The sequence below is a fragment of the Struthio camelus genome, chromosome 1, assembly GCF_040807025.1.
Source record: "Struthio camelus isolate bStrCam1 chromosome 1, bStrCam1.hap1, whole genome shotgun sequence".
Classification (NCBI taxonomy): Eukaryota; Metazoa; Chordata; class Aves; order Struthioniformes; family Struthionidae; genus Struthio; species Struthio camelus.
Window position 1 is genome coordinate 139,396,056 of NC_090942.1, and position 72,089 is coordinate 139,468,144.

Here is a 72,089-nt window from a genome sequence, read left to right on the forward strand (position 1 = left end):
GAAGCAATCAAATAATGTAATTAGACATGCCAGCCATCTTCATATATGTTGTTAAGATTAATATTTCCCTTGAGACAAAGCTTTCCTTTCAAAGTGATTAATTCTAAAAGCTGTGTTGTAAATAAAATATGATTCAGAATTGTCAGCATGCAAAGCCACAAAAAAAGATAACAAGGTGTGAGAAGAACAGAAATAAAAAGACATTTATATTTAAAAAATCAGCCTTATGTGTTAGCCCCAGCAGTACCTCACGCTCTCAGCATCCAGGGATTCGCATCCCACTCATATTCTGCCCTTAATCTAGCTCAGTGCCCCTTCCACTGGCTCCATGCAGAGGCAACATCATACTGTGCCCTGCCTCTTGGGGCCCCTCAACCCTCTGTAGATCCCTGTAGTCACTCACACAGCCTCAAATGACATTTTCCCTCAAAGACACACACATAGAGCTCCCCTTTACAAAGACAACCATGCTTAGCAAAGGGGCCCCTACCTGAGCTGGGCCCACTCCGTGAGGGGAGGAGCGAGCAGAAATCACTTGGACTCTAACAGGGGTCACACATTGAATTAGCTCAAATATAAGAAGAGAAGGGGAGATTTTTTCAGATCTTACTTTATTTAAAAAACCAAAAAACCTCATATATATTAGATCAGCATTTCATAAACATGGGTGTCTAAGTTTGGACTCCTTTTTTTGTCCTTATACTTTCCAAAACTGGAAGTAGCTGTGCAGCTTCAGGTGTATTTGGCATCTCTAGATTAATTTGTCAGTATTAATTAGGATACTGCTGTGCACGCATGAAAGTCAGGTGCTTTTACTTAAGAACTCAGTGTTAACATCAGGAGCCAAATTTCAGCTCCTCAGAAGTGAAATATTTGGTTAAACATGATATTAATAGTATTTTCAGTTCTCTTCAAATTTTTGCCTGTCAGGTTTTATGGAGATGAGCATAATTTACCATTGATGATTGTAATGACCACAGAATTCTGGATAGAACATATTTTTTTCATCTTTAAGTCTAGCAGCAAGCAATAGCACACTATAGTAAACTCCATCCATGTAGCTAAGTTGCAAATATCGTAGACACATAGTTTAGAATGAATTCCATATCAAAAAGATACCCTGAAGGCCCAAACTGAAGTCAGTAGTACTAGTAAGCAAATGGATATAATAATTTACCGATAATAATTTCCAAGTAATTGAAGGCAAAACTAAAACTATTCATTTTGCTGTCACTTGCAGCAGTTCTGAATTTGTCTTTAAATCAGCCTCAGGTGATTACAAAGGAAAAACACACTCAGATGAGTTATGATAATCAGAAAACCTACCAGGCATATATTTCCCTGTTTACATTTCCAGTTAAGGCCAAATAATGGTGGCTTGAAAGCACTGAAAAAGTTTACACAATTACCGTACACCCGAGGGTTTGAGAAGTCCTTTCAGACAATGCTAACAAAATGAATTATATTCTTTTACAGTATCCCTCCAGATGCTATTACCTGCAGAATATCACAAAAGCTTTCTTCATGCTCTTCTTGGCCAACTCCCTAATTAAATTAGAAGAAAACTAGCACAGAATAATAGAGGTGACTAATGTCAGGTAGATTTCGGATATAACTCCCTTATAGAAGACAGGTGATGTAGAACCAATATACAGAGTCATTTCTTTATGAGCGTTCTTCTTCAAGCTCTGTCATCTTCTTTCAATGCCTCAAAAAAAGATAGGAGCTGATAAAAGCTGGGGCGCTTCTCTGGTAGCTAAAAGAAGCAAAAACAATGGATATAGTTATTTAATGCTGCAAATGTTCAGGAACTGTAATTTGTGTTAATTTTTCTTGGTTTTAGCATGCAGAAATTCAGAGAGAGTGATACTTATGGGGTAAAGAAAATTAGAGCTGCTTTTTATATTTCCATAATGCTCTGAGAGTTTGATTTCCTTTCTTTGTGCTAGCATGTCCTCAAATAGAGGTTAATTTTCTCATTTTTCTGATAATTGTATTAAAAAATCTGCTGTTACTGTAATTTCATGGTATCAACAATAAAGTGACAAACAGTTCTTGGCTGCTGCTGAGAAATAGGTCACAGTCTACAGACAGCTGACTGAAGTTTAGGTGAAGAATAACAACGAATCAGGAAAATTTTTTGCAGAGCCGATATAGATCTTTAAAAAGAATATGATCATAATCAGTATCTGACTTACAACTGCTCCAAGACTTGGAGATAGGATTAAAAAAAAAAAACCTTCCCATTCTAAGGGAGGAGTTATTTCACTCCACTTTAGCTATCTATAAAAAGATAGAGGTCTCATTTAAATTAGTTGTTTAAGATCTCCGTACAAGGAGAAGAGATATCTTTTATTCTGTGGTTGCTGTCTAAGATAGAGGGGGCAAATGACCACGGGGAAGTCCTGGTTTCTGTTCTGTAACAGCGGAAGGAATCTTGAAAATTAGCTTAGCTTGGTACCCAAATTTTAAACAGTTAAAATTAGATGAGCAGAATCTCACCCTACATATTGGAACTACATTGAAGAGTATTTTACATTGAAGAGTAATGTTATTTACTGAAATACTTGGTTCTGAAGAGAAGTGAGCTAATCTTCCTTTATGTCCTATTTCCTGTGCTTTCTCCTCTTATCATTAATGAGGTACTGAACTAGACTGCTATATAGAACGTACTGCATACAAGTAATGGCATTTATCAGAGATACTTTCCACTATTAACATTTATTCAGCTGAACATGGTGACTCCTATCTGTTTTTATTTCTCCAGTTTGTATATACAGATATACACACCTCATGCCAGCAGTTGTACATTATCTGATAGATGATGTCTGAAACCAGTTGTGGTCTATAAAGCCGGAATCCTTGAGAAACTTTCTCAATCACCTGCATGTTATCATATAGCTCATAGGGTTGCTTCCCCAAAGTGAACACCTCCCACATTAAGATACCTGCAGAAATATTCACGGTAATGGAAGACATGAGAACCCTTTTTTTCCAAGGACAGGACACACAGGCAACATAAACCGATCAGATTCTGTACAAAGAATATTGTGCTGAGAAGTGTATGGAGATAGCTGATAAGCATGATCCTGTACTCAAACGTGAAGCAACTTTTAGTGTAGTAGATGGTGAAGTTAGATGGCGCTCACATAAAATATATTTAATGAGGACAATAATAGGCAAAACTTAAGACATGGTTATCCACGAATGGTATTTTTCGCAAAATACATACAAACTTATGTATGTATGTGTGCATACAGATAGAGAGAATGAGAGAGAGAGAGTGAGAAGGAAGGAAAGAAGAAATGGAAGCTATAAGTATCTATGTTTTTATAGAATAAATTATAAGAAACTTTTTACTGCTCTTCTGAAGTGAATGGGACATGTATTCCTTTGGTATAAAACAGATTGCTAAATGCTTTCAGTGTCTACTATGCATACATATAAAAACTCAATTATATGGAAACAACTGAAACACTAGACGATATATTTATCATTAACGCATAATGACAGGTTTTCAAGAAACAATTATTTATTCTAACTGAAAAGGTGATGATTCTGTCAACAGTAAATATTAAAAAATGAATATTTTATTATTTCACAATGATTATATGATACTATCAGTAAAGATTTTTTCCTAAGGGAAATTTATTGAACCTCGCACTTTCCTCCAACCTGAAGACTGGAGCACTCTAATGTGACAATGAGATCAGAATAAAATGGTACCTGGATCCCAGCTTTCCGTGATAGAACATTAAAAAGCCACAACCATTTGTTCTCAGACATAATTTCTTGACTCAGGTGGTGGAGATGCCAACGAGGAGAGGTGCAATGCTAGACCTTGTACTAGCAAACAAAGAAGGTCTGGTTGGAGATGTGAAGGTTGGGGGCAGCCTTGGCTGCAGTGACCATGAGATGGTGGAGTTCAGGATCCTACGAGGAGGGAGCAGGGCAATGAGTAGGATTGCAACGCTGGACTTCAGGAGAGCTGACTTTGGCCTCTTCAGGGACCTACTTAGGGGAATCTCCTGGGGTAGGGCCCTAGAAGGAAGAGGGGTCCAAGAAAGCTGGTTAATATTCAGGCATCACCTCCTCCAGGCTCAAGATCAGTGCATCCCTCTGAGGAAGAAGTCGAGCAAAGCGGGCAGGAGACCTGCATGGAGGAGCAAGGAACTCCTGGCAAAACTCCAACAGAAGAAGGAAGTGTACAGAATGTGGGAAAGGGGACAGGCCACTTGGGAGGAATATAGGGACGTTGTCAGAGCGTGCAGGGATGCGACAAGGAAGGCTAAGGCCCCTTTGGAATTAAATCTGGCAAGGGATGTCAAGGACAACAAGAAGGGGTTCTTCCGATACATCAGTAGCAAAAGGAAGACTAGGGAAAATGTGGGCCCGCTGCTGAATGGGGCGGGTGCCCTGGTGACGAAGGATACAGAGAAGGCAGAGTTGCTGAATGCCTTCTTTGCTTCAGTCTTTTCTGCTAAGGCCAGCCCTCAGGAATTCCAGACCCTGGGGACAAGAGAGGAAGGCTGGAGAAAGGAAGACTCTCCCTTGGTGGAGGAGGATCAGGTTGGAGATCTTTTGTCCAAACCTGACATCCATAAATCCATGGGCCCCTATGGAATGCATCCACGAGTGCTGAGGGAGCTGGCGGATGTTATGGCTAGGCCACTCTCCATCCTCTTGGAAAGGTCCTGGAGATCAGGCGAGGTGCCTGAGGACTGGAAGAAAGCCAGTGTCACGCCAGTCTTCATAAAGGGCAAGAAGGAGGAGCCAGGAAACTACAGGCCTGCCAGCTTCACCTCCATCCCTGCAACGGTGATGGAACAGCTCCCCTGGAGGTCCTCACTAAGCATCTGGAGGACAAGAAGGTGATCAGGAGTAGTCAGCATGGATTCACCAAAGGGAAATGATGCTTGACCAACCTGATAGCCTTCTCTGATGGGATGACTGGCTGGGTAGAGGAGGGCAGAGCAGTGGATGTTGTCTCCCTGGACTTCAGCAAGGCTTTTGACACTGTCTCCCCTCACATCCTCCTAGGTAAGCTCAGGAAGTGTGGGTTGGATGAGTGGACAGTGAGGTGGATTGAGAACTGGCTGGATGGCCGAGCTCAGAGGGTTGTGGTGAATGGCGCAGAGTCAAGTTGGAGGCCTGTAGCTAGCGGTGTCCCCCGGGGTCAGTCCTGGGCCCAGTCTTGTTCGATGAATTCATCAGTGACCTGGAGGAAGGGACAGACTGCCTCCCCAGCAAGTTTGCTGATAATACCAAACTGGGGGCAGTGGCTAACACACCAGAAGGCTGTGCTGCCTTTCAGAGGGACCTGGACAGGCTGGAGAGATGGGCGGAGAGGAACCTCAGGAAGTTCCACAAAAGGCAAGTGCAGGGTCCTGCACCTCAAGAGGAATAACCCCATGCACCAGGACAGGCTGGGGGTTGACCTGCTGGAAAGCAGCTCTGCCGAGAAGGACCTGGGAGTGCTGGTGGACAACAAGTTAAGCATGAGGCAGCAGTGTGCCCTTGTGGCCAAGAAGGCCAAGGGGATCCTGGGCTGCATTAGGCAGAGTGTTGCCAGCAGGTGGAGGGAGGTGATCCTGCCCCTCTCCTCAGCCCTGGGGAGGCCTCACCTGCAGTACTGTGTCCAGTTCTGGGCTCCCCAGTACAGGAGAGACATGGCACTACTGGAGAGAGTGCAGCAGAGGGCTACAAAGATGATGAGGGGACTGGAGCATGTCTCCTCTGAAGAAAGGCTGAGAGAGCTGGGCCTGTTGAGCTTGGAGAAGAGAAGACTGAGAGGGGATCTGATCAATGTGTACAAGTATCTGAAGGGAGGGTGTCAAGAGGATGAGGCCAGCCTCTTCTGCGTGGTGCCCAGCGACAGGACAAGAGGCAACGGGCAGAAACTGAACCACAGGCAGTTCCATCTGAACCTGAGGAAAAACTTCTTTCCTGTGAGGGTGACAGAGCATTGGAACAGGTTGCCCAGGGAGGTAGTGGAGTCTCCTTCGCTGGAGATATTCAAAACCCGTCTGGATGTGATCCTGGGCAATGTGCTCTAGAGGACGCTGCTTGAGCAGGGAGGTTGGACTAGATGACCTCCAGAGGTCCCTTCCAACCTAAACGATTCTGTGATTCTGTGATCTCCTTTTGGGATATGAATACAACAGCTCAGCTCCTTAGCCCTCCAAAGCCTCATTTGTTAAAAATAACCAAACCAATCAAGCTGATAGATTAAGCTCTCCCCTTCCTTCTACTGCATCAATGGCTGGTGCAAAAGTGAGAAAAGACTTTCCAAGTTTTCTAAGTTTTTCTAAGTTTTGTTTTCGCATTGAAGTTAATGCCAATATTGAAGTTAATAATGCCTGGGGTCAGGATTTCATCCATACAAGTAAAAAAGAAAAATTATCACCAGAAAAATCCAACTTCTGACGTAATCTGTGTACTTTATAAACAGCTTGCAAAGGGCACGGGTGAGCTGATTCTTTGCCAGACTTCCATTAACAATACTGAGAGACTAGCTGAAGTGAAAGGTAAGAAGCAACAGCAGCACTGGTAAACATTTCCATCTGCTGTTCATCATTCCTCAATGCCAGATTTTGACAAGAATAACGCATTGCCAAACCTTCTTCAATTTGACGCCTGCTAGAATTTTTTTACCTGGGGAGCAGACCCACATACATACAATTTAAGCTCATTGACAAAAAGCCCCCTTTTTCTTTGTTACCTTGCAGGCTCTTAGATGCAGTAAACAGACTCCAGAAATCTGTAACACAACCTGAAAACCACTGAAGTAGATGTTCAAATGTTTGAATTTCCTAGGGAGAAAGAGATCTTCAAATGTATCTTATTTTTTCTGAGATACAAAATCCCAGCTAACAGATCCTCTCCCATGGTGGCTCATGCACAGAATCCATTCAGACCTCCAGCTAACAGAAAAGTTGTTTTGGAAAGTTGTTGGGCAGCATGGATTTATGCCTACACTTAAATATCCTATGCAACAGCTTACTCTGGTGCACCATATTAAACACAAAAAAGGAAATGGTGAGTGGGCCACGTTTCTATGTACCTTAAAGCAAAGTAGAAGAGCTAAAAAGATCGAAAGAGAACAGGACTTGGATGCACTGAAATATTAAACAAGAATATAAGCTGTAACTGCTTTTTTTTTTTTTTCCAGTGTGTAAACATCTAACATTTCTGCTTAGCAAGCTAAGGAAATCCAAGCTGGATTGCATATGCATACATATTTACATGAATATGAATACATATTTACATGTCAGATTCCATACGTACCAAAGGCCCATACATCTGACTTGCTGCTAAATTTGGTGTAATGAAAAACTTCTGGTGCTGACCACTTCACTGGAAACTTAGTTCCTAGTGAACTTATATACAGGTCATCCAGAACATACCTACAAAGCAAGAACCAAAGTTGTGACTGGTTACAGTGATACACTGCTTATTGCTTCTTCCTTGTATACTACTCCTAAGAAAAACCTAGACAGAATCCCAGATTTCCAAAGGATACCTGATAGAGCATTTGCTATAACTTATAGAACAGATCATTGCTTTGAACTTGGTAGAGAAATATCACAGAATCATAGAAATGCAGGTTGTAAGGCCATCTAGCCAAGCCTCCTATTCAAAGTGAGATTTTTCCCAACACCGCTCTTGGCTCTGTATAGCTAAATCTGAAAAGCCTCCAAGAAGGGTGATCCCAAACCTCCTTCAGCAACTTGCTTCGGTGTTGCACTACCGTCCTGGTGAAATAGCTTTTTTCACTGTCCAGCTTGAACCTCCACAGCTGCAATGTGTGATCAATGTTATATGATCTGGCACTGCTGAGAGTAACTTGACTGTGCCATCTGGCAGCTTTTAGGTAACCTATTAGCCTTCTCTTTACAAGACTAAGCAAGCCCTGCTCCCTCAGACTCTTCTTAGAGGATATATGCTCTAGGCCTCTCATCCTCTCCAGCTTCTCCCCACTGAGGTTGCTGATCGAGATGTTTGGTCTCTGAATTAGGTGAATATCTACAAGGGGTGGGGGGCATTATAGAAATAATTTTGTATACAAAGAAAACTCTGGGATTTCTTTAACAAAAGTTGAGTAGTGAAATTTCTCAGCCGCGTTTGGCCTTTAAGCATTAACTTTTTGAGACAGTAGAATGATTTTATTCTAGTCTAGTGGCTATTTAGAAAAGCCCATAATGGTTTATGGCTATTAACACAAAGGAAATACAAAGAGCTGTATTACACCCTGTGGCTTAACTTTACTAATAGCCAGTCACTAGCTGATCAGTGCCAACAAACTACATGTACACTGACTGTAGCTTCACGAGGTTGATAATTCTTTTACTTACCTAGTCATCCCAAAGTCAGATACTTTCACAGTAAGATTGCTGTCAACCAAACAGTTCCTAGCAGCCTTTAATAGCGAAACAAGAAAACGGGTCAGCAGAAAAAATCCAAAGATGAACAAATAATGTTATGGCATGGTCTTGGTAATTTGTGAATAATTATTTCTGCCCAGAAGCATTGGAAGGAATAATGAAATTCTCTGACTGAGGCATTTAAGTTTGGAAAAGTAAGAGCAACTATGACTTTTATTTCCCTTGGTGACCATTGACTGAAAAAATTCTTTACCAGGATCTCAGCTTTACAAAAGGATGACACCGAGGGACCAGAGATGAGCGTTGATTTAATGCATTATAAAGAGAGTGGAACAATGAGAGATGATTTAAATAGTCTGATTTAGGGACTGTTCAGTATGAGCCTAGTTCTAGAAATGATCACTTGTGAACATTTATCTAAGACTGTCTTTTCTGCCTTGAGGCTTATTAATCTTTGTGATATATCTGTATCTGCAGTCTCCAACTTGAAGTCAAGCTCAGGTTTTATTTCTCTTTTCCCATGGTGTAAAAGCCAGTTTTTGGAAACTGATTTTATATTTACAACGTGAATTCTGTTACCTAAATTGTCTGAGATTTCTGATTTTTGAATCTGGGTGTGAAAATTGGTAAGTTACAGATTTAACAATTTAGTTTACACATACAAAAAGATGTTTGAGAGCGTCAACAAGACAGCATTTAAAATGCTACCTGAGGAATTTGCACCCTCATGGGTAAATTAACCAAGCCTGTAACATAAATTGTCACAAATCTTTCAATACACTGTTGTGTAGAGTTAGAAGGCAAAATACTGCTACCAGCTCTAAAACACAATGCTCTGGGAGTTTGGGTGGGTTCACTTTTAAAAGGCCCATAAAATAACTCCTTATTTTCCCAACGTGTTCTGCCACTTCTTGTGAAAACTAAGTTTTGCATAAACTTTGGTTCCAAGTCCTCCACAGGATGTGACCCCTCCCCATCTGAAATAATTTGAATTACTTGCTTGAAATCAGGGACAGATAAATGACTAAAAAAAGAGCTAGGTAGCTGCAGACGTTGAGTTATGGTCCTGTCTACAATGCACCAAAGTTAAACTCAAATTTACCCTGGTGGTTTTCATGCTTGTTTTATAAGAGAAATAGTTCGCAACTAGATAAGTCCCTAACTCATTGCAAACAGCCTAAGTTACCCAAATTGTTGGTGTTGCATCTCTTTGCCCTGGACAGAACATTGTATTTTAGTGAACTAATTTTACAATTGGTTATGTCTGTGCTGCCAAGTGGTGCATAAATCTTTGAGATTCATGCCTCCCAGAAATGCAGACAGCACAGTGTGCAGTGCTGTAGACCTGTCAGGTCAGCTCTGAAGCAGAGCCTATTGGCTTGTGGGCAGGGCTGCGCTGAATGTGTCTTTAGTGAGACTAGTCCAGAGCTACCTTGTACTGAGCCAGTCAGATGCCTCTGTTTTGCATGTAGCAACTTTTTTGGGTGAGTGCCAACACAACCTGTCCGGCTGAATCAGAGGGGTTCAACTACCTGGTGTTAAGTCCTTCTTCTTATCCTGTTCTACTTCTCCTGTGGGACAGCTTACCAAATCTCTGTGTATGAACTGACAGCTCTCCAGGAAGGCCATAGCATCACAAATATCATAACATATTTCCAGAAGCTGAAGGGGTTGCAGTTCCTTCCCATGACTCCTTAAGTAGCTAAGCAAACAGCCATTAGCCATGTATTCTGTCACTAGATAGATGGGATATGATTTTGAGCATACACCATACAGTCTAACAAGTTTGGGATGATTAAGTTTCCTGAAATAAACAAAAACAAAATAAACAAGGAATAAATAGATATTGTTGTGCATTTCTCTTAAGTTTTGTTCTTCAAATACTAATAGAGCAACCTGAAAGAAATGCTTGAGACTGTACACAGTCTCATCTTAGACTTTAAAACATTCAGGAAGAGCTGAATCTTCCTTAGCTCATTACTCTGAAACTCAGTATTGATGACAATCAAAAGAAGATTCAGTATCGATGACAACAACAATTTTGTAGTCAACATCTGAATAGGATTTATACACCAGTGCAAATTTGCAACCCTATTGCTGTGAGACAGTAGATTTGAGCCGGTTTTCTGCTGAAACTATGTAGCAAAATAGGTTGAGAATTCTTCAGATATCAGCTAGTTAACTGACAGGGAAGTAGTGCATTCCTTCAGGATATGAGATATCCAAAGTATTCTTGAATTCAGGTTCTTCAATTTTATCTCATAGAATTTCACTAGAAGTGCTAATGTAATTATCTCCCTGGAGTCAGAGACTAAAAACTGAAGTCAAATATTCATATTTCTGGTATTTCCCAGATACTCATCTGTATTTCATTCCCACCTGCAGGATGATAGGAATGGCTTTCTATCCATTTCTGTAAAATTGCACTTTTCAATAATGAAGCATAGTTTTAAATGACATATGCAGAAACTCTAAAGTTGCGGAAGAGATGTTAATTGAAAACCTTTTGTGTGTGACTCCATCAATCTTTGTAAAATTTTTTGATAGCTCTTTAAATATCCTATGCGGATATCTAATTAGCCTGTGCCTAAGGTATTCAATGCTAATTAATGATATTTTTAAGGGGAAACTCATTTTTTTCTGCGTCTGCTATATATTACTGATTAATCTTTGCAGAGATCACTGTTTCCAGATAATTAAAAAATGCCGTAGCTTACATCATGGTCTGAGCTTCTTCTATGAATTCATCTTCTGACATCGCTCCCTCTTTGATCATCTTTATGGCCACATCATATTGTCCCTTCCACTTTCCCAGATGCACCACTCCAAACTGTCCACTCCCTAGTTCTCTCAGCAATACAATTTCTTCTCGTTTCAGCTCCCAGATTCCTAATGGGACAAAGGAAATTCCTTTCAGCAACAACATGGGCAAATGCAGGCACAGGATCCCCTATATGCAATGTTGTTTTCTCTATAGGGTGACAGGAAGCAAGCAAAACACCTGTTGCTCAGCTTTGTGTTTGAGTTACACGCGAAGACTATATTCCTACAAGTGCTATTTGCTACTGCTTAGTTTTAGCCTTATAAATAGTTTTGAGAAAGATTTATGCATTAAATGATGATATATTTTCAAGTAAGAGACTGAAAAACAATTATTGTTGTGCCATGTAACGTGGTAGAGGGAAAGAATGGCCATGACGCAGATGTGCTGGGGAAGGGAGCATACAAGGACTTCCACACTTGACACAAAAAAAGACCTGGATGGAAGGGAAACTCAGTCTGCCAGTGCCTTCCTATTCACCTTGCCCTGGATGTAGACTAGCTGCACTGGTAGGAAGAGATATCCTGTTTCTTAGAACCTTCAAGTCTCAGTACTCTTCTAGCACAAGAGAAAACTAGGGAAGAAGCTACTGACTGAAAGACCATCCTTCCCAAATGTCTCACAGGGTAGGAGGCTCTGCATGGCCTCTTGCATGGAGAAACTGAAACGGCCATCACAAAAGAAGCTCAAAGTTTCTGCAACCTCTTATTAGCTTGGAAGCAGTAAGAGTCATGATTTCCTGGTCATTCTTTTCTTGGTGGCCAAGATTGTCACCAGTTTTAAAAGGAAAGCCATCTTCATACCATTTCCTAATGAAGCTGTGGCTGGGACCTTATTTACTTGTGTAGACACTGCATGCCGGAGCCTTGTCACCATACCTACAAAGAAAACGTATTACAGATCATGATGTATAGATGACTCTTGTGAAATAAAGAAAATGCAGGGAAATTAATATCTCCTCTCCCATTAGAGCCATCCAGGTAGTGACAAAAGTTTCTGTCTGCACAGCTTCCTGAGACTGAAAATTTCCAGCATTTAAGTGCTGTTTCAGCAGAGGTATTGCAAGAAGAGGTATGACAATATCAAAGGTAAAATAAAGTAAAGCAACTATATTTATTGCAAATATGGCAGATCAAGCTCTCTCCAAATTATCCCAAAAGATAAGTTTTAATACTTAGAGTATTCAGTATTAGAAGGGATTCACCATCACTCTAAGAAGCTTAGTAGTTTAAGTAAAAAGCAAATGAAGTAGAAAGAGTGCACAGGATTACCTGCTGAGTTGTGCTGGTGGTAGCGAATAAGCTTGGGAATTGATTCAAAACAGTAATTTTCAGCGAGATAATACTTGTTTTCAGTGGTTCTGTGCACATGGTAATGTCTGACTGCTCCTTTTTTACTTCTGAAAAATACCACAAATCATAGTACATGCCAGAGCCTTGCAGAGTGCCTTCCAGCCTGTGCATTAATAGATTAGTTAAGTTGTTGAATGAACTGCAGCACTCCAGCTGGCCAAGTAACACTCCATGTTTAGTAGATGTGACCAAGAGACTGTTAAATTTGCCTCAGTCCTGCTTTTCCACCCCTTACAGCTATGGGCTAAGGAATATAGACTCCTGGCACACTAGAGAGTTCAGTCCTGCTTTTCCACCCCTTACAGCTATGGGCTAAGGAATATAGACTCCCGGCACATTAGGGAGTTCTGCTACATGCTCTAATGTAGTCTGATGGTTAGTACTTGTCTCCCAGCAGGCTCACATCCAGAGCAAGTGCCCTTCATATACTGCCCTTGCAATGGTTTTACATTAATTCTGAACATCTCGGAGCAAGAAGCTCACAGTTAGAAGTAGCTGTAGTCTGCTCCAGAAAGTAACATTTCCAATTTTTCTTCCTTTCTCCAATCAATACCAAACTTCTTCCCTTCCCTTCCCTTCCTTTCCCTTCCTTTCCCTTCCTTTCCCTTCCCTTCCCTTCCCCTCCCTTCCCTTCCCTTCTCTTCCCTTCCCTTCCCCTTCTCTTCCCTTCTCTTCCCTTCCCTTCCCCTCCCTTCCCTTCCCTTCCCTTCCCTTCCCTTCCCTTCCCTTCCCTTCCCTTCCCTTCCCTTCCCTTCCCCTCCCTTCCCTTCCCTTCCCTTCCTTTCCCTTCCCTTCCCTTCCCCTCCCTTCCCTTCCCTTCTCTTCCCTTCCCTTCCCCTTCTCTTCCCTTCTCTTCCCTTCCCTTCCCCTCCCTTCCCCTCCCTTCCCTTCCCTTCCCTTCCCTTCCCTTCCCTTCCCTTCCCTTCCCTTCCCTTCCTCTTCCCTTCCCTTCCCTTCCCTTCCCTTCCCTTCCCTTCCCTTCCCTTCCCTTCCCTTCCCTTCCCTTCCCTTCCCTTCCCTTCCCTTCCCTCCCCTCCCCTCCCCTCCCCTCCCCTCCCCTTCCCTTCCCTTCCCTTCCCTTCCCTTCCCTTCCCTTCCCTTCCCTTCCCTCCCCTCCCCTCCCCTCCCCTCCCCTCCCCTTCCCTTCCCTTCCCTTCCCTTCCCTTCCCTTCCCTTCCCTTCCCTTCCCTTCCCTTCCCTTCCCTTCCCTTCCCTTCCCTTCCCTTCCCTTCCCTCCCCTTCCCTCCCCTCCCCTCCCCTTCCCTTCCTTTCCCTTCCCTTCCCTTCCCTTCCCTTCCCTTCCCTTCCCTTCCCTTCCCTTCCCTTCCCTTCCCTTCCCTTCCCTCCCCTTCCCTCCCCTCCCCTCCCCTTCCCTTCCTTTCCCTTCCCTTCCCTTCCCTTCCCTTCCCTTCCCTTCCCTTCCCTTCCCTTCCCTTCCCTTCCCTTCCCTTCCCTTCCCTTCCCTTCCCTTCCCTTCCCTTCCCTTCCCTTCCCTTCCCTTCCCTTCCCTTCCCTTCCTCTTCCCTTCCCTTCCCTTCCCTTCATTTCCTTTCCTTTCCCTTCCTTCCCTTCCCCTTCCTTCTCCTCCCCTCCCCTCCCAATCCCTCCCACTGCTATTCTTCTAGATTATGTGCCTCAGTTAAATGCCTATGTATGTTTAGAGGGGACAATTCTGGGCCCCCACTCCCCCATTCAAGGAGACAGTAGTTTATAGCATGTAGGGGTTCAGATAGCTGATATGATCTGAATGTGCTTGAGGTTCATCTTGAACATAAGGAAAGATTTTGTTGTTGACTAATCACAGAAGTAGCATACTCATAGCATGCTCATAAAAATGATACATATCCTTTGCATACTCACTCAGGAGCCTTGCTGAATACAGACACAGTATACATTCCTACTTGGCTAGATTTACGAACCATAAAAGCACCTTCCTTACCCTAATTAAAAAAGAAAAAATGTTATAAGAAACAATGAGGTTGGGATTTAGCTCTGTCAGCTTTAGACTTCTACACTGTAATGTCCACATCTGAGCTGCTGATCTGACCTCTTTTCAAAGACTACATAAGGATAAGGTGAATTATGCCTTAGAAATACTTATTTCTCTTCACTAAAAAGAGAGTCTAGGTAACTGGTTGAGGTATCCCACTATAGAAGCTTAAAATTAGGCAAATTGTACCCCAGCCCAGACATGAAAGGCGAGCAGTTTGCAATTTGGTGCACAGATACAGATTTATTGCAGAGGTGATGGAAAGGAGTTGTTAACCTCTAATCCTTCCTCCTGTTCCCCACAAAGGTGGTATGTGTTCTATTACCCGGGCACTGCTGCACACACCCCATCTGGGTAAGAGCTCTATTCACCACAGTGAGTTCCTTTACATAATGTGTTAGGCTGATGTCGTTTCCTGTTGCCAAAGTATTTCTGAGTGACTGAATAATTACAGAGATTTTCTCTGCTCTCTATTATATTTGGACTATTTCTAACCTTTATGTAGTATTCCAGTCCTAACTTTCACTATCTACTTTTACTTGTGTTAATGGTTTACCATACTGGGATGGAAATATTGGCTCTCAGAGTTAGTTTAACAACCACACCTTTCATGTGCTAGAAATGGCTAATTTGAGGAGGAAAGCAGACATTTAAAACCTCACACGCAGGCCAGGTTCAAAGGAAACTTAATGTCCCCTTAAAATTAACCGGACTTGGAAGTATCCAGCACCTCTTGGGAATGGGACATAGATGGGTTACTCCTCCTATTAACTGCTTACTTCCAGTGATTCTTCACACTTAACGTTTCATTCCTGACCCTATGGTTCAGGTGTAAGGGAAAGGATGCTGAGCCAAGGCTCCCAAGGAGACGGGGAAGCTGTTAGTGGTTGGGTGCCAGTTAGACAGGCTGTGAGAAAGCAGCAAGCCACAAGGGGACAAAATAATAACTTCTCTACACTGTGCACCCAAGTTGAAAGCATGGCTCAGTCTGGTTGTCTCCTGGAAAGGTGCACGGACCTGTCCTTGTGCGGTCATCTCCTGTAAGGACCCATGCCCCTGACTAGCCCTGCAGTGTGATCTGCCCTAGCCCCTAGTCAGCTGCATGCGATCAACACTCACTGCACTGTGTTTGCTCAGGGTTATCTGCTTGTCTCAGTGAACTCCTTTTACTCAACTTAATAAATCATAAAACCAACAACGAGAACTAGACTGATCTCCAGAAAGAGCCACATTGGAACTAGCAACACAGGATTAGAGGTAAAATTCATAAACAGAGCTTTTTAGGGAAGTGCACAGTGTGTGGCTTTGCTCTGAGACTATTTTAGAGGTGCACATTTGTGCATCTGTGTATAAGAGCCCTAAATCCATCCGGACACTTTTGGAGATCTATTTATTGCTGCCAAGTTAGTGCAAGAGTTTCTAGCACTCTGTTTACAATACTACAGCTATTTAAAGAGCATGAGCATCCTCTAGCTACATAGCACCGCAAAGACAACAGACAGATATTTCCATGGATGTTCATATACAAGTGATAAAAGACATGTAGAACCTTCTGACGGAGCAGTTGCTCAGAGTGGGCACGGGAGATATTGCCAGCATACCAACTGCAAGGAGAAATATTAGACATATCATTGACAGGCTGATTTCTGAACAAGGCAAAATACAGAGATGAAAGATGCCAGACAAGTAAATGTTTTCAAAACTACTTTTAAAAGCCAGGGGGTAGAGTTGGAACTTTTCCTGCATGTGTGGTTTTAAGTCATGGGATAAAAGGGAAATCACTAGTCCCCATCTGCTTTACCCTGAAATATCTAGGTCTCTATCTGAGCCCACACTGTGATTCAGACTTTCTTCGGTAACAACCTGTACGAGAATCCTGCAGTCCTAAAGCTCTGCAGGGAGCCCTGCTGGAAGTGGTTCACTCCGTCTCCTACAGACCATGACATGACTGTCTCCCTAAAAGCGGTGTGGGCTGCGTAATTCTCCTCTAACCTTTGAACTTTCTGGTTCTCACAACATTTAAGTAAGATCCCAAATGGAGGACAGAAACTAGACATGCTACGTCAATTCAGTTCAGGGAGTTGAACTGAAGTCTTTCTAATAAGACTTCACTCTTATGAAGCATCCCTTTGCTAGAGTACAATGCCTTTTATTATTTGAAAACAAATATATTCATCTCTTTGGAATTTGGGGCAGTGATGTTGCAGATGACCTTAAAACTGATAACAAGGCCTATAATTATTATCAGTATTATGACAGCTGTACGTAGGAGCCCATTGTTCTAGGTACAGTGTACAGATGCAGTGGTTCTTATGAATACATATTCTACATACTCACTCATGCTTAGCAATACTCTGCTCTTCTGCGGATGAATTCTCACCGGCACTAGAGTTTTCCCTACAAAGATGAAATATTATACTGAAGTCAAGAAAAAATAGTAATGAAAATCACTTCCCTCAGGTGAAAAGTTATAGTACATAAGTTTTTCTGAGTAATTGTTGCTATTATGTCATTGTCCAAGGTGCATACTTAAAAAGCTGACGGTATATTTAATTCTCTGGGTTTTTTTCTAACTTGATCAACACTTATGAAGTCTTTCCCCTTCAGTGGTACTACGCATTGTATTGGAAAGCCAAATATTTTCTGTGCATGCAGGCAGTGAAACCACATATGCCTTTAGTGAACTTATGAAGAGATTGCATCCTCTTCAAAAATTACATGGGAAAACTTCCAAAACTGCACAACTCTAAACTTCTCAAATAAATGTTACTAGCAAGAAAGGCAGCAGAAAGAGAGAAGGAAGAAAAGCAGAAAAGGAGGGCTCTAATATAAGCTTTTGCAGAGAAAAATAGTAGTGATTCTAGTTTATGCTGGCTTCTACAGGATATTATAAAAGTAAGTTTTTTAATGAAACCTCTGAATCTTATACAGCACTATTTACTGTGAAAAAATCTGTTATATTTCTATGAGATTTTCATGCAAACACTAAGGCGCATGCTTAATGTTTACAAAGTCATGCCATCTCACTGGAGAGGAGAAGATGGGTCTGATGCATCAACTGGACAGACTTAGACTCACTTTATGCTCTGTTGGAATACTCACATACATACAAACGCCTGTGAGTGTTAGCAAGGCTTGTATTTTCAGGCTGAAATAAGAGTATACAGAGTGAAATCTAAGTCCCATTGAAATCAGGGGCAAGCTCTTATTGATTTAAATGAACCAGGATTTTACACCGATGTTTTTCACATAATGTATTAATCAAGAAGACAAAGTTGTATTTGAGTCTACATCTTTCAGGAAACTTTGTGCACAGTGCTCAGAAAGTTATTAAACAAGCTATAAAAAAGCAAAATATTACAGAAATGTTGCTTAATCTTTCCTCGAATGGTGAGAAGAACATTTAAGCAGTGGATGGCTGCATATTGATTTACCTTGGCTTGTCATCATTCAGAGATAACTTTCTCAGGTAACAGCTCGGTGCGAAGCCTTCATTCCTGCAAAATAAACAGTTCACAATTCCGCTGTCATACATGATTGCATCTTAAGTTTGGTCACTTAAAATACGAAATGGGATTAATCAGAGTCACCTTTTAGAATGCCACTAATAGAAATTACACAGTTAAAACATTTCTGTTTCTCACATGCCGTGCAGAAAAATACAGAGGTAATTTGTTTTAGAAAATTACATTTCAAGGAAGTACTCTTTCTACCAGTCATTGAAACGACTTCCTCCTCAGTGATGGGCTTCGTCATATGGAAGATTGGATATTCGACAATATCGTTACATGCCATCTCAGTTGCTATGATGAAGGATGCCAGTGACTAATGGGTGCCAGCGGAGTATCCAAAGTCAAATACAGACTTCAGAAAGTCAATAGATAGTCTCAGCTACTTCAGACACAATGCTCGACGCACCTGAGAACCTATGTGAACTGAACACAGACAGCTAAGCTACCATTTAAGGCAGTTATCAGTACGGCATATTGGATCTAAGGTATGGGGGCCAAAAGGTATCTGCAGCTGTAAGGGGATGGGTAGTATACTGTGCCCATCAGAAAAATAAGTATGGGGAGTAAACTGTATATTGAATCTAGATAGAAGCAGAAAGAGCGAGCTTCTTCAACACAGATCTCAGTGGAACCAGAGAAAAACTGAGAGTGTCTGAAATGTGAAACAAACAACTGGCTGCTCTTTGCTCCTACATTCAAGAAAAAAGATTTTCAAGTAAAATTTTAATTTTTTTTTATGATGCATATTTGATTTATGCTTACAGAACCAATATTGCCAAAGTCTCAGTTTATCAAGCCAAAGAAAAGAACAACAAATGTTTCCCTTTCTCTTGATGTCTCTCTACTTCTTCATTCATCTCAACACGCTCCAGTCGGGCTCTATGGGCAGAGCTGCCTGCATCATGTGCTTATAGCCATATACATTCCAATGTATGTATTTAAGAGCATATCATCTCAGTTGAATAATATATTACTATCTTTGAGTTGCTAGGGTTGCATGCTGCTTTCTTCATCCAGATCATTATGCTGATTCTATGCGTTATAAGATACAGTTGCCTTATATAAAGTTAAGATTGCTTCCTTTGTTTATTTACCTGCAGATGTAAACTTAATCAACGAATTACGAGTGGATCAGGTAATTTCACTCTGTTTCAAATCACTCTGGACATCCCCTAGCTCAGAAACTCTTCCCTTTTCCATTTCAACCAAGTACGTAAAATCAAGCTCAGCTACTATCCATTATGAGATGGATAAGGAATCTTATCTCTTCTGGGCAGCTCCTGTTTGCTGCTTTGCCTTTGTCTCCAGGTTACTCCTAAAGTTGCTTCTCATTTAAAGAGTTGAGAAGAAACTCTCTTTTCTGCCTCAGCTGGAGATTAATGAAAAAATATCTTATTTTAAATTGTTGAAGGGGATTCTTCCACTTGTGGACCTTGAAGAAAATAATTTAGCTCTTCCATTCTGCGCAGGAAGGGGGTGCTCTATCTGAATATGAACAGATATTGGTAAAGCTGATGAGACTCTAAAATGAGAAGTGATTCCTGCTGCAACAGTTCTCGCTTGTCTCCTGTGCTGTCGCTGCTATTGCAGTAGGGATGGTGTTGGTCTAAGGATGATCTGGGCGTACAAGAGGGACAACATTTGTGAGGAGAGATTTTATCTTTTTATTTACCCAACCTACACAGTTGAAAAAATGGGCAGCTCCTGAGTATACAAGCCCTTCTTCAAGTACATATAGTAATTAAGGCCACCGGAGACTATTTCAGCTAGTGTAGTAGAAAGGGACTACTATATCTTACCTGGCAGACAAGTATGGTAATGAAAATGAAGTTGTACAGGGAAAATAAGGGTTCTGGAACAACCTTAAAAAGCTATAAACATAATTCTAAAATGGATTCTGAAAAGTACCAGGACTGCTGGCAGGATTGCCTGTGGAGATGCGATATACGGAAGACCATGATTATGGAACTAATGCAGTGGAAACTTACCCTTCCAAATCCCTTACTTGCCACCAGTCAGAGTCTTCTTCTTTCAATACATAATATTTATTGCTTTTAACAAGCTGAATAGTCGAATTTCCTGTGGGTTCGTAGTTGCACTGGGCCATAGCCACCTTCAGGACTGACTTGTCTGGTGATAGCACCTGGGGTAGGCTTCTACTCTTCCGCTTTTGAAGACAGAAAATAAAATGAAAGGGAGATGCAGCACGAGATATAGCGAGAAATAACATGTGACATGCACACAACCATTTGTATCTGCGATGTGCATAATCATTTTAGGCAAATAGATTAAGCTAAGAAGGTGTGCATAGCCAAGCACCTTTTTCCTCCACCCATTTAGAAACACGTTCCTGAAACTGTTGTCCACCTTTTGAGACAGGTGAGAACAGAACCAAGTCTCATCGTTTGCAATGACATCAGAAGCGATACATTCTGACACTGTTGTGATAGCAAGCTTTCAATACTGGGTTTAGGTAAAAGGCGTGACTCATATCAAAAGCCTACCACCTATCTGAAGGTAATACTGTTTAATGGATAGTTCAAACGCATGTGCTTCAGACACCACATGACCAAACTGTATTTTATTATAACTAAGTGTGATGATGTCCTGTTGTATCAAAAGATCCCATCACAGTATTTTAAAATAACTCCTTCTGATTTTTAATTTTTTTATCAATAATAATGTTGCCAATAAACAAAACAAGCATGAGCCAATTGTTTCTGATGATAGCCATTGAAAGCAAAAAGCATACTGGTTGTAAATTGTTCCTTTTCTTTAGCATGCCTTATTGGTCAACATGGATGTTTCTCTGTTAAGCATGTATATCAAGAAGCTCATTCCTTGATACCAAACTTGCCCTTTGCAAGGTTAAACAACTGCTGATATGTAACTGTGGCATTCATCTCACCTATCTTTGACCCTGGTCTCTAGGTGAAATTTCCTGCAGAAATGCCTATTTCTAATCATTGATTCTTGAGAGAACCTACACAACTAACTTAGACTCGATGCCTAGCATCAAAGTTAGGTGACACTAAGCTATCCATAGATAAGAGATTAAGGCACTGAAATGCACTTAGAAATTGAGAAAAGGTCATCACTTAGAAAATCCAAATATCACAATGTTTTAAGTACAGGAAAAACTACACATGAAACACAGCCAGTAAAAGATGGGGGAGAAAAACCTACACTTAGAAGGGACTCCAAAAAGCATCTATTTGTAACTGAAAAGCATTATATAGTGATAGCAACGCCAGGGAAGAATGCCGAGCATCCTCAGGCAGGCTGTGATTCCTTTAATGAAGTCCAGCAACCCTGGAATTGTATGTTTACTTGTTTCCTCTTTACTGGCATTTATCTATTTAATTTAAAGAAGGAAAAACTAAAGAGGGAGAGAGACAGAAGACACTCAAATCTCTTCTTGTAAACATGCAAACTGTGAACATGATTTCACCAAGTTCTAGCGGAGAAATTCACTGTTTAAAGCCCTATCTCTCACAGCAGAATCCTCCTCATTGGACTGGTCTTAGATCTGTTACTCATGAAGTATTATTACTTGAACACAGTTAGGCTAGTTACTGTCAGTCACATCTTAGTTCAGTGGAAGGTCTGAGAAAAGTGAGCTCACAGCTTGGGGCCTGTATTAGGCAGGATTCAACTCTTAGGCTTCCTGTTTGTTTTGTGGAATAAAGATGGAGCCGGAGTTGCCTGCATCTATCAGGAAGACGGAGAAAATCATAATGCAGAGAATAAACCTTTTTCTTTAAAGCATCTGGTGGCATCATAGAAAGTTGAGACTCAGTAAACAATGTGCTTCTGAGGCAATGTACCCCTCTGAGATATGGCCTTGCTAACTTTTGGAAATGAAATTGTTCTTTCCTAATTTCCTGTGTTTTGCTTATGGAATGATCAGAGTGTAATACTTTGATGCATCTTTCATCTTTTTTGTGAAGAGAAGAAAGTGCAAAGCACTGGCCAAAGCAGATGGCAAAATGAATTCTGATCAGAGAAATGAGGTTTGCTTTGTCCAGCCTGCCAGGTGAAATAACTAGCCAAAGATGAGCACATCAGATATGCTTCCCTTTGGGTTTTACTGCTGGATGTATATTTGCCTGTTGCAATATTTTGGATGGACTCCACCCGTAACACCTTAATGTCCTGCCTTCTGTGCATATATACAGCTTTCTATTTCCAATACTGGCTGAAAACCCCAGGTCTCATACCTTCCTAATAATAACTGAGTGGAGCTTGTTACTTCCTTTACTCTGACAGTGTTATTATCTTGATTTTCATACTGATGACTGTATCACTGTTATCCAAAGAGACCAGTAGATGACAGTCTGAGACCCAAGTATTATGTGGATACAGGGAACAGCTGCTATCTCCATAACTGCTTTCCCACTGTATGACTGGAAGTGTGTGCTAGATCACTTCAGCTTCCATAAGCCTTGTTTAATACATCAGCATGAGAAGATATGTGTGTGTACACAGTGGACTTCTATCTGATCTCGTGAAGCATTATCCCGACCTACATTTGCCACTGCAAAGAGAGCTGCTACGAGGTACCAGCAGAGATAAAAGTGTTCCTGTGACAGAAAGCTCTCACTGTTACCACGGCATAGGAGAAATGCCCACTGGTTTTTATGAGGGCACATTTGTGCCCATTATTCTTTGTAATGGCATCACACTTCAGGAACTAGCTCTTCTGTGGGAGACTAGAGGTATAATGCTGAGTTTAGGAGAGGAACGCAGACAACAAAGGTACCATAGGTGAAGAGAAAGCCAATGCCAGTAGTAATCTGAAGAGAAAGGGAACAAGACTTGCAGAGGCTGGGGAGCTGAGGGACTTGAACTGAGAGGCAGGTGGAAGGAAGGCTGGGGAGTACAGTGGTACTTCTCCCGACCAACCTGAGCAGATGAAAGAAGCAAAGTAAAAATGTATTGAGCACTTATAGCTGTGGGAGTAGGCTGCTACTGATCATAAAAAGTCAGTATTAGCCCTTATAACCTGATCTGTATCACATGGCCTGGGGAAATGAAGTCAACCCGTTCTGACCAGATCTGGTAGTTATTATATCTGCATTTACTGAACCTGTTCATGTCCCTGCTTTTCAAATTTTCCTTTCAAAATACCTTCTCAGATTTCAAGCAGATAATCAAAATAAATCATAAAGGTCTAGCAGAAGCTGGCCTGTTCAGCAGCAGATTTGCATGGCTGATAATCTCTCCAGACAGACAAAGCATCTCTTGACGGAACTCAGGCAAGACAGACCATGGTATTCAAAACAATCTACACTGCTATGCGTTCATAATGTTGCTATTTTCAAATCTCATTAGCAGAAAAAAATGTCAAAAGTGTCATATCATAATCATAGCCTCAAATCATAGCCTCTTTTCAAGACCTTATTATTATTTTTAAAGCTCCATTTTACAGCTTTTGTGATTTTATCTTCTGTCTCTTGATAGCCTATGTGTTTCTTAAAGCCCTGGCAGTTCATGTCAACTGCGTATATTAGAATCCCAGCTTGCTTTCTTTTATTTTTTTTAAAGTTACTTTGTGATTAATAGAGAGAAGCTAGAAGACGTGCCCAGAATATACCCTAAAGATGTAAAGAACAAAAGGCAAATGAAAAGAAAGAGGGAAATAGTTTTCAAAATCCCATGTTTTTAAAGCCAATCTGGTTTAATTTGGAGGAGGCTGGATTAATGATTTGCTAATACATAAGACAGACCATATTGTTTATCCTGTTTTAAATAGATGAAAACATCATAACTTAAGCCACTTTGCTGTCTTTTATTCTCTTGTCATTGTTATCTTCTCTCCATATACACATCTCAATGAGTAGGCTGGGGAAGTGAAGCTAAGGTCAGAGACATCGCTAGTGCCCTCACCTTTCTACAAGGGGATAAACAGAGTATCAGGTCTTATAGCGTTGCTTTTATTCTTATCTCTGACAACTACTGCCCTTCTTCATCAAGCACCTTTGTGCAGCGCTGTACTAGAGGATGGCCGAATCAGGTGTGAGCAATACTTTTTGACATCCTGGTATCCTGGCTGTCTTTTTGGGTCTGCATGTCTATTTTTCTCAGGACACCAAGGCCTAGCGGATGCTGGAGGGACATCACGTTCCTGCGTTTGTCTGATATAGAGTCAGGATATAGCCAGGAATGTATAAAGAGCTCAAGTGCACTTCCCACTTCCGTAGTACAGATGCAGCCTCTGTGGAGTGCGGCTAAACAGATATTCCCTGAACAGTCTTCTATACTCCTGACCCAAACCCAGTACAGCATAACTTAGGAGTTGCCTGAGATAAGTGCAGTTCATCCACCTTTTCTCACCCATACCAGGCAGGTATGGAATTTGTTCACACCTTCAGTTATCACTTCTTAAATACTATGAGGACTGTTTGCACTGGGGGGCAGGAGGTGAAAAGTCGTTTTTGGCATCTCTAGGAAAGAGGACTTTCTATGCACCATCGAGCTAATTTTGATTGCATTTCCCTGACTCCACTGAGAACAGGCTAGTGAAGTAAAGGATGTCACTACAAGGGCTGTAGTCAGTACTGGCACCAGCATATTCGTGAATTGAAAGTGGTTGAGACTTTCCCAGTTTCCATATTGAAGAGGGAGATATGTCCTTCCCTCTGACATGCTGGTGGACACAAGGACACTGAAGCTGCACCATAGATTAGAGGTGTCAGTCAGCTTCCAGTGAGTGGCTATCTGCAGTTCTCCATTCTTCCCCAAAGGATCCCCATCACCAGGATCCTGGCGGCTGAGTTTTTCCCTGTAGGCAGACACCAAAAACTTCTTACCTACCAGTGCCTGAGGGACTGGAGGCAGTGGTTTCACAGACTTGGTTGTGCAATAAAGACTCACGTCTAGAAGAAGTGGAGAAATAAAAAATAAAACATGAATTTAATAACGCTTTGCCTCTCGAGGCTTTCTCACAAATCTACATAGCAACAGCATTGTAAACATGAAGCAAAGTGACAATTGACATTTCACCTCTTTGTTGCATAGACCTGTTTTTGTTCTATGTTTTCCAGTCTTTCTTAATTCAAGCACCATATCAATGTCTTTTTCAATCCCATCAACCATTATTCTCATCTACATCAAAATAAAAGTTAGAGGAACATCAAGGGAGGATTTAGCTCTGTCGTTTTCCCAGTTGCGTTAGCTTACTAGATTGTATACAGAGGATAAGACAGGAATGCTTCATTTTTATTTTAGCTTTTGTAATAATTTCATGGACACTTGTAGTGCATGGAGCACATCTTAAGATGTATTGCTTTCAATTACCCAGTGGTTAAAAGACTGAGGCTGTCTGGAGTCTTCCTTACAGAAGCAGTCTGCTTGTGCTCCTTGCACCTCTGTTAGCAACTTCAGGATTGCTGCATGCATTCCTATCTCAGACAGAAACGAAGTGCTCAACATAACAAAATTCTCTTCTTAATTCTTGTCTCGCCTAACATCCAGAGCTGACTATGAGACATTTCCTCGTCCCTGCAACAGACTGGGGATTTCATGGCCTTATTTGCATTTTTAACAAGTGGTTTTAAAGCTATATGAACCTATTTAAACTATTGGTACAAAACAACTGACAAACTCTACATTATTTAGCCTTCCATAATCATGAAAGCTGTATTAACAAGCCCGTATCATTAATTTCAAATTTCAAAAGCAAATGCTACACTATTATAAGCAGTCTCAAAGAAATAAATCAAGTTCCTACCTGCACATACCTACATATTTGAATATGTCTTTTATTTTGGGCTCCTACGTGTTTGATTGTGACTGTAAATGCTTAAGACCAAGTTTCAATCATGACTGAAATCAGTAGATCTGTCAGTGCTCTACCCTTCTAAATAATAAACTTTAAAAGATTGAAGCCGAAATACTCATAAACTGTTGTTCCCTTTTCCAAATGTGGGCTTTTACTGTTAAGCAAGCATGCAGACACAAGGGAATTCACTTCTGAAAATGTGAAACCTGGGAAGATACTATTTTACAATTTTTCCGCTCTCAGTCTTTACAGTAAAAAGTAAAGACCCTTAGTAATTATGATTAAGTTCTATAAAATACTTTAGAAATACATATTCAAAGGAAAAAGAAAATCAGGTATGCTGCAGGTTATCTTTTATTCAACAGAATAAAAGACAAGCAAGAAAAATAAATAGAAAAAGAAGTTAAAAGTTAAAAAGGGAACTCTATTTTATGCTATTATCTTAGCAGGCTCCTGGAGTCTCCATTCTTAGTTACTTTGTGTTCCCCTGCTATACTGCTGGGGATGTGACTTGTATTCATTTTGAGGTTCTACTTCCATTCTTTGTTTTACCATTTTTTTACCCAAATGCTGCTTTAGAGCTAAAGTAGATCTTGGTACCTCCTAAACATTTGCTTCGTAGGACTATCCATTGTAAGGAAAAATCTGATTTTCAACTTTCTTCAGCTAAAGTTATTTCCCAGCAGTGTTCTGTTTATAAAGCAAAAATTAATTTTTAGCTACCCTCCTGAGTCAGCTGTTCTTATTATAACTTCCTCCCTCTAATTGCAAAATTCCAGAATGTGTTCAAAAATCTTTTGAGGAAAAAATAGCATATTGGTTAGAAAAACATCCATCATAAGAATATAATCATAAAAGAGTATCATACTTCTATTTAGTTGTGGAGCTATATTGTTTTGTGCTGCTTCATGCACATTCTTGTGGTGAATTTTTATTGCTTCTATTTGTTCAGCTATTTGGATTTTATCACCAGAGGTGTATTACAGCATAATGCCACAATTAACCAGAAATCTAAAAAATGAGGAGAAAAATATAACCATTTTGTTCATTTTGTGGGTAAAAAATGTCACTAACTTTTTGATCAAACACAGTAGATATCATTCAGTGCATTATTTCCCCCAATTGTACTGTATAAGTGACAATGTACAGCTACTAGGATGTTAAAGGGAGTTTAACACATACAACAAAAGGCATTGGCAGATATCTTTTATATTTATATGACTTAAATATTCACATGGATTTAGCAATATTGTGAAAAGCATCAGTGAGACTAAACAAGCAGAAATAAAAGAGCATATTACATTTCTCCCAAATCGTACATCCGGGGGCTGCTTTACATGTCTGGCTGCAACAGAGAAACTTCCCGTTGGTGAAGAATCCTTTGTGATACTTGTTTAGTAAATTGGAATTGTCTTTTATTTCTGGAAATCACACAGAAAGCAAAGAGAACATGAAAGGCTACAGAACTGGAATATTCCTTATGATTAATAGAAGATGCTGGAATAAACCTTGGGACCCCAGAGCACGTATCAACTCATAACTCTAGACACACATCTTGGACACATTTTTTCCTCTATGCTAGGAAGAAATCTGGATCTGAAATCCATATCTGCCCCAGCTACTTTTTTCTGTCAAAAAGAAACCTGGGGAGTCAGCAACGTGGTACACTGTAGTCCAGTCAAACCTCCAACAGCCTAAGAAGGATGTAATACCTATGATTCAAAATCATGTATCTTACAAAGATCTCACTAGCAATAATAAAATGAATAAAAACATTTTCATATATCAAAAATATGCAGACCACTTTCCTAGAGCTATCCATTGTAGGAAAATGATATTCAATGATACTCAGTGTCAGAATAGATACTCAGTACCTCATTCGGTAAATCCTAAGTAACGTTAACCTGGTGAAATATATTTCTTATTTGAGCACACCCAAAGCGAATGCCATCTCACAGAAACATTTATTTTATATTAAACCCACTTCTTTACTCTAGAGAAATGGCCCAGTACTATCACTGTGCTGGTGATATATTAGATCTGCAAGCCATAAGAGCATTTTTGGTTTCAAAAGACAGCAGAAAAAACACAGAATGTGTGGAGTGAGACTCTCGACAGAAGATTCCTGAATATGCGAGAGAGCAGCTCAAGGGCTGGTGCACCTCTTGGCCACAAGCGCCTGTTACACACTTTCTAAGAGGCTTGTAGGCAGGGAGAAGATTTGTGCTATCATGCACCTCATGAGCATTACAAAAATACATCACTTAATCTTATTTTTCACCAGTTTATTTTGAAAAATCTTAATGCAGTATTAAACATTCCTTCAAAGATTTCTTGAAGAAATCTCCTTGGTTTCTAGAAGGATCAAAGACTAGCTTGCTGAGCGCTTCCAGTTCTGCTTTCTGGTCCACATTCTGCATAACTGCCAAATTAATGGACCTACCCTCACTTCTGTGCAGGCAAAGGGAAAGTCACAAACAGACAGGTAGGTCCTACATAGGCTTACAGGTGAAATTTGGGAGGATATTTGTTCACAGCCCACTGCCAAGTCCAATGAAATAAATGGAAAGAACTGTGGCAGGTTTTCTACAGATTATATATTCTTGTTTCTACAATGGCAAGGATGTGTACGGGGCTGCTTTATTAAATGTGAGGTTTCTGCCTTCACTGGAGTTATGCAGGGACAGTTTTCGCTTACAGCTTACGGTTTGCCTATAACTTATGCTTTGCAGGATTGGGATTGTGCTCCATCTAAAACAAAAGACATTTCCTTGTGAAAAGAAAAAGAGGAAAATTCTATGGAAAAATCGCTGGCTGGTTTATCAAAATGGCATTTATACAAGTAAGTGCTATACTAACCAAATCAGGAATGTTTGTGCTCTATTAATCTGCATTGGTAAAGACTGAGGATGGGATGAAGACTAAAAAATGCTTATGAAAAATACAAAAATAAGTTTTATTTTGGCTCATTTCTCAATGAAATTTTCAGCTTTTAAAATTTCTAATCAATTCTTGAAAATACCATGCATTTCAATCAGTCGGTGCTGAAGTAGAAATGAAACTTAGAAACAGGTAACAAAATATTGCAGTAAAATGAGGGAGCAGGAACGTTGTCCTGTCTCTCCTAATTTGAATTTTTTGATATACAGAGGAATAGCGTTACCTTTATGCAAAGCTGCCAGCCATCGGTTCCGACTTTCTTCACTAGCTGCATAGACATAGAGTAGGCCATCCTTGTATACAATCTAGAAGACAAAGGAAAAGCCAGCATGGTGAGAGCATACTGCCCAAAAGCTTGGTACTGTGTAGGAGGGGAAAAGGCTAGAGGATGGGAACCAAAGAAACAGGGTTTGCAGGCCCATTGATAGAAAACGCACACAACTTAGCAAGGTTTTTCAGACACCAGTTATTGTTCTGCCACTTTATATAAATACAAACCTTATATGCACTAGGTTAACCAAAGTGGTCTGTGCCCTTGAAAACTGCATAAACAAAGAACAGCATGGTATATTTCTAGATATACCTGTCTCATATGCACTAAGGACCACGAGGTCTTTATGCCCACATATAAACTTTCTTTCCTCTTGCAGTTTTTCTAGATACAAATTCCAGGCTTTTGCTCTTGTTAACACAGGGCAAGACTAAATGCTCATCAGGGCAAGGACCCTGTCTCTGACACAGCCAATAAAATATGCTGAGGCAGAGTATAAGCGCAGGGCAGCTGTATAGTATCAGGGAATGCTAATTGAGAAGTTATGCATTCATACTTAATAGCCCGTGACAAATTGTTTCCTGTGAATTAGTTCAGTTGCCTTTTAAATTAAATAATTATTGTCTACACCGTCCTGCACAAAGTAGTCCTAGAGCTTAGCTACACACTATGAAAAACAAGCTCCTTTTGTTTATTTTGAACCTATCTCCTACTAGCTCCTTTGGATGCCTGACCTAACAATTATTAACATCTGCTTTTTTTTAATCACTGCTTAGCACTGGGCTGACTTTTTCAATGAACTGTCTCTTATAACCTAGTTTCTCATCCTAACTGGTAACAATAAATGCAGAAACTATTTTATACACACACACGCATATATGTTATATTTATATGTTATACATATATGTTATATATATGTGTTGTATATGTACGTATGTATGTGTTTATGTTAAGTCAGGATAGCATTTCCCTCATGGGCAGTACTTTTCAGTTATCTGCACGGAATTTCAAATGCCATTTTATTGCTTTTGTTTGTTACTCTGAAGAGACCTCATTATTAAAAGTGTACTCTCACTGTAAATATACATGACTGATCAATTTGCCTCTTATCTCTTTATTTACCTAAACGGATGCAGCTCTGTGAACTTTTCATTGTAAGTCACGTTTTCCAAGCTATTAGTCATTCTCGAGGCTCTCCTCTAACCTCTCTTTAGTTTACATCTTCCTTGAATTATGGTCACCAGAACTAGACACAATATTCTCCTGATGGTCACAGTAGTGTCAAAACAAAGGCAATACAGCCTTCTTGATTTTATTCAATACGTGCCTGCTTCCATGTCCAAGGATACCATTAGCCCTTTTGGCTGCAGCATCACACTGGGAATTTATGTTCAGCTATCATGGTCCCGTAGTCCATTTTAGAGATACTGTTTCCCAGAATAGACTCCCTCACCCTGTAACTATAGTAGACATACTTTTTCCCATTTAAATGAGTTATGTGCTCCTGAGAGAAATACACTAATTCAATATAAACACACCATTCAATGCCACAAAACTGGGGGAGGGAAAAGGCAAAGGAAGACGGGAATGACACCTAGGTTTAGGCAGGCAGTGGAGTACCAAGCCTCTCTCTTGAGGTTGCTCTTGGGCACGGCAATTATTGCAGGAGCGTGAATATTGATACACTATTCAGCACCCATGTTATTCACTCCTCCCAGCAGCCTGCTGCACACTTGTACTTCCACTGTTTGGCAGTGGTATTCTGAAAGGAGAGCTGCACCACTTTCACGTCTGCATGTCCCACTGCTCATGGAATTGGAATTGGTGGAGGCTCTAGGAGGAACCTGAGCAGGGGAACAGAAACAGATGACAGGCAGCAAATCCGAAGTTATGGCTTTCTCAGCACATTTAATTCTTGAGCATTAATGTAGTACTCTGTGGCAGCTGCATCTTCTGATACGTGCACAAGTTCCTGTAGATGAGCAGTTGCTGAAGGCATAGCTTTGGATTTCCTGACTGTGGCAGGAATCATTTGAACGGTAATCAGTTAGTTAGAAGTCAAATCCTGCACTTTGTATTGAGGCAAAACAACCAAAGTGGAAAGAGACAGCGAGAATCAAAATAAGAATTTTTAAGTTTTTAATTTTGCCTTAAAATAAGTGATAGAGATATACTCTATATATTTCCGATCATATTAAAGCAAACCTATGATACACCTATGAATATAAAAGAAAAAAGACTTCATCTAATCCCTGCCACAGTCAAGTGAAAACATTTCAGCAAAGTCACAACTTCAGTAACAGAGACTGTTTTTCTATTTGCTATAAATATCTGTAGCACTCAACACTAGCAGGTATCACGACCCAGAACAGTTATGATCAGTGTATCTGTAGAGGCCCTACGATGACTGGAATATTTCACAAGAAATGTGCATGTAATGGATTCCATGGCTGACCTGAAATGGGTATTGTCTCGCAGGAGGTGTTGATTCCTCAAGATTCACTGTCTCAACACATCGAATTTTCTTAATGTCAATTGACCCCTTTTTGCTTCCTCTTTTCTAAGGGAGAAAAAAACACAGCAGAGGGTAACTTAAGATTAAGCACCATTTCAAACACAGTCTAAAGGATTTTAGATTCATTACTCTGTGCAATTTGATGTTTCAAGCTGGGTAAGCCACGGTTTCAGACTGATTACACTTCATGAGAAAGGTAGTAAAAAATCCCCTTGGTGCCTCACCTTCATCCAGTATATGGAGCAAGTATTTTTTAAAATCAGTTACAGGAATTACAGGACACAGTCCTACATCTGAGAAAAGATCTGCTGCAACTACAGAATTACAAGACAGAAGGGGAGACTAGTAGGAAAAGGAGAAAGGGGAATCAAGAGAAAACACCTTTAAGTGCAAAACAGGATCCCAGCTGTTGTATTCATGATTTTGTTAAGACAGTGGAGCTTATTCTCACTGAACTTCCATGCAATTTCCTAAAGGAACATAACTCCCTGGAAGAATCCAAATGTATTAAAAGGAGCAAAAACTTTAAAACAAGTTGGCTGGGACATACAGTTGCATGCCCAGAGATCTTCTGAGTGAAAAGCTATCCTTCTGTGATACACAGTCACTTTTTAGGAAACAGTGATAGTTTAAACATCTGCTTTGTGCAGCTGAGGGATAACACTCAAAACCAATCATGTCTCTCATGAGTAACTGCTGAAGCCCGTCATTTTCATGAGTTCAGAGGGAGGCATGAACAGGAAAGACATCCGTATTCAAGATAATGTTTAAACACATGCCTGATGTTAATTACCTGCTTAAGCGTTGTTGTCTTTGGAAGGACACAAACAGATGCTCAGTGGTAAGCCTAATGGTAAGAGCTGTTCTGAACAGAGACACTCTTAAGCCTGTGGCTAAGTTCTTTCCTGAACTGAAACTAGGATTTGGTATCCTGCAATTTTTTAGTTCTATTTGAAACAAAATGCACCCGTTGTTCTAATACATAGTATCTAAACAAGTTTCACAGAAGAAATAAGGTGACTTTGGAAAATCTTAGAACAGTATATTCAAGAAAATGACTTCTTACCTCTTTGGCATACTCATAGTAAGAAAGATTTGCTTTTGTCAAAACAAACAGCCGTTCCTTGTAATTAATTGGTGAAATCTTTTTCTTCTGTTGTGACTTCTTTAAAAGAAGCTCTTCTAGAATTGTTTTGTTCTCCATTATTTTTCCCTAAAAGAGTGTCATAGTTACTTTTATTGTTACTATTAATAAAAATAACAAAAACAATTACAGCAACCGTAATATTGTATATATTAAGAGTTGTTGTCCTCTCTATGTACTATAAATTTTTATGGTCATATATGGTTACAAAGCATGTGCTTAATACTGCTTAAACAAATAAAGTTGATCTGCTTATTCACTCAGTAAAAACAATCATAATATAGGAAAACTAAGTTAAAAATACACTATAACTCTAAACAAGGCATCGCCATTATTTATTGTCTGAGTATTTCTCCTTTTAAAGCCATGCACTCTTTCTGGCAAAGAGCATGATCTACTTTAAGCATAAACGTATTACATCTGCAGCATAATATGGAAGTCATTACAGCAGCAAAGACAACAAGAAAAGAAAAGAAAACTCTTCTATTTGCAGAAAGGCATACCTAATGCTGATGAGTGGGTTTTCTGAGCTGGAAATTTCCCATTTCTTTATTTCAAATGAAACAAATATAGGTTTATGGAACAATGACATGTAAAAAGATCAAAAAGTAAAAATGTTCTTGTACGAATACATGCACATATATATATATATTTTTTTTTTCTTGATCTTGGTCATCATACAGCAGTAAGTGCTAAGAAGGTTGAGATCCTTCTTATTTATATAAGTTTAGTATGGTTTCAGATTATCTTACCCAAATATATAGAAAGTATGTCCTTTGCCCTGTACGCTCTGGAGCTCCAAAGGAAAGTGTTCTGTTAAGCTACACATTTCAGTATGTCCCTATTCACTACAGAGAACCTAGCAGAAATAATTTGCATAACACTCATCACACCCCTTTCATATATCCACTGAATCTAATCTGTAGCCAGAAAGAAACAAATATCTAGCGGGAACAGTCTGAGGACAGGTAGGGGGACGTGACTAGGTGTTACTCCATCATGGATATCTGGGTAGGGGAAGCTGGCAAACACCTTCCATCAAGTCCCCTTTAGTCCCCTTTAAAGTAACTAGTGGACAGTTAGGAGTCAGTTCAGTGTCTTTGCAACTAAAATACTAGATCTGATGAAAGACCTAAAAATGCTGTCATATTCAACAGTGGTGCAGTCAGAATTCCTGCTTTTGCAGTAGAATCTGTCTTTGTTTCCTTTTGCTGGGAAACATCTAATCGTTAGCTCCAATCCTTTCAAATCCATGGAGCTCCCAGGGATACTGAAGGCCAGAAAAAGGTGGCCTTTCCAGCTACTTTATTCCAAAGCAGCTGCTTCAATTGCAGGTCCTTCTTCTAGGATTGCCATTATATTATTTATACAAAATTTCATAAATATCTGTTGCTTGAATTAATCTGAAATAGTACCGGAACTCCTAGGACTGGTAACATCATTCATGTGTGACTAAGATTCTAATGTACCTTGGCCCTAACACTATGACAACTGAGAGCACAGAGAATATCTGCTGAAGCCACATTGAGCGACTGCAATCTAAACTTTGGGTGCCTTAGAAGAAAGTCCAAACAGCTTCCATTACTATATGTGGAAACACTAATAAAACTACCTCCGGTCTTGAAAAAGTTGTGCCATGACTGCATGCCAAGGTCTGAGTAGAAACAAAAGAATTTGCCACAATATGTAATTTCATTTAAGTATTAGAACCTCATGTGTTATACATTGTACCTTGCTACACCTATTTGTAAACAAATAATATTAAAAATATTAAAAAAATAAATTATTAAACTGTAAATTCTTAGACATAAAGGTATATGAAATGTATTTATTAAATAAAATATTAAATATTTTTAATACTGAAAATTTTGTTTTCTTGATATAGGAAAAAACACATTCCCTTCCTATAGTAATTAGCTGAAGATAATATGCTATTAAATTTAGGAACTTAATGGCTCTTGATATGTCCTTACATAGTAAATCGCAACCCGGATCACCTAGTGATCTAACAGCATGACTGCTACCTTGTTAGCTGTGGACCTGTAGCAAGCACATGATCTACTCTAAGGATGCAATAAAGGGTAAAGGGTATAGGTTAAGAAAAACACCTATAAAACTCAAAAATTCTATAAAAATTATCACATCCCTTGGTTCCTCTAAGCCAGGGGACTACGTATTCACTCTTTAATGAAGCAGCTGCTTACACTGCAGCATATATAAGGCATTTCATTATGGGAGTGCTCTGGCTTTATCAAAAAAAATATTTTCCAGATTTTGATTTCTCATTACAGTTTGAGATAGAAAACAATTTCAAACTCTAAAAAATATCTTGACAGCTAAACTATTTCCTGTATGGCTCGATCAGACAATACTCTTCTCTTCTTCCTTGTGGAAAAGAAATTACAATAGCTGAGGTTATGCCAAAAGAAATGTTCAGTCTTTTTTTTTAACAAGAGTATAGTTGCAGGAATAAAATGTACTTGTGTTGCAGCAGGACTGCAATTGCCCATAATTCTTGTGTGTAATATCATCATCAAGTGACTCACTTGGCACACCTTAATAATTTTGATGTTTTGATGAAAATAAATTTTTTATTTCAGCTATGCACGGTTTGAATTAAATCCCAGCTTCCTGGAAAAAAAAAAAGGGGAAGAAAGTGTGAACTTTTGCAGAACGTATTACAGTTGTTGTACTGAATACAATATTAACATTCACCTGCTATCAAATGTAAAAGGTAACATGGGAAACCACACAATGTGGGCAGTCTACTGCTTCTCATCTGCATATTTTGTGCATTACAAAATACCTAAGACTCTGTTCCTCAGCCTTTCCAGACTGCTGATGCCTTCTACAAAAGATGGAAAACTGTACTTCCTTCTATTTAACACACAAGAATGAATCCACAGGTCTGAAAGCCCACACTAGGGGAGGCCTATAAGATTGATGTGCCCTGGTGTTCACAGCTTTGGGGGTTGACTGGAAGTGCTTGACCTTGAAGTACAGGTGCCAAGGGGAGTGAAATTTGTCTTAGCTTTAGATTCTAAGGGCATTGTGAAGGTCTCAGGACAGCTCTGTTTGTGTGATCCCAAGACAACTGTCATCTCTGGGGAGGAAACATAGCCATTATAGGCCAAAAACTTTAAGTATCTTCTTTTCTTGCCAGTATTTGACCTATTACGACCTCCTGCATGCAGTGGCACCTACAATATTCAGGCTCGCTCTTGGTCTGTGTTTTGCATGTGGTGGAGTTCCCCATTGCCTAGACTTGAGGGGTGTGCGTACATGTGCGCATGTGTGTGTGGATAGTGAAGGAGAAGCTGCTTCTCCCCTGAAACCACCCCGCCCAAGGATCTGGTGAGGTAAACTGGCAGAATTCAGACCAGCTTCCCAGAGTGGGTTAGTATCACACTGGTAACATCCCAAGGGCGTACTTGCAGATACGCCCTTGCCACTAACACTGTGTCCTGCTATGCCACTACTACACACCCTGCAGAGCCACAGGGGGAGAGCTGTGCCCAACTAGGAACTTGTTGCTCTTGCCATGCCTTCAAGCCACCCTACTGTGCTTCAGCCAAGGCAGAGCTGCACGGTGTGCTCCCCTAGTCCACGAACCACCTTCTCTTCTGGGAAGGGGGAGGCAGAGAGCACACACTCCTTTTATTCTCCAGTGGAGGCAGGGTGTTGTTCATGTGCATGGAAACCTCTGGCCTGATAGACCTTGCGTGTATGTGTATGTGTGGGTCTGAGATACATAGCCATCATCTCAGCAGGCAGCTTCTACTCTGAGTACTTAGTGGTATATTTGTAATTGGGTGTTGTATATCTTAAGCCATCCTTCCCCTGCTCCGGTAATCTCCCTAGATTAATCACATCTAGAATGCTGTGTCCAGTTTTGGGCTCTCCAGCGTAGAAAAGATGTCATCAAACTGGTATGAGTTCAGCAGAAGGCCCCTGAGGTGTTCAGGGGCTGGAGTGCTTTACGTGAGAGGAAAGGTTCAGCCTTTTCAGCCTGGGGAAGAGATAGCTTCAGGGGAATATAACAGTCGTCTGCCAGTATGTATGAGGAGGTTGTCAAGAAGATGGAGCCACGCTCTTCACAGTCATCTACGGTGATCATGTTATGGAACTGGACTTGAAAGAGGATTCTCCCTTTCTAGAGTTTAAACATACTCTCCTGAAGTGTTTCTGAAACGTAATCCTGTCTCCTTGCAGTCTTTATTTCGGTAGGTTAAACAGCTGAGCTCTTGTGTTCTCTCTTGGGGAGATTCCTTTAGTTTCCAAACCTCTAAGAAGCTTAGCTCTCCTCTCCCCTCATCTCTTCCACCCTCCCCTCCACAGAATATACATTCATGGGGCCTGGCCTTGTGTGTTCATATGAGTTCATCTCATTACTATTGAAAATACCTCACTTTAGCCTTTCGTGCTGGTGGCTCTGACTCACCTTTTGTCTTCTCCAATTGATAGACTCAGGTAATAGCAAAAAAGTCCAATGACAGTTGCATAAGAACATTATATTTTGTGATACCTTGCTTTAAGTCTGTTTCTGTCACTCCTGTCTGTAAAACTATCTCCTCTCCTGCTATCCTCCTCCACCTCATGGTCTCGATCTGTTTCAGTGGAAATACCCTTCCTCTTTCTGTCATCCAGAAATGTCATAAGCACGTGCATGCCTGATTCTAAAGAACAGCTTTATTTGCCCTGATGGAAGGTCCATTTGCCAAGTGTCATGGCTGCGACAGTAGCCAAGAGCAAGAGGGAGCAAGAGGAAAGAGTACTCTCCTGAGCCCGAATTGTCTGAGGCTCAGGAATTTCCAGTCTTAAGAGTTACATAAGTTCTGAACAAATAGCCATATGCTTATGAAATTCTTGAAATGCTATAAAACTTAAGGCATGTATAAGAATTGGCTCCAGGTTAGCGCTTGGGAAACACTCCCAGCAAATGACTCTATCGGATAAACCGGTATACTGTCCCCTGTATCCAGTTCTGTATCCAGTCCATACTGCTTGCATTAATACCCACTATTCCATGTTAAATAATATGTTTCTATGGGATGCTGTGTGTTGCTCTAGTTATCCGAAGTAGGTTAGGTCTGTGGCATTATTCTTGCTTGGAATACTTTTTTGTAATAAAATAATTAAGTACAATTTTTTGAAGAAGTGCAACATGTCTGTATTATACCTCTATTTAGCTCCATGTTTTGATCATTTCTCAAGACTTCTCATAATATTAAGGTCAAATTGCAGTTGCGTCCATCAACTCTTTCATCTTCTCTGTATCCAAAGCTCAGCTTTTCCTTTTCTAAATAAAAGTTTTCAGCTGTAGGATACCAAACCTCAGAATTATTAATAGCAGAAGAAAAAGACAGATGCCAGTAGAGGGACTGGCTTTCATTTAATATGGTTTGGGAGAAGTCTAAGATACTTCTGGTGCCATGATCAGATGCCTGGAACTAGATTCTCCCTATTCTGCCCTCTGCTAAATGGACGGTCTTTGAGGCGAGGCTCTTGTTATCTCTGTCCATCCCTGTCCCCAGAGGAGGGATACCTATTAGCATGAGGACAGCTTATTTAGTGACTTTCTCCCAAAAGGGAGAAAGGGAGAAAGTCTCTCTCAAAGGGGAGAGACTGTCTAATTTTGACCTTGCCTCCAAATTCTGTTAGAGAACAAAACCACAGCCCAACAAAGATTCTGTAGAAGATTTTGTTTTGTGGTATTACTGTCTGGGATTTTGTGGGTTTGGAAAAAGTTGGTACTTCACTGGATGAAGGCAGTTTAGAGCCTAGAGAAGCCAGGTCAGCAGTACAGGCTGTTGCACTTTCTGGTGAAGATCCATGCTTTCATTAAAATATAACATGTGCCATCATGCTGGCACAAATTGTAACTTAGGCTTAGGGTTTCCATATAGATTTAAAATTTTAGGAAGGATGCGCAGTGTCTTGTCTTTCAAGGGACGTCATCCAACACCAGATCCCTGGCTGATGGAAACTAGCACAGCGCTACTTGCTAAGAAGCCTCGAGCTGATTTATACTGGTTGGTTATCTGAACAGCTTTTAACCTATGTGTTTTGTGGGTGTCACCAGAAAACTGCTGCTCCATTTCTCTTGAAATGGACAATTACCTATTAGAGGTTGTTTAATATGGATGACAGTATTCTTCCTCTCTTGCTTTCTCTTTCTCTTTCCCTCTCTTACTTTTTTTGTTACTTTTCATCTGTTATTTCTTTCATAAGCCTGCCCTTATTTAAAAGCTGAATAGTCAAGTAATTGTGTACTTTTCCCAGGTTATGGTTTCTAAGCCTGGCCCTGTGACAGAACAGGAACACCTGCTGTGTGGGGTGTTCCCAGAAAACGGTGGGTGGGCAGTAACTTCAGGCGGCCAGTGTCCACACATTAGCACCTCTCATGCAGCCACATCCCAACCGCAGCCACGCAGCAGCAGCTCTGTTGGCACTCACGTAGCAGAAGATGGCCAAAGAACCACCTCATTTTGTAGAAATACTGAACCTTTTACAAGCTGTCTGTCTTGCAGGTTCTGAGGGAGTTGTTTCCAGTTATCCATCATTTCAGTTGTTTCAGCAGAGTAAGCTCTGAAACAACCCAGGTTTTGGAAGAAGAAATTTCTTTTCCTCTTCCAAATAAAGTAGGTGTAGAGGGTGAGAACTACTAATTCTGAAACTTTCAAGGTGAGGGAAGACGGAGAGGAACAATAATCTCTTATTAGTTACTCACAGATAATATTAACCTTGCTTAATGAACCATAGAATTTGTAATACTGAATGTTTTGATAAACTATCCCTTATCTAATCTACCACATTTGAAGTAAATTTATTCAGTTAATTAAACCAATTTATAAACACTGCCCTGGTATTTATAATTGATGATTAAGGTGAGTCTAACCCAAACATTGAATAAAACACCATCGTCTGAAATGGACAATGAATCTATTTTTAATATGATAAAAATGTAAAAATGAATAATCTGAGCACATTTATGTTAAGCCAAGGTTGTATTTAAATATAGGTATTTATGACGCATTCTCTTGGTACTTATTTTGGCATGTCATATTTAAACTAAGGGATGGAACTGTTTCCTGATCCTGGGATAATGAAAACCACTGAAGGAGAACAGCTCAAGTACATGTGCAAAATAATCATGTCATGATCTATATAGTCTTGTGTATTTTACCTCATACTACAGGACATGTGAAATATTTGCTATATTATGTATATTGCATTTACACTTTTGTATGTAATGTGGCAGTCTGATTTCACTACATACAGCTACCTGTCTTTCCCCACAGAAGCCCTCTTGTCCACTTGATGTTCTTGCTATGCAGTTCTGACACTGCAAATTACAGAGTCAGAACTTTTTGTATGCAGAGTATAAAAACAAAATTACTTTTTGGAGGTATACCACAATCACTCATTATTTATAAAATGGACATTAGTGGGGTATAGCCTCAAGTCAGTTAAAATACAATCGCTCATATGTGTCTAAACATGCGCATTTCACTTTCTGTGGTTTAGAATTAGTCATTTGTTTATAATCTACCAGCTGATTTTTATTTACAGTGGTATATTATTCTGGAGGGTGACAAACAGGGTTCTTATTTGTTCATGTTATGTATTAAGCTGTCATAGCTGACCCTGCTTTGAGCAGGAGGTTGAATCAGTTTACCTCCTGAGGTCCCTTTCACACTAGATTACTCTGTGTATCTGCTTATGGGGGCATCAGTAATTCCTTTTGATTGTTGTTGCAAACAGGACATCTCATAGGAATAGGCACAAATCTACTTTCTTGTTCAAAGTTCTCTTAAACCCTATGTCTGGAGGCATGGGGTTTTCATAGATTTCAGAGTACAGTTAGCACAAAGCTATAGCTGAGGGCCAAGCTTGACTTACAGTACCATTAGTAGCACCACACCACTTTAAAGGAAGTAGTCTAGTAATCTCATGTTATATGAACATACATTACTATTTCCAGACCTGAGCTTGTTCCAGAAGCGATACAGACTTATATATGTAAAATGGACAGCCTGTCAGTCTGATGATGTGCCCATGGAGAGCTGAGGCTTTGTAGTTTTCTGCAATGGGTGATCACTTACCTGTACAAGTAAAACTAATGGTATAAATTGTATATGCATGTATGTGTGTGTGTGTATGCACATATATATAATATCTATAATAGATATAGATATGAAATAACATAGTTCTTTTCATTGTCAAACAGTTAAAAGTTAGTCAGGTATCAAATGATCCTGAGCTTAAAAATAATTTTGAAATCTTTCTTGTTCATCTTCAAATCACCTTTTAAAGCTTTTTCTCCACAGCCTTAGAAGCGAGTTTTATTTCAATGAGAACTAATATTCTCATGTACAAGCTTAATTTCAGGAGCTGAAGATTTAAGTAAACCACCAAATATCTTGGCATTGTGCTACACAGATTTTAGATATGTTGTTTATGAGAGACTTATTTACTTCTGTAGCCACCAGCAGAGGCTCTATGCCAAAAAGGAAGGGTCAAACAGTGAGACTACCAACAGTAGAGTCAAATCCAGTTAAGCACTGTCTGTACCAATTGTGTGTGTGTGTGTGTGTGTGTGTGTATGTGTGTGTGTATGTTTGGGACTTAATGGGATGCATTCGAGGGTGCTAAGAGAGTTTGCTGAGCTCATTGAAAAGCCTCTCTCTATCATTTTTGAAATGAACACAGGGAGAAAAGTCCCAGATAACTGTAAAAGGGCAAGTATTGTGGCCATCTACAGGAAAGAAGATCTGGGAATCTGCAGACCAGTCGACCTTGCATCAGTCTCCTGGCCCTGGGAAAATTATATAACGTCCTCCTGGAAGCTATTTTCATACATATGAAGGGCAAGAAGGTGACTAGGACAAGGCAAGACAGATTCACCAAGGGTAAACAGTGCTTGACCAACCTCATCACCTTCTATGATGAAACAGCTTGGGTAGAAAACTGGCTAAAGTGGTGAACTCAAAGGGTAATGGTTAATGGCTCAAAGCTGAATGACAGCGACAGTTGGGGGTAGAGTTTGTCAAGGGAACTGAGACAAACTGTTGTATATATTAATGTAAACAATCTGGATGATGAGATACCTCACCAAGTTTGTGTATGATGCCAGTCTAGGCAAAGTGGATACACGGGAAGGAAGAACTTCCTACAGAAAGACCTTGACAGGCTTTTGGGCCAACAAAAATTGGTTGAGATTTAACAAAGATAAATGTAAAGTGCAGCACCTGGGATGAAATATGCCCAAGCAGCAATACAGGCTGGGAGCTGATGGGCTGGAGAGCAGCTTTGTGATCAAGGCCCTGGGAGGCCTGGTGGGCAGCAATGAACATGACCCAGCAGCGGGCCCTGGCAGCAAAGAGGGCCAACAACATCTTGATCTGCCAGCAGTAAGAGTATAGCCAGCAGATCAAGGAATGTAATTATGTCACTCTACTCAGCACTTGTTAGGCTATGCCTGGAACAGTGTGCTTAGCTTTGATTCCTCAGTTTGAGAGACATAAAAAGATTGGAGATGGCCATCAGGGTGGTTAGAGGACTGCAGAACTTGACATACAAAGAAAGATTGAAGGAATTGGGTTTGCCGAGCCTAGAAAAGAGAAGAGAAGGCTGGGTGGTGGTGGTGGCGGGAAAGTAGTTACAAACTTCATGTACCTAAAAGGCATTTCTAGAGAAGATGAAGGTACTCTCTTCACAAGGAGGCAAAATAACAGCGCAAGAGGCAACAGTTGCTTCAGGGGAAATTTTATGTGGATGTAAGAAAAAAATCCTTCACTGCAAGTACAGTTAAATATTGAATTAAGTTGCCCAGAGTCATAGTGGAATCTCTGTCACTGGAAGTACTCAGGACTCAACTTGACATATCCAGGGCCCTGCATAACCTAATCTGAGGTCCTGCTTTACAACAGAAGGTTGGACCAGATGATTTCTGGAGGTCCCTTCTGACTTGTGTTTTTTGGGCTCTCACCAAATGTAAGTCATCCTTCTCATGAGAGCCAGCAGATGGCATTGTTCAACAGCAGTAAAAGTCAGCTAGAGGTGGTAAGATCTGTTTGTGTTTAATACTGGGATAAACACTTATTAAAAACTAATATCATTTTAGGGAAAAGGTTCTAATAAGAAAAAGAATCACTCCTACTTCAGAGATGCCTTCAACAGTGTAAAAGTTCCTTCCACAGTCAGTTTTGTATTAAAGGTGTATTATGTGTGTAGAGCCTGTACGTATGCCCAAACACTACAGTCTTTCAATCTGCGTGCCTTGCACGGAGTTAGCACTATAGACTAATAATGCCCTCCTCCTGCCTTCCTTTCTTGCAGGGATGGCCATTTGACCTCTTATGGAGGCACCTGTGAGCCCTCCTATGACTTGCATGTAGGCAATCTCTTGACGTAATGTATGCACGTGGGCTTGTTAAATGATAGAGCAGGCGTGGATCCGCCATGTGCAAGAGACGTTACAGTTTTGTCCACAGAAAGGTGCGTCACCAGTCAGCAACAGGACCAGGGCATCAGACTTTAGGAAGAGCCACCTGAGAAAACAGACTTTCCTTGCTTAGCCTATAGCTCATTCCTGGTGAGTGTCTAAGATGCCCTTAGGACACATGGCAGGGAGCAGGTTGCAATGTGAAATAATTGTTTCATGAGCCAGGAAACAGTTGTTTTAGATGACTAGGCTCCATCTAACTTCATTGTTGATGTGTTATGCTGCTGGTGTTATCATACTCAAAAATAATCCATGAATACATCAAAATATTATTTCTGTTAATGCAAAACACTTCTGCTTAAGTAATATTTGCATAGGTAAAAGGAAATGGATGAGAAAGTTAGCAATTATAATATACCACATCTAGGTGAATCCAGTACAAATGAGTGTTGCATCTGGAAGGTTTTCCCTAGCTCTTGTCAGCTTGTATGTATGCATTGCCTTAATCGGAAGGAAGAGGTCAAGGAAATGAACACAAACATGGAATATAAAGGACTTTTATAAGTTGATGACTCTACCTGCACGTGAAACCTTAAATTTCAATTTAGAAATGTTAGCTGAGGGAGGCTTGGCGTAAACAGTTATTTACCTTTTAGTATTGGACTTTAGTTTGAAAATGGAATTTCTCTGCTAATTACAGGACAGAGATGCAGGCCTAAACTTTTTAAACAGTTAGAGGATGCTAAATATGGTGAAGTAGTAGTATTTTTATATGAATATTTGGGGACACAAGTTATCAGAAATGAGGATTTGATTGAATGTGACAGTGATTTGAATTTGATGAATTGTTTAAAACAAGTTTGAACATTTTCAAAGGATTTAATGCTTTCCGCGTAATACAGCAGTCAGCGTATTCATTTTGCAGGAGAGGGGGAGGACATATTTTTCTCAAGTCATTTCTTTGCCCGATTTGGGGGAGAAATTTGATCCATGGTCCTTTGTTTCCTATGGGACTTGTTTTGCTGTAGGCTATAGGGGATTCAGAGCGGTTTCTTCCGCCCATTGAAATTGCACTTTTGAAATATTTACTGAATTAACGACTGAAACTAAAACCTCTCCAAATAATTCCTTAATCAGCATGGCAGGTCTCTACGTATTTATCCAGACTGGATTTGGTCATAAAGGTTGAACTCAGCGGTCCCCACCTTTGCTTACAGGGAGGAACAAAAACTTTAGTTCACACTTATGCCCACAGTGAGGTAGAGAAGGGAAGTGAACTGCACTCTCACTGCAGGTGTGCTAATACTGTGTTGTAGAGGACAGAAGACGGATTGTGGGGCTGTTTCTCTGGGCTTATGACTTCAGCCTCCTATATTATAAAAAGTGCCCACAATGACCAATTTAAATGGATTGCTTCCTCTTGAATATGATTTTTGCCCCAAACTACCATATTATAAAGTTTTTGATTAATACAAATGAATTTTTATTTTGATTTAGCCACAAAAAAGGGATCTTGAGTCCTGGAAGCACTGTAACTGCATTAGTGTGGTGCTTCTCAGCTAATTAGCCCCAAACAGTGTCATGCTGATGTTGTTACGTTGCTGCTGTTCTGGAGCTAGTTTTCTGCATGTATTTCTGTGTCATGCTCTATCGCACAGTGAAAAGGTACCTTCAGTCCTCTTAATCTCTTCCTTCTATCTTACTTACTCTTTCACCTTGAAAAAAATTTCTACCACCTTTCCTCTTGATGTTTGACACTTAACTGAAGTTAGAAGACAAGGTGAGGGTTCAAAATTGAGATAGTTCAATTTGTTGGTGGAAATATGCAGAAGCAGAGGTTGTGTAGTGGTCAGAAATGAAGGCCAAAAGGAGAAGGACCGAACATTTCAATAGAGCTTCATCAGTCGGGTAGAGTCTGTCAGGTCACTTACACACATATCCTGGGCTAAGGAACTCTTTGCCCTAAGAGTGTTGGAATGTCGGGAGACGTATTTGTTGTCAATCTGTTAATGAAGAGCACTGAGACCAGTATTCAGTCATAGCAGAGTAATTCAGAATCCCATATGGTTATTTTCAATCTAAGTTCCCTTAAACATAAAAATAAAACAATCAAGTCCCAGAGTGAGGACAGAAGAGAAGAAGGAGGAGAAATAGGATATGTCCTCAGAAACATGATGCAGTACACAGGAAACAAGCTCACTGTAGCTACGGCCACACAGACCACAAGAGCAGCGCATCCTTCCATCCTCGTGTAAGGATGGGAGTATAGGTGCACAACAGCAGCACTTGCTAGGGGAAGAGCAAAGAACTTGATTTTCCCTTCCACTTAGCTATACACTTTTATCTTTGCAATGTGTGAAATGACAACTCAATTCCAAGTGCTTGGATGCGTTCCCTGCTTACTTGAATAGAACCTTTGGATGTGACTTTAGTGAGGTCAGGATATTGGTACTACTTTTATAAATGATGGGATGATGACGCTTCCTAAATAAAAAATGTCAGAATGTTGAGTTGGGATCATGTTGCCTTACTGCTAAGGAATCTATAATAACAGAGGTAAGCAGACAGAGCACTTGCTCCTAAAACTGCCATCAATTCTGTACCATTTAAGGAATTCCTATCATTGTCCAGTGAAATGCAGTCTTGTTATTTGAGTGATTCCACTATTTTTGCTATCCTCTTTTATGAAACACCATTTGAAGAGCTTTTTTAAAGCTTAGATTTCAAGTTTATGGTATTCATGTTTTTCCAGACTTTCTGTGCATGTTACCAATCAACTTTTATCATTCTTGATGTCTGTCTCTGGACTATGTCAATGTCCTTTCTCTAAAAGGCTGCCAAATATATAGCAGAGGATTATAAATGTTTAAAAGAACTGGATTTACTTCTGCCTTCTTGTTTATTTGTAGCTGTTTGTTGGTGTTGATAGTTTCATGAGTCTGTCTCACACCCAGATCCTCAGTATGTGTTTGTGTAATGCATGGAGCTCAATTTTAATGTCCTATGCAGCCGATTTAGGAGGCGATTCTGGAGTTAAGTTTAAACTCCAAATGAGGCTCATTAGGTACAAACCCACACAAAGCAAAGACAAGAAAACTTGCTGAATATTGTGCAAATGACAGTCACAAAGTCCTGCATATTGTTGTTTATGAGGTTTAAAAGGCTTGCATTGGTAAAACCATCCTCTGAAAGGACTCCTGGCGTATTCTGTATTGCAGATGTTCCAATCAAAATGCTTAAATGGATGAAGTTAGTGCTTAGGATAATAAAAACCTTTACGGCAGATTCCGGGCCAAATATGAACCTTGAGGAGTCAAAGTAGGGAAAGTATGAGCAGATATACTGACAAGGGGCCAGCCATCAATGTTTCAGACTTTACATTCTCTGTATCTGAGAGAAGTTTTGTTATGTACATATATCCACTTTTTGTGAAGAGTTGCACGTTGAATGGTAAATATCAAGATTCAGAGATAAGAGCAAGAAAAAAATGTAGGAAGAGTTACTCAGGTTTATTTTGGACTAGCAGAAGCTGTTTTGGACTCTTGTGATTTCTGTTCTTCAGAAGGACAACTTGATGCATGCTTCAGTTTCCAAATTGCAATTTTTATAGAACAGAAATGCTAGCTCTTCGATACCTTTGTGTCTGAAGTTTACAGATTTCACTTAAGAGGAAATTTTTCAGTTAGGAGACAAAACTAAGAGCCTATGGAGAGAGAAGCTTTGCTTACTGACTGACCTATACGCTTCCTAATACATATGCCTTCTGCAAATGTACAACATGTGGAGGGAGGAAATAACCTTCCTTATAGCTACGAAGGACTTTGGTAATACTTCCTGAAATCTGAAAGGTTTTATGCTTTGCAGGAAACAGTTGTTTCAAACAATAATTTTCTTAGTGCATCAGGCTTCCAAATTAAACCAGGGCACCTTCAGAAAGGTGTAGAACGAAGGGTTAGAAGCTAATTTTGATTTTCCTGTACCTATCCCATCTCCAAAAATCTGAATTCTTGTTTAAATCCATCTTTCTAAAAGCACTAGTTCTGGAGGCAATGCATGTCCAAGATCTTGGTGACATCTAAGCAAAATTCACTTGCATTCAAAATGCAGATCAAGGCCTGGAATTTAAACTCTCCAGGAGTGCTGAGCTGCTTCTCAATCTCCTGTCTCCTGAAGCAACGTTGCGCCTAAACTTTTTGCATGTTTACACAACACAGAAGTAGCTCTGTGTTGGAAGCACTACAGCCAGCTGTGTTGATGTTGGTGTGCCTCCACAGCACGCAGCAATGAAGTACTGGCTAGGGCCTTGGATACTGGAGTAGCTCACTGCTAGTCAGGGACAGTGGGCATACTGCTAGGGAGGGAGCCCTTACCTTGTTCTGTTTTTATACAGTTACACATGTAACCAGTTTCTGGTTAACTACAGGACAACCCCAAATTTGAGAAAACAGAAACAAGTCTGGCCAAAACAACTCGGTGAAGTTCATGCATATTCAAAAAGATCCACCATTTCCAATGACATTTCTTTTGCTGCATGAGCCTCATTTACAGATGGAAAGCTGCAAGGTCACTGCAGTTGCTTTCTCCTTGGTTGAGGCACTTAGTGGCTCAATTCTCTTGGCTGCTATCCCCTGACCTTGTCATTGATCGCTCCTTTGTGCTAGCTGGTGCTCACTGGATCACCTGCTGAGCTGATCTGACTCAATAAAACAGCAGAAATGTCTTTGCTTTCTTTCCAGGTTGTTTCTGTGCGTTGTGTGAGTTACCCTGGCTTATGGAGAAATCTGATGAACAACGTTAAAGCTGGGACAACCAAAGCAGGAGGGAGCATTCAGCTGGCAAGACTGACCTCTTACAATAGTTCACCATTTCTCATGAAACTGCATCCTTGGAAGTGCTAGTGACAGAGTACAGAAAAGAAGAGCAGATCTTCTCAAACTTCATTTATATGGCTGTCACCACCAGTGGCAACAGCTCTTCATTTTGATATGCTGTCCCTCTCATACCACGTCACTCTCACCTCCTGCTCTGACTAGGGTTCCAAGTACATACTCCAACGTATCCTCCTACTGTTTGCTTCATACTGTGAAAAATGAGGCCCAGCCTCATCCCTTCCCTTACCTATTATCACCTATCTGCTCTATCTCATAAAGAGATCTGACATCTTTTCTGCCCCCATCTCATCTGGCTTAGTTCTGTGTCAGCAGGGCTAGAACAGGTCCTGAAAGATGAGCACGTGTGCTGTGAGCAGCGGTTCAGGTGCTGCTGCCACTCCTTGGTGATTGTAGAGGGAACACTTGCTTCATAGCTCAGGTTTAGGTGGTTCAGTGGCCAGGAGGAGCTGCTGCCACATGCCATTTTGAAGTGGTCTGTGTGCCACTAGTGGCATGCGTACCACTGTGTAGAAACATGGACACCAGACCACACAGACAGTTGTAGGGCTCTAAGTAGTAATTAGCAAGATCCCAGCTTTATTCAGAGCAGAACAAAACAGCTTTATTTTAGTTCACCTACTTCAGCCTCCTGAATGCTTAAACTAAATACATGCTCAGTTACACCTCTATTTACACCAGTTGGCAGAAATAAACGGAGAGCAAACAAATACTGTATATTTGTATTCTAAAGACTGATATATCATTACAAAGTGTGTGAAGCATAATTAGATAGCTACAAAAAGCCTAAACTTCAAATTTTGATTTGAATGTTCCTTTTTTTTTAAAGTAAACAGTTTTGCAGTTTGACTGTTTGTTCTACGTGGCAGTGAATAAAGCCAGTGATTTCTCTCTTTAATTTTGTGTTCTTCTGCTTTATGGTGGACATTTAGGTGTGTATATACATAGAGTAAAGCATTTCCACTTTGAGTTGCATTCACATGACATAGACTTAAGGAGATTGATCTTATACAGAGAAATGAAGCACAAACCGAGGGAAAGCAACCCTGTGTCTAAACTAGTCAAATGCAGATGGAAGTGTTAGTGCTGTTTAGCTTTGTATGATCATGAATCAGTTCAAGAAGTCAAGGCATCGACACATTGTTAATTTCATGCAGCTTTGTTCCTTCTACATACGTTCAGTCATCCGGATTCATATTACTAAACTCATCTTTAATATCATAGTCACTATTTTTTTAACGTAAGTGAAATTCTCTTGATTCCACAGCAGGACTACTGGAAAACAACTAGTATTGTGAAATTTGCATTACTATGGCACATACTGTTGAAGCTCAGAGGGAGCAGATGTGCAGGGCCAAGGCTTTGATGGCCGTTGTGATCTGGGGACGAGCTCTGGAGAGCCAGAAGCCTGGCTGAAGCTGGCTGAGCTATCGGGAGGGAGCTCTGCTCTCTGTTTTCTTTGGAGACAAGATGTTCTTGCCTTTTCCATTCTCCTGGCTGCTCTTTCCTATTGCTGCAACCCTCTCAGTTGCACTAATATAATTTTTTGCCGTTTGTGCTATAAGCTGGTTGATATAAGTTAAAAATAGTACATTTTCATGAGGGAAGGGAATTGTGATGTGGGGTCAGGAATAAGGAGTGGAGGAGAGAGGAGATGGGAATGAGGTGGGTCCTTCATAGGTCAGGATTGCCACTAAAGAAAGCAAATAATGCAACTACACCTACGAAGGATTTAGAGAGGAAAATCATGATCTAAGGGAACTGTGAAACAGATTTTCTAAGCTATTTGCTACCTGACTACTTCCTCCTTTTCACTTTTTGTGGAGGAAGCACAGGGACTGAATGTCTGGGGAAGCTGGGAGCCTAGATGCTGGGCTAGTTGGAAACAACCTCAGCCATCTGCTCTCTACCTCATTGCCTTCTTTCAATTCCTAACTGAGCCCAGCCTTCTCAGTGGAAGCTTTGTTTATTATGAATCAGCAATTTCTGTTATTAAAATATTCCCTTGAAAGCATTTGTTCTAGTAAATCTTTTTTAGGTGATCTTCATGGTCTCCTCTTTTTCCTCCTCAAACCTCATCCCTAGGCAGAGGGGCCTTCCTGCTTCCATGCTTTGCCTGCTAGCTCTTACCCATCAGTGTAGTCTCCCTAATCCTTCTGGCTTCTGTTCTTTGCCTCCATCTCCCAGCCAAGCTTTCTGAAAGGAAAATTACGTCGAAGGAGTATTAGTGTCAGATACATTTGCTGGATTCTCCTACATAAAAAAAATCTAACAAACTAATCTCATTACATTTGTATTCTGACCCTTGTGACGTTTCAGCGCAGCAGTGTGTGTCTGTAGGAGGATGAGCGTAGTGGCAGTGACCTTTTGCCAGAAATGTTGCAGCGTGCTTTTGTTGTTATCCTCAGCACAACAGCTTTTTTCCTTCCTCTTTCTATTCCTCTGAGGTGAATCTGGTTTCAAATTATCTTAAAAGGCCTTTTTTTTTTTTTTTTGCTTGACACTGCCCCAGATAATTATATTCTGTTGGCAAAAACACTCTTCATTCTTTAGCTACTATTAAAGAGGTTTTTGGTCCCCCCTCTCTCCCTTTTTTAATCTGGTGAAATCTCTCAGACTGAAAATGATGATCTGGTTAAAAATACAAATGTTGTGGGTAAAGCACTGCATGTCTGAGTTACAGCAGACATGGTTATCTGATATATGTCAGATATAGTATTACGAAACAAGTTGCATGTAAACCCTTCTTCAGCTATTTCGTGAATTCTAGTCTCTCTTGTGAAGTTAAACTGTCAGTCACTGCGGTGAATGCTGCTATAAAAAATACTGTTTCATGATGAAAAATTGGCTCTGTGTGATGAACTTTACATGGCACTTAGCACAAAGCTGGAAACTGCTTCACAGGTCTTTTACTAAGAGGAGTAAATTGTGATTAACTCATGTGTAAATTCATCTAGTTAAACATTACGTTTTAAATTGCATGAACACAGCCAGCCAGCGGTAACACTGCTGCAGAGTTAATAGTTGGGGAGGAGCAACGAGTGCTTGATCTCTTCCTTCGCAGAAAACAAAGTGTTGAGGGTCTCTGCCAAAGCAGAGAGAACTCTCACTTCTTACTGTTGGATCTCCTCACCACTGTTTTAACTCAGCAGTACTTCAGCAAGAGGTTCAGAATCACCGATAGACAGGCACGATATTTTTGTTCTTTTTCTGGGCTTGTGGCAGCTTTTGTGCTTGGATGGGCGGTCTCCCTGCCACTGGCAGCCCTTTGAAACTCACCTTAAAGAGGTGATCCAAGTGTAGCCGTATTAAATGTTCCCAAAACTCGGACATCTGGGAGTTGCTTTCTTTTGACGGATAGTTAAGTTTAGAAAAACTCAAGCTAGGTCTTTGAAAAGAAAGGCTATGTAAACAGGGGCTATAATGGCAAGTCAGAGGAAAGTTTTATTGTACTTTTTTATGATATAACAGAATTCAAGGGTGAAACATAATCTGTTTCATCTGTACTCAGTGTAAATCTCTCCAAACAACTTTTCTCTCAGTTTAAGGGCCTGATACAGTGTCAGTTTTATAGTGATGTAATGCTGCTGACTTTTTTTCACTGTGAAGTTTCAGTGGCATAAAACTGAAGTACAGTAGCGGTAAATTAACCCTTCTCTTTAAAAAAATAGCTCTCCTCATGCCTTGGGGAAATAATGAAACCTAGGTTTTAGTTGCCTGCCATCCAGGCATCAAAGGAAGCTTATGTTAACTAAATGTGTCAGTGAATTTAAGGGCAAATAATCTTCTTAATGAGAGCAGAAGATAAGGCATCAAAAGCTTAGTGGAAAATCAGTGGAGAAATGCTGCAGTTATATTACTAGAGTGGCACTGAAAACAATAACAATGCAGTATTACAGATTTTGACAATTCATACTGAAAATCATTGTTACTGAAAGTTTTAACTGGGAAGATTTTTATATTGAAACAGGGTTAGGTCTTACTGCAAAATTTTAGAAGTTCAAGTTGAAGGACCAGGGTATACTGAAAAAAGCAGAAGAACGAGGTGGAAATTACCAGACTCTATGTAAAATAATAACTCTCTCACAAAGATTGCACTTCGTTGGATGTGTACTATAGTACAGACATCATAAACCACAAAAATCCAGCTTTAGAGAGCTGAAAATGTTAGCAATATTTCTGTAATTGAGTTATACATTAAGGAAACTTGTTATAGATCCAGGATGAATGTTAGAAATCATTCAGTTTGAAGCTCTTTGAAGAGAAGGGGAGAAGGTTTTACTATAACCTCATACATGATTTGAAGAAGAATATTAATGTGAGTATAATTCTGAAGATGGATTTGCTGTCCTTAAAATTTGATTTTCAGCAACTTTTTTATGCAAATGGTGAAACAAAGTCATAACTATAAAATATTGCCATCCTACAGATCCATGGCTGCACAATAATAGAGATATTTTTTGTTATGGTGATAAAAATTTCTGCAGACAGCCTGCAAAAAATGCTTTTCTGATTTTTTGTAAAAATTTTTCCTCTTTTTTCTCCATCTTCATAAATATAATAATATTTTTAGGGACACGTGGGTCAAATTCTGTGGGTCAAATTCGTCTATAGCATAAGTCAGCATATCAGTACTGTTCTTTATGACCTACACCTGTGAATTTAGTCTTGTGATACTGAGATGTTTCCTTAACTTTCAAATCATTTTCTTATTCATGCTTTCCATCTCTTGGATTTTATTTCCTCATTCAAAACTATTCTAGTTTCCTTTCACTGACTTTGGAGTTGGGTGGTTTAAAATGGTTGCCATTTTCTTAATTTATCCATCTAAAGATACCTGCAACTTTATATATATATATATATATATATATATATATAATATACATTTTAATGTATATAAAAATTTTGTGTGTGTGTGTGTATAAACATATACATATATACAAAATCTGCATTGAAATCCAGCTGTGATGGGCCAGGGTGGATGGAATGTGGTAGGAGCGAGATGGGGTAATGTGCTTGCATGGACAGACTGAAGAAGCAGAGAAGGTGGCCTTTGAGGAGGTATGAGGAAGCCCAAGAAATGTATTAGATATTACAGAAACTGAAACTAGAGGTGACAAGAGAGGGTGGCTAAAATACCTACTTGCCTGATGTAGGAGATTTTGATATAATAGATGGATCCTTCCACATGCAGATAGCAGGAGACTATTATTTGCTGTCTACCTTTCATAGTAACTATTGAAGTTGAATTGTTCACTCATATTGAAGCTAGGAGGCTTCCTGGAAAAAATCCAGACACAGTAGGCAATCTTTCTGGAAGCCTGACTCATGACTGGGATGTGCTGTACTGAGGCTTTGGCTTGGAGTAGGGGAACAGAGACTTTTTGATAATAGCTGTGCCAGTCTGTGTAGAAGATTAGATTTGATTTAATTGGCTGTTTATTCTGGATGCCCACGTATGCTGTTTTATATCTGATTTCTTCCTCCCTCCCTGTCCCATGTAATTTTACTCCTAGTTCTTCATTCTTGACTTTATTGTCCCAAATCTGTACCTGACTTGGCCTCAGTTTTCTTTCAGTCAAACTACAACTTCTCTTGGTGAAGCTGAGCCATACAGGAGATAGTACAGCACCATTTTGTAGCTCACCTGGGCTTACCTGAGGTGAGCAAAAGCACACAGAGAATTGCTGCACCTTATGTCCAGTTGAAAGTAGCTGAGACGTATTGATGCTTGGCCAGTGGAAGGTCTTCCTTCTCTCCTCAGCAGTTATAGTGCAGCTAACCAGGGAGTCCTGCAGCTGATTAAACCTAGATTTAATTTGCAGTTCTTTGAAAACTACAGAGTGAGCATTTAGAGCCTACAGAGGTGTCCAGACCTGTATACTCATCTGCAGACATCTTGGCAGTGCTTGCCTCAACGTGACATTGCAGAAAAACCTGACCATGGCCTTGCTGTGGTGTTTCTCCTATTGGTTTCCTCGCTGACTATAATCTTACTGAAATGTATTTATTTGTGTTACCATCATAGCAAAACTTATGGTGTGCAGCTTTAAGGCCTTATTTCTTCTGCTGTTTCTCCCATCCTAGAAACAGAGCAGAAAAAAAAAAAAAAAAGGAAAGTGCAGAGATGTAAGAATGGAGAAGGCAGAAAAAGTGGAACAGCTCAATGAAAAGAAGTGCAATGCAGAGACCAAAAAAAAATTGTAATTTTCACATCAGGTATGGGAACGATACAAATTGACTTTAGCTTTTTGCTGCAGTAAAATGAACTTATTGTTATATCACTGACTCTTTTATTAGAATGATGTATTCTGGTTTGTGATTTTTTAACCAGTGTTTGTTGCATTAATCTGTATCACTTGTCCTTCAAGGTAACTTACCCATCAGATAGTGGTTTTATGGCCTGTGAAGATATCTGTGGACATCTCAGTAAACTGAAGCCATGCTATACACAGGTAAGGGTATCTTCACAGAAAGGAGTAGTTGATATTTATGCAGCTCCTTGTACTTTCTTATGTGACTTGATGAAGACTCTGAAATGCTGCGTTGCTTTGTTATTGCATCTCTTTTTTATGTTGCGACCAGCTGCTGAACTTAAAGTATTGTACTCTGCCCTTACAAATGGAGCATGTTTACATTCCAGATGAATTCCCAACATGCCATGTTTTACTGAGAATCTTTAGATTCGAGCAGCTTAAATCTCCACCAGCAGTAAATCATTGTGCTTTCTTGATCTGCCAAAGCTGATTAACGTTTTAATGGTATTTTTTCCATGTAGCATTTCAACACAGAAAATAAACAGATATAATAGATAAGAAGTGATTGTCTGCCTAATCTATCTTCAAATCAGATGAAAGCTTCAGCCACATCAGTTTTTCCCATAGAATGCAATTCTAATATTTATTTTTCTCCATTCCTGCTTCCTAAAATACTCCCTCCTGTTGGAGGGGTGCGGAATGTTTGCGATGCCTTTAACACTGTATTTTCTGTCTGTGACACACTGTACTTTATTAGTCTTTTGCTGTGGGCCTTATCTTACTTACACTGGGAAATGTTGTGTGGCATTGCTCCACTGCTATGCCCCTGTGGTCCTGGGTTCTAAAATTCGGTGGTTGAATTATGATTTTGTGTAGTCTCTTAGCCTTTCCATTTTGTTTATTGGATGAAATGGACAGATTTTCTTGCAGAGATGTCTTGCTGAGGGGGGCCTAGCCCTTGGTCGGCAAATCTGATTCAGTTTGAGGAGCTTGCAAAAGATGGTAGAACCTCAATATCGCAGAATGTAAATGAAGCAATACCAAGGCCCTGTAAGAACGGTGTAATTGCATCCATCATTTCAGGAGAGGCACTGGAGGCAAAGGTAAATTCTTGAGAATACTAGGATATCTGGTAAATATATCCAAGTGATTTATGTCCTGTAGAGTTAATTTATCAGACATTTATAGATAAGTTTAAACATGACTCTTTTCTCAGTTTCCTTATACGTTAAGGGTAGAGATTCTCTGAATTTTATAAACATATTTTGAGGACTTCAGTTACATCATAATTGTTCCAACTTGTCATTTCCAATTAGTAAGATATATTTCTTGTAATGCCTCATTTTATTAAAATCGTTCGCTCATACACCATGCTATAAGTCATGTTTACGACACCATTCTCCACTTACGAAGAAAAAAGTCTTATGTGCCTGTGTTGCTAGGGAAAGAGTATCATCAACATTTATTTGCACAGGGCTTGTCTGTACAGCTCTGACTCGCATGAATAGTTTGTTGAATCCACTGAGACTACTTACCTGAGAAGGCCTACTTAATGTCAGATTAGGAATCTATAACAAATAAGAGCCAGATAATGCATTTATAAAAGACAAGCAGTGTTTCTTTGACACAACTCATCCTGTCAGGGGGAGAAAGCGGAGGGGGGGGTCCATTCTTACTGACAAAGGGTCCTGAGGATATTGCTGGTTACAGGCTGGGCTAAATAGTTCAGAGGGAAGAAAAGTGGCAAAAGCCAAGTCAAGGTAGATAGTCTGAAATAGGCTTTACGCTGCTTCTGTTCTCTGAAAACTCACCCTCTCTAGTTTAGCTCCCGAAATTTTTGTGCCATAGGGACTGGCTGTCAGAACAGGTCTGCAAAGCTGGATGTTTGCCTGCTCTTGCTGTTCTGGTGCAGTGATGTTCCCCTGGCACGGAGGAGCAGACTGCTGGCTATAGGGTAGCTGAAAGGTCAGCACAAAGTTCTGTAGTCAGCAGACCGCAAAAAGAGGCCTTGTTCTGCATGACATTGTACTTTATTGTCACTTAAATCCAAGCAAAAGGGCCAGAACGGCAGCCTTTCACTCCTCTTCCACATATGAGAGCTGATGGCACAGACCGTTAGGAATCCCAGAGGAAGGTCGTGTTAACAGTACCACAACAGCAAAGGTTATGTCCTACTGGCATACCTATATTAAGAGAGGCATCACAGCTATTCTGCTTTAATCCCCTCGACTTGACAGGCATATTGTCCCTCTGATGGGGAAGCTATTCCTTCAGCTTGCAAATATAAAATTGATGACCATATTTTTTTACACTAACCAAAATCCAGATATATTTGAATTTATATTTGATAATTCTGTCATAAAGAGTAGAGTAGTACTTCACCCCTTCCAGAATCGCAGAATGGTTAAGATTGTAATTGCTGTGGAGATTGCCAAGTCCAACCGCCTCGCTCAAAGCAGGGTCAATTAAAGCAGGTTGCTCAGGGCCATGTCCACTTGGGTTTCAAATATCTCCAATGATGGAGGCTTCATAAATTCTCTGGGTAAACTGTTCCAGTATTCAATCACCTTACAATTAAACAGTTTTTTCTTATGTGTAAATGGAATTTCCTGTATTTCAGTTTGTGCCTGTTGCCTCTTACCCTGTCACTGGGCACGGCCGAGAAGAGTTTGGCTCCATCTTCTTTATACTTTCTCGTCAGGTAACACACTGATAAGATCCCCTTGAACCTCCTCTTCTCCAGGGGAAACAATTCCAGATCTCTCAGCCTCTTCTTGTATGTCAGAAGCTCAAATGCCTTAATCATCTTTATTACCCTTTGCTGGCCTCACTTGAGTAGGTCTGTGTCTCTCTTGTACTGCAGAGCCCAGACCTGGAGCCCACTCAAGGTGAGTGTAGGGGAAGAATCTCCTCCCTCGACCTGCTGGCAGGTCTCTGCCTAATGCAGCCCAGGAAGCTGTTGGCAGCCTTTGCCGTGAGGGTGCATTGCTGGCTCATGTTCGATTTAGTGTCCACCAGGACCCCCAGGTTCTTCTCTACAAAGCTGCTCTCCAGCCAGTCGGCTCCCAGCTTGTGCTCCCTGGTGCAAGGGATTATTCTTGCCCAGGTGCAGGACTTGGCCCTTCCATTTGCTGAACTTTGTCAGGTTCCTCTCTGCCCATTTTTCCAGCCTGTCGAAGCTCTTCTGAATGGCTGTGCAACCTTCTGGTGTATCAGCCACTCCTCCCATGTTTGTTTACATGGCTTTGCTTTCCTCAGCAAGCATAAATGTTCTTTATACAGAATGTAAAGATACATATTAGTGTTCATATCTGAGCTATTCGTCGGAGTGTTCATATCATGCAGTATTTTTCAGATTATAAATAAAATATATTTCGGAAGTATACATTCCTTTTGGCTGGGCCTTATGGCAGATTTTCTTTCTTGATGCATATTTTTAGCTCCTACTAATAAATATTGCGTAATCAAAAAAAGCTACATTATTTGTTTCTTGTTAAAAAATAGGAAAAAAACCCCACTTTTTTCAATGATCTGGTCAGATAAGAACTGGTCTTGCAACCACTTCCATGGGATACTAGTGCAGTTTGAAATGGCAAAGTGTAAATAAAATTAAAAAAATTTAAGTCCACCTGCATATGTAATTTTCTATCCTAGTATTTTTTTTGTCCTAAGAGTGTACCTTTCTTTGAAAGAATGAAAGAATGAAAGAGCAATGAAAGTGCTTTTGTTTCGTGTTTTACCTCTTGTTTCAGAACAATTAAAGCAGAGAAATAATTCAGTCTTCATTATTCATTCGTTATTTTTGGGACTCGAAGAGGTTTTGAACACTTATGCGGCAAGCTGCTTATTCTCATTCATAATTTTGGTGTTAGAAGGCAAATTTTTATCAGGGTTTTATACCCTCATGGATTGCACACAGATGGATGTAGGAGTATACGAAAAAAAGTCAATAATATCCTTACATGCAAGGTTTAGGTAAGGAGGGGTCATGCCTTTGTGATATACAGGAATGTGTCTTGTCAAGGAAAACTGAGCTTTTGTCTTTGCTGTGAACCAGCAGGATCTTTTAATCAGAGATGGTTAGGAAGGAAAAACAAGCAGCACAGCTTGCAAGGCAGGTTCCAGCAGCCCACACAGGGAGCCCGGGAGCCCACCCTCCTGCTTCCAGCTTCAACCCCAACATCAGCCTCTGCATTCCTCTCCTTCTGTTAAGCTGACAGGCAGCTCTGAAGCAAAGCAAGAGTGCACAAATGTTGCTATCAATCAGAAGTGCATTTCTATTTGGCAGTACCCAACCCAAGGAGACTTCAGTTCAGGTGTCCATTCAAGGAATGGCTTCAGAGGAGAGAGCCTGCAGGATAGGAAAGAGTATCTGTGCAAAATAGTCAGGTGTACAAGGAAATAGATTCATCACACTATTCTCTCTGTTGAATTCTTCTTTTGCCTCCCTCCTTCCCATTGCATCAAGTTGAAACTCCCTGTGCTAACTTTTGGAGCTCCAGATAACTGTCTGTATCTTTCTTCTCTGCCTCTTGTTCAGTGAGGGAGAGTATCAGATATTAGTCAGACAAATTATATGCTCAGGCTATAATTTTCTTCAGTCAGAAAGCTTGTCAATTCTGTACTTTTCTCATAAAGCCTATAGGGCTCTATAAAAATTAGCTGAACATCTGGAGTTTCTATGTAATAACTGGAAAAAGTTGCATCCTCCCTCTATTTCAGACATATTCTTCAGACAGGACAAATTAACTGTCTAGGTGCTTCTCTGTCTTCACTACGTTTACAGAAAGTTATGTAACGAAAACTGTTATACAAAAGCATAGGCTAGAAGCAGTTTTTAGATTGCTAACAGGCTGAATGAATCCCACTGTAAATAATGCAGTGTTGGAGGAAATAAACTCTTTATATACTAGTTACAGTGCACCTTAATCTTCTCCTCTAGCAAGTCTCGACTTACAAAAGAATGGCATAGACGGTCATGTCTACACACTGGGTGCAGACAGATGTGGGCTTCTCTGCCCATGACAAGTGTGAGTCAGATTGGGTCTGGAGCAGGGTAGTGGCACTATCCTGTATGGTGCTGTGCTCAGACTCAGATAACCTTTTTTTCACTGGGTGTATTTGCTGGTATCCATATCTGTGTCCATAAGGCATCTGGTCCAAAACTGACTTACATTTGACCCATTTACCATGCGGGTAGAATTCACTCGTAACTGTCTGCATAAATGCAGAGCATCTGAGGAGCACTACAAAGTATAGACAGGGACCATTTCCTAACTAAGGAAGTGGGAGGTAATGGATTCCATCTGTAGCTGAAGACCACATAAATGAAGAGAAGGAAAAGTGTCAACAGTTTCGGAATGTTTAACTTTTTTTTTTTTTGCTGTTCTTATTTGTTTCTAATAAGCCAATACAAACTGGCACACTAGGAACTGTGAATCAGAAGGGATCCAGTTTTTCTATTGCAAATAGCTGTGCAATAGCTTGGCACAGCAAATCTTTTCCTTTCCAGGCAGTCCACAGGGCATAGTACAAATGTGCACATAGCAGAAAAAAACGCACACTTTTTAAGTGGTCATCAAGAGTATTATGAGTGATAGAAGGGATTTTTTGGGAGTGACTTTATTTAAAGTGCTAGCAATTCCTTCAGAGGCAATCACTGTACGAATGAGGTTTCTCCTGGGCCATCTTTGACAAAGTGTTAGTGTATTTATTTATTTGTTTACAAAATCACAGAATCACAGAATAGTTTAGGTTGGAAGGGACCTCTGGAGATCATCTAGTCCAACCTCCCTGCTCAAGCAGCGTCCTCTAGAGCACATTGCCCAGGATCACATCCAGACGGCTTTTGAATATCTCCAGCGAAGGAGACTCCACTACCTCTCTGGGCAACCTGTCCCAATGCTCTGTCACCCTCACAGTGAAGAAGTTTTTCCTCAGGTTCAGATGGAACTTCCTGTGGTTCAGTTTCTGCCCGTTGCCTCTTGTCCTGTCGCTGGGCACCACGGAGAAGAGACTGGCCTCATCCTCTTGACACCCTCCCTTCAGATACTTGTACACATTGATCAGATCCCCTCTCAGTCTTCTCTTCTCCAAGCTAAACAGGCCCAGCTCTCTCAGCCTTTCCTCACAGGAGACATGCTCCAGTCCCCTCATCATCTTTGTAGCCCTCCGCTGGACTCTCTCCAGTAGTGCCAGCTCTCTCTTGTACTGGGGAGCCCAGAACTGGACACAGTATTCCAGGTGAGGCCTCCCCAGGGCTGAGGAGAGGGGCAGGATCACCTCCCTCCACCTGCTGGCAACACTCTGCCTAATGCACCCCAGGATCCCCTTGGCCTTCTTGGCCACAAGGGCACACTGCTGCCTCATGTTTAACTTGTTGTCCACCAGCACTCCCAGGTCCTTCTCGGCAGAGCTGCTTTCCAGCAGGTCAACCCCCAGCCTGTACTGCTGCATGGGATTATTTCCCCCTAAGTGCAGGACCTTGCACTCGCCTTTGTGGAACTTCCTGAGGTTCCTCTCCGCCCATCTCTCCAGCCTGTCCAGGTCCCTCTGAAAGGCAGCACAGCCTTCTGGTGTATCAGCCACTCCCCCCAGTTTAGTATCATCAGCAAACTTGCTGAGGGTGCACTCTGTCCCTTCCTCCAGGTCATTTAGGGTGACCTTTCTTTAGCAACAATTTCAGCAGAGAGAAGAGGTATTGAATGGAGTGGGATGATCAGAAGGTGCAAGGAGATGGTACTAAGCAAAACAGGCCAACCAAGTGTGGCACATTTTTTTAACTGTTGTAATCTGTAAAAGTGTTTTGAGTTTGGCTTCATGATGAGGAAAGGAGAAGAATCCGTTATAAGGGCAACAAAAGGGAGTCTAAGGATTTTAATTCCTTCGTATGCTTTGGGAAAGAAAGGTAGAATTGAGTAAGGGAAGGAAAATTGCAAAGAATGCTTTGGTAGAGCTTGGGGCCTTGGCTATTTTAACTGTATAATCCTTCCAGCAAAAAATGAGTCTTGCTCGCAGGTGTCTGTGCAGCTGTTGCCTTGTAGAAGGTTGTGAATCAGAGGGCTGGTCGTATTAATACTCATAAGCACTGGTTTCCAGTGGCAGTTTTCAAAAATATAACCAAGCGTTTTATGAAAGCTTTTATGAAAAAGCTCCTCTCTTTAAAGCAGCAAAATCAGCTAGCCACACTTAAAAATCAAAGTTATGAAATGTCTTCTAGACAAGACGCAATGAATATGTAAAGATCACCTCATTAGTTGTGGGAATAGACAAAGGGTGACTAAAAAGACAAATTGCAGGATCTGTGTCTATTGCTACATTCAAAATGTTGGACAGATATGGACAGTTACTTGCCAAAACCTCTGTTTTGATAAAAGAGCAAATCCAACTGCTGGGAGTGTCTCTGGATGATCTACATTTAGGGAAACAGCCTGGGACAATAAAATCCTTTATGTTTAAAGGATAATTTGATTTATGATGTTTTTTAGTTATATTTTTGCATTATTTTTAGTAAAGGAATTGCTCACATATATCTTTTGAGTGTTATTTGTTACTACTAGCTACTCCTAGATCCCATGCTGAATGTCTCATCCCATTTCAACAAAAAGGAATTAGTGAAAGATTTAATGTAGTCTGGGAATTCTGTATTTATAAAGGATTAACAAACCATACACAAAATTGTCAGAAGTGGGCAAGCTCTTGTTTTTCAGAATAGTGTGTGGTATTTAAATAGGTGAGGAATATTATCTCTTCTGATTCTTAGAGATAAGGAGGAGTCCTTCAGTGCAGATGAAAAGTTGCAAATCGCAGACTGATAAAACTAGCGCTTCTTCTACCAAATATGTAGTTAGGCTTTGGAACTCATTGCTGTAGAGGGTTGCCGATGCTGAAAATGTAGCAACATTCATAAAGGATTGGATAGGATTACAGGGATAATAAAAGTATTCAGAGTTGTGGTGGTTATTGGTTAAAAAAATCAGAAGTGATATTAAACTGCATCCTTCTGAGTTAGAACCAGCCTCTGTTAGTAAACAGACAGAATGACACTTAATCTTTTTGTTGCGAGATTTCATACTTTTCCTCTGAAGTATCTAACGCTTGCTGCTGTTTGAAAAAAAGGTGCTGGCCAATTAGACCTTGGACTGTTTCTTTTAATAATTCATTTTCTCTATATTTCTATGTATTTGTACCATTTTTGCATACATTTATTTAAAATGATCCCCAAAGCAGCTCAAGGCAGGAGATCTGAAACCTTTTTCTTCTGAGGACATCTATATATGACTATGTAATACCTACCATGTGATTCATGTTGACGTATTGTTCTCTGCCAGACTACTAACATAGTAAACCAAAAAGCAGAGTTCATCCTATATGAAAAGCTTATAGTAGAGAAAAACCTAGATGGCTATCTCAATTGCTTCAGGCTCTCATTTTTCTCTGTCTCCACTTGTAATAAATTCTTGAGGTATAATTGACTGTTTGCATCTAATTATTTCATAGATACCCAACTAGTATATGAAGCAGTTTCTTTCTTACTAATGAAAACAGCGATGAAAGCAATCCACGTGGAGCATGAAAAGCTATAGTAATTGATATGATCTCTAAGACTGTGTTTCTGAGAGAAGCCTCAGGTGCAAGTTTGCTCTTTGAATTGTTCTGTATGTTTTTACAGATTTTAAAATGCAGCCAAGTACAGTGTGGGAAAACGGATCATGAAGTTGAATAGGCTTGACTTCTATGGACTTTCATTGCCTATCTCTGTCTACACTTTCACTGTGTCAGTAGGGTGGTTATTAGCATGCTGCACAAACCGTTATCAGTCCTGGCTTATTAAAAATTGAAAGCAAAAGTTATTGCCTATCCCTTCTTTGTTTTCAGACTCCTCTTTCTGCCTGTTCCTTAGGGTATTCGCTGTGTTTATCTGGCCAGGCTCTTCTCCTGAGTTCCCTTCTGGACTTCTTTCCCTGCCCTGTCACTTAGGGAAATCCTCCCCCCCTCACTGTGAACACTGCAGACTGTTGCTCATTCCCAGATTTCTGTTTTTCTGCAAGTCACTCTGAGACAATCCACAGCAGCTCTTTCATTCCTTCTATGTGGTCTTTTTTGCAGGATACGTTCAGCTTGTGTTCACTGCTATCTACCCCCTGAGCCTTTGGTTCAAAGCCAAATAGTCTACATGGAGCAGAGAATCCAGGTTTGCATCGTTTTCTGATACAGCTGGATGCCAGATACAGCAGGGGTTAATGTTGGGTGCCCATCCTTCCCTTAAAAGTGCAGCCATGCTGCAGTTAAATTCTCAACATGAAGCACGAGCTAAACAGTGTTTTAGGCTGTTCTTTGGCTTTTGTTCCTGAGGTGTAGGAGGGACTTCACCTCTCTCTTTGAGCAACAGGCGTTACATTTCAGTCATGAATAAGTACTGCTCTTGACCTATATCTCCCAGAAGAACGAGTCTCGAAAGGCTATACTAGACCTGTCAGTGTCTATGTGACTAGTGCCTGTTCCAGGAGGTCAGAGATGGAAATGTAGTTTGCCTCACCAGGGTGAAGAAGCCAAGTGCTGTGGGATATACCACTTCTATTTGTATGTCTTCTCTATCCAGGAATTCCTAATATTTTGCCTCATTTCTTTTATGATCTCATTCTATTGCCCCAGTTTCTATTTCCCAGTATTACCAAACCCAAGCATTAAGAAAATAAATAACAGTATTACAAACCCCAAGCATTTAGAAATTCAGAATCAGTTCTTCAGGCATATTTTTTTAAAACGTTAATATACGTTATAGTTTTACATATATTTGCAAGTTTTCCTCAAAAAATGCATTTAAAGAAACTTAAAAAAAAAAAAAAAGCTGTATACCTATATCATTTCAGGATTTGGAGCATTAAAAAGCAGTAAATACCACGGGAGTTAACAACAGTGAAATGGTGTTTCTCTTACTAGCAAATATTGATATTTCATCCTGTGTTACACACACAAGGCTTAACACTTACAGCATCATGCTCTTTTTTCCCAGTACAGTCCACTCTCTCCTCCCCAGTCTTCCTTTTCAGAGGCTTTTCTTCTGAATACTTTCTAATTTTTAACACTAGAAATTTAAGGCCATGTTGCTGTTTCCTCATCCTGACAAAACATGCGCGTGATATTGCTGTTGCTGATGTGGAGAGACAGGAAACTGGAGAAATCACAATCTCTTTAGCTTACCTCCCTCTCCCTGACCCAGAATGCCCCTACAGTGTCCCAGTAAGTGCATGGCTCGGCAAGGAAGAAGGATGTTGTTCTCACTAGGTGGCCATTCTGCTTGCGGAGTTCCAGAACGCTTTTGTTGTTTTAGGTACCATGTTATACTATCAAGATCTCTCTAATTTGCTCTTTCCTATTACCCGTTTGTGTCATTCACTATTACCCTATTTCCTCCTCCTTATTGTATGGGTCAGTTTTTCAGATTAATCCATTTTCCCCAAATGTATATTTCTTCTAGACATGGTTTCACCAAGCTCTCCCCTGCTTGCTTTTGATCAAAGCTGCTTTGCGTCATTTCTCCCATTTGACTGGTTGTTGACATTTCTCACAGTTTGGTAACATCTAAAGGCTACGTTAATGTGGTATCCCTTTACTTTTCCTGATACTGAATGCATATTTTAAATAACACCAGATTTACCACTGATCCCTAAATCCTCCATTAGCTATTTCCCCTGACCTTTGTACATAGCTATTTATCATTACCCTTTGTTTATGTTCGTGGAGTTTTTCAGTCCACATGGTTGTTTTCGTACTAGCCAACTCACATCAGTTTTGCAAGTGAGATTTTGTAGGACAGAGTATGAAGGGTTTGCTATAATTCAAGCATGGTGTTTGCTGCATTCTCTTCATCCACTAAATCTTTTATTTCTGACAAAAAACAACCATGAAGAAGCCATGAATGTAGTGCAGAAAGACAGAAAGTGCAGCTGAGTTTTAGGTGTGCATAATCAGGAACTCATTCGGAGTAATACAGTAGAAACACTGTCCATAGCTGAGACTTCCACTTAATGTATACATAAGCGTTTTCCTTCTGCCATTTGTATAAATGTACTCCATCTGTGTGAACTACTGCAAATATGCCAAAATAGCAAGTAGTCTGGGGAGATTTATGGTTCCCCTTGCCAGATGGAGCAAGTATATGTTTACAGAAAGGGGAAGAAAACAGTGTAACTGAAGTTCCAAAGATCACAGATGGACGTTGACTAGAAGAACTCTAGGCTTGGTGCTGTATGAGAGTTTTCTGGAAACACAGAAAGTCGAATTATTTCACCTAACTTTAAGGTCTCAGCTATCACTGGAGAGGATAAGGGTTCTTGTTCTGCATTTTAGATTTCTACTTTAGCTTAAGCTGAATCAGGCCTGTTGACCTCAGGAAGTAGCTCAGATGCAGATGTTTCTGCTTTAATTACAGCCACTTTCGATCAAATGAAGCTGCTTCCTGATACTATTAGAGAGGAGGAATTTTAGTCGCCCATTTTATCCTGTCCCATGCCAGAGCAGAAAGGACAGGAAGGCTCTCAGTTCTTATGCCCAAAACATTGCTTTCAACAGGTCACTTTCCATATTAGGTATATCTGTTGGTAGTATTACCAAAGTTGCTACTCAAACCAATTCAGCCTGTCACATTTTACAGGAGAGGTAAGTAGCAGTCAAGTGCCTCTTCCTATGCTAATGAATGATGCATGGCCTGGAGGGACTGTTGCTACCACTTCTGCCTCTTCCTTCAAAGAACTGTGTGAGATAAGGCTGGAAACCTGTTTTCCTGCACACTTGTGCAGGACTTGAAGCAGAACTGGAGCTGCTGTTGCCACTACTAAAACCATAGTTAAAACATTTCCCATGATGATGGCACATAAGCAGGTGAACTAAGCCTGGCAACTTCTGTTCTTCACGGCTTTGGTGGATGCCATTAAAATGAGTTTAAGGTAAGCATTGTCACTATGGTGAAGAATATTATGTTCTCCAGCTCTATTTCTTCTGAAGAGTGTTGGCAAGCATTGCAGGGTTAACATGAGGGCGCAGATACCTGATTTTTGCTCTAAAGCCAAACTCCTGATGCTATTTTGTACATCTGGAACAAAATTTTATTGCTTTCTATCTGCTTTACCAGTTTCTTTGGGCCGTGGAAGTATCCTGCATCTTATAACAACTAATCAAATCAAGATAAAAGTTCTTGCAACTGTTTGTTTCCAACAAAACTTAGCCATTTTTTTCAGTACAAGTGCCATGGGAGGCTTTTTTTGCCAGAAGATATTTGTTGTTTTGACTCTGTTTATAAAAGTGCACATGATTCTTTGCATTTCTTGTAGTTGATAAGGCCATTGCAAATTGTGGTTCATATTAAGACTGTAATCTGAGTGGAAGGACTGAATTAATGTTTATTAACTAGTCAACACTGGTTAATAACTCTCTGAAACTGAGCATCACATTACCTCTGACATTAACTCATTCCAGGCACCACTGTTGCATGACATAAGGCAGTCACATACAGCTCTTGCATTTCTATCTCTATTTACCTGTTTTGGAGAGATACACAGTTCTGTGGCTTTATTATCTGTATTAAGAATAACCTTTATGGGAGAAAATAAATTCATATTGAAATAACGTTTCCTTGGCTACTACTAACCTTATAATCAGATGCTTTTCAGTTTTTTATAGGATTCTCTTAAGTGTGAACATTAAAAACTAGCTTCTCCTTCTTGCTCTGCCACTATGATGCTACCCTTACCTATGGGAGAGTAAAAAGCACATACGGCGTGGAAACAGCCCAGTCCTCTTGATCTTGTTTGGGCTGACAGCAGATTTCCAGTTGTGATAGTGGCTGGATGATGCGGATATCTTTCCCTGTTCCCTGTTAGACTTCTGTTTACCCTAAATTTTCTATTTTGTAAGTTACTTGATGCATTTTTTTGACCAGAGTGATTGATCATTGCCAGTTATTCACTATTATTTTTAACTGGATTTTTGCATAGAGAACTCAATCAGATGCTGGTGGTCATGTGTGCTAGTCATTATATGCAATGAATACAATGAATAAAGTTCTCTTCTCCAGATAATTTACAGCTTTTGTCTTTTGTGTTTCAGCAGCTTTTAAAAATCTTTATGCAACCAATTGCAAACAAAAAAACCCTCAAAACCCACTGTTTGATAGAGACAATGTGAATCTAAATCGTTAGGTATGAAAGAAAATACATCTCTGGGTTAGATATCCTTTTAGATTGAGAATAAATTCAGAAGTTAGGAAGTACAGTGGACAAGGCTGCAAAGGTAACATGAATTTGTTTTAACTACACTCTCATATATATACATTTCTTGCCTTTTTTTTTTCAATATATTGCTAAGATGCATTTATGTCTCAATCTTTCTTCAGATTACAGCTAGTTTCTGTGCACAGCTATGGTATGTTGAACACTTAGTAGCTCTCTCCTGTACCATCTGCTGAAATGTTTGTTTTGACTTTAAGGAAAAGCACCCTGGCTACCTACCTCTCAGACTGTCACGGTTCAACTTCATCTATTGCATTATATAACAAGTAGAGAATAAGACCATGATTTTGCAGTAAGCATGACCCTTTCCTCTCTTGTTCCACATTCCCCTGGATGTTAATGGGGCTGTTAAGATAAAGAGAAGAGTCTGCACTACCAGATCTTGATGCAGGTGGCTGTTGAACAAAGCTATTAGTGGTTGGCAGTTCTGACCATGTGCATAGCTACATTTCCAATAAGGATTTTAGATAAAAAAAAAACAGGGAAAGAGCACAGTAGAGTGTGTAGATACATAAGAAATTGAGACTTGTATCTGCTCAGGCTTCATGTTCCTATTCCCTCTTCAAAACCAGGTGCTTGTTCTCAGTGGGTGTCTTTAAACCAATGAAAGAAAAATAGCAGCTGCCCAGCCTGCAAATAGAGTATGAATTCTGGTGTGGTCTTGATCACCTTTGACAAAAGGCCACTCAAGGGTGGGTATTTATACCCAGGCTCAGTAATTTGTTTGTTCACTGTGTTACTGTATTAAAGAAGGACAAAATGAGACCTAAGTAGCGTTTGGGCAGCATATGCATTTTTATTTGATTAACTCATCCTTGGAGAAAGAAGGAAGACTCTGACCAAAGCATAGCCTTATTACTAACTTAAATCCGACTACAGGAATAGTTCCATTTCTTGAAGGTTAAATCTCTATCATGCAGCAGAGTTGAATGATTTCAGAGATTGGCCCTACAGAAAGACAACACACAGGAAGGGGCTACCGCTGCTGTGAAGTTTAATAGTTCTGAATTAAACCAGTTCATTATCAAAGCAGGAAATATACTATAGTGCTGACATTTACTGCCCTCTGGCAGGAATGCAGTGATTCCATATGGTATTGTTTATTTTTTTCTTCTTAATAAAAAAGAGTTACCATCTCTTTTTCTTTTACCATGTCTTTGTCTTTCACATAGAGTCAGCCAGTAATGGGCAAAAAAATGCCTAGAGAACATCACAAAGTAGGGGAAAAATGAGGGCCATTATACTATTAGGTCTATTTATAGATAAGTAGGTATCGATCAAGCCAGTTAATTAGCAGAAGGGCTGGGTATAGAGGCCAATCTCTTCATTTGTTGTCCACAGTGCTTTCTGCAGAACCACCCTTTTATTGCACTGTCATTGCAGCTTGCTATTTTGTAAAATATCCTCACGTAGGCTTCATTGAAGAGATACTCAGTTATATTGGGAGATAATACAGAGAACGAGGTGAATGTTATTGTCAATAAAATTCACTAGGAAAATGTCATTGTCAGGTTTTCCCTATATTAGCATTCCCAATGATATAATTGACTTTACCTGAAAAATTTAGGAGTGAAATTCTGGCCCTACAGAAGTCAGTAGATATTTTGCCATCAGCAGATGAAGTAAGGGGATATTTTGTATATATTGTCTGCCTGCGGCAAGTGAGGTTCAGATATAACTTGATTGTCTTATGTCTAACTCAAAGTTGGAAATTAAGTCACGATTCCTCATTATAGAACTAAAGTTCGTGGCGTTTCTGTTGCTTGTGTACAGAAGAGCATTTTCTACTTCTTTGGCATTAAACTCTAAGACATCTGTACCCTATAATTGGCAGGGACTGTTGTTTGCTAAAAGAGGGATGAGGTAATCAAATAGTGAGTAAACCAGTTGACTGCTCACCAGAACAGGCCTAGTACGGTACATAAAAAAGAAAAGCGTATAAATCACTAGAACAAACAGCTAGATCAAAAATTACATAGTACAGCTGGACAGGATAAGTCATTGCTGCCTCAGGTATTTAGAATCTTGTTTGGAGCTTCAGTTATTTGAATCTCTTCTGATATTAGTATACCAATGCAGAGTACACGTATTAAAAGAAATCTTTCCCTTTCCAGCTGTCCCCCTTTCCCATTTTACCCTAAACATATCATTCAGGATTTTCTCTCATATGCTGAGGGACAGTTTTCTTTGTATATAAAAGAGAAATTCTGGATTTCATTGTTCACCATGCACTGACCAGCGTCAGTCAAATGCGGTGTTATGTTAATACACCATTAATGTATAACAGTGCACTGTGAATGCATTAGTTGTTTTTCAGGTTATCTATGAACATAAGATGTTAGGATTGCACTTCATGACTATCCAGCCTGCCTGCTTGCCAGCCCCAATTGCTCTTGCACGCTTTCAATAGCCTTGTTCAGTCATTGATTGATTAACTTCATAGCTCATGGTAGTCATCATCCAGAATTGCTAAATTATACGTGTTCACATTAGTAAAGATTTCCTGAGCCCCTCCTTTGTAAATCATCTGTTTACAGGCACTTTTAGATGACTTTCTCATCATCTTTCTGTGTTTTTCTGCATTTCAGAAAGGACCTCAGAATCCTTGGCATTTATTGAGATATTCATTTCATTACCTTTACAAAGCTTTTATTTTTAAAATGTATTGGCTTGGTTTTAGTTGCATCTCCCACCTATCAAGACCCCTGCAAGTATATTAAAAATAATATCTTCTGTAGTAAAACAATGCAGAAAAAAGGAAGAAAGACTTAGAAAAAAATAATTTCTTTTCCAGGAAGATAGCTTTGCCCCAGTCGGAGTAGCCTTCTCTAAATATTTGACTTCTACAGCATGTTGTGATAGAAACCAGTTTGGGCATTTTTGGGACACAGGCTCAGGGAAATATGCAGTTTCCTGGATCTTGCTAAGAAGGCCTTACTGGCAGCTCCTCTTACAGAGGACCTGAGTGCTCTCATAGTTTCAGCTTTCACAGTATTATGTAGGAGATCTCAAAACGGGGGTCAGCTTCAACTCAGTAAGTTGCAGCGGGACAGCCTTGAAGCACCAGCACCAAGCGAATTTCAATTTTGCAGGCAAACTGGTGAGTTCTTCACTAGCTTTGTCTCTCGAAACTAAGGTCCTTTGTGTAGAATATGTTACAAAAATGCCATCTAAAGGTGACAAACATATGGTGAGACCTTCTTACCTATCTCTTTGCAAAGCATTTGCGCCTTTGAGTAGGTGTATTGCATGTTTGTATCATTTATTAAAATAATAGAATTAACAGAGCCTTGGGGCACTCACTGTTCATTTGAAGATAGCCCTTTAATGCTGTTACACTTTGATTAGCTTGCAGTGGTGACATCTAAAAGTTATTTTTCCACAGTTGTTTCACCTATAACTTCACAAACTGTTTCTTTCAGTTCAAATTTGTTTGTATGTTGGTTTACACATACAAAGAGAATAAGAATAATATTTTCAAAGATAGTTTACTGATCTGTCTTCAGCTTCTGAGATTTTCTGATAAATCAGGCTCAAATTAATTATGGATTGGCCAGCTAGTCTTACCGCACAATTTTTTGTATCAATAGCTAGAAGTAGTTACATGTATCTACAGCATATGATTCACAAAATTATGGCTTTCTGTGACTAGAGATTGTTTGGAAGATAAAGGAGGAATATTTTAGTCTCTCTTTGAGTGCATTAACAAGTATATGTGTGTGTGTATATATACTATATATATCATCTGCACCCTAAAACTAAGTGGTTGTGTTTTTTGTGCCTTGGAATTTTTGTCTTAGTGCTGTTAACATTGGTCAAGTAACCTAATCTCAACAGTCACATACTTTTTTAAATGTCTTAGCAAGGAAACCATGAGTTGATTTGGCATGGAGCCTAACCTTTCACCCCTGGAGGTGGTCCCTTCAGAACATAAGAGAACACGCGTAAGTGGATTCGTGTGTAGAAGCTTATATTGTTGACTGTCCCTTCAGTGATTTCCGTGAACACCACATTCTCACGGTTCTCACAGTAATACAGTTCTGTGCATAAGCGAAACATGTTTATTTCAGTGCTATTTTTGTACCTGCATTCTTTTTTGTTGTCTTTTCAAACTAAGGGTTTCTACTGCGCTCATATACTCAGCGCATAGTAACACAATGTGAGTGTAGCTAATGAAGGGCAATATCCTAATGGTGTTTTAAGCACTAATGGCTAATAAGTTGGCTATTTCCCGGCAGTTAATGGCCATCTGGAGGGGTTCTTAATCCCTCTGGCCATTAACTGCCAGGAAATGATTGACTTAGAGGTTATTATTGCTCTCACAAATGAAATAGACTTTTTTCCCTCTCACTCTCTTCACCCTCCTGTCATATTGACTTGCAATCCTTAAATGCTCTCTGTGATGTGAACATTTTTCCTGACTGCGGAAGCTTTTTATAGCTGTCCACAGTGTTTTCTGCGTTTCACAGAGTCAAAAAAATTTGATCCCTGCTTA

General features: G+C 40.1%; 1 protein-coding gene across 1 annotated transcript; it reads right to left on the reverse strand.

Annotated features, from left to right (window-relative positions):
- Positions 1 to 494: 494 nt before the first annotated feature.
- On the reverse strand, positions 495 to 33,494 carry BMX (BMX non-receptor tyrosine kinase). The gene is made up of 18 exons (XM_068931220.1): positions 33,465 to 33,494; positions 32,635 to 32,781; positions 31,509 to 31,613; positions 29,006 to 29,087; positions 27,144 to 27,263; positions 24,876 to 24,937; positions 20,048 to 20,226; positions 16,885 to 16,944; positions 16,097 to 16,151; positions 14,418 to 14,497; positions 12,477 to 12,604; positions 12,009 to 12,083; positions 11,102 to 11,273; positions 9,972 to 10,188; positions 8,355 to 8,419; positions 7,288 to 7,406; positions 2,791 to 2,948; positions 495 to 1,756 (listed from the first exon to the last, which is right to left on the reverse strand). The coding sequence occupies exons 2-18, from the start codon at positions 32,770 to 32,772 to the stop codon at positions 1,682 to 1,684; spliced, it is 1,890 nt and encodes a 629-aa protein (XP_068787321.1). The 5' UTR covers positions 32,773 to 32,781; positions 33,465 to 33,494; the 3' UTR covers positions 495 to 1,681.
- Between the last annotated feature and the right edge of the window lie 38,595 nt (positions 33,495 to 72,089).

Excerpts from the sequence above, each read along its gene's own strand:
- BMX (XM_068931220.1), bottom strand. The coding sequence starts at position 32,772 with ATGGAGAACAAAACAATTCTAGAAGAGCTTCTTTTAAAGAAGTCACAA. Across the intron at positions 14,498-16,096 it reads AGCAACTGCTCCGTCAGAAG|GGTAAGGAAGGTGCTTTTAT; the intron begins GTTCTACATGTC and ends TTTTTTAATTAG. Across the intron at positions 7,407-8,354 it reads TCTGACTTTGGGATGACTAG|GTATGTTCTGGATGACCTGT; the intron begins GTAAGTAAAAGA and ends CTTGCTTTGTAG.